Source organism: Marmota monax, unplaced genomic scaffold (genome assembly GCF_021218885.2).
Source record: "Marmota monax isolate L192 unplaced genomic scaffold, Marmota_monax_Labrador192_F-V1.1 WCK01_AAM20220418_F8-fsc00030, whole genome shotgun sequence".
Classification (NCBI taxonomy): Eukaryota; Metazoa; Chordata; class Mammalia; order Rodentia; family Sciuridae; genus Marmota; species Marmota monax.
In genome coordinates, this window is record NW_026691988.1 from 16,325,930 (window position 1) to 16,382,062 (window position 56,133).

The 56,133-nt window shown below is 37.7% G+C and overlaps 2 protein-coding genes across 4 annotated transcripts; one reads left to right on the forward strand and one right to left on the reverse strand.

Annotated features, from left to right (window-relative positions):
- Positions 1–12,788: 12,788 nt before the first annotated feature.
- Positions 12,789–32,576, reverse strand: Fbxo30 (F-box protein 30). 3 transcript variants are annotated; one of them, XM_046450927.2, is made up of 3 exons: positions 32,558–32,576; positions 22,665–24,720; positions 12,789–19,527 (listed from the first exon to the last, which is right to left on the reverse strand). In XM_046450927.2, exons 2-3 carry the CDS (start codon positions 24,702–24,704, stop codon positions 19,324–19,326), a joined length of 2,244 nt encoding a protein of 747 aa, XP_046306883.1. In that variant the 5' UTR covers positions 24,705–24,720; positions 32,558–32,576; the 3' UTR covers positions 12,789–19,323. The 3 variants fall into 3 exon arrangements, with proteins under 3 accessions (XP_046306883.1, XP_046306876.1, XP_046306892.1); XM_046450920.2 differs by lacking the exon at positions 32,558–32,576 and adding an exon at positions 32,431–32,547; XM_046450936.2 differs by lacking the exon at positions 32,558–32,576 and adding an exon at positions 31,991–32,141.
- Positions 31,774–32,778, forward strand: LOC124095764 (Wilms tumor protein 1-interacting protein-like). Its single transcript, XM_046449060.1, has 2 exons — positions 31,774–31,792; positions 32,057–32,778. Exons 1-2 carry the CDS (start codon positions 31,774–31,776, stop codon positions 32,776–32,778), a joined length of 741 nt encoding a protein of 246 aa, XP_046305016.1.
- The last annotated feature ends 23,355 nt before the right edge of the window (positions 32,779–56,133 follow it).

Genomic DNA, 56,133 nt, shown 5'->3' on the forward strand with positions numbered 1-56,133 from the left:
AAATATATTAAAAATATCATACAGTCCATGCAAAGACATATTTTAGCAAAAAAATGGTTCATCTGATTCAACTTTAAATTACAGTTAATGGCAACAACACAGAAAGTGTCTACATGAGGAAGATGATAGAAAGCTGGTCTGTCATTTTCAACAGTGAATGTTATCAACAGGGGATTGTAGCTGGGTGCAGTGTCACACTCCTGTAATCCCAGCTACTTGGGAGGCTGAGGCAGGAGTTTGAGGCCAGCCTAGGCAATTTAATGAGATCCTGTCTCAAAATAAAATATAAAAATGGCGAGGGATGTAGCTCAGTGGTAAAGCACTTGCCTAACATGAGCAAGGTCCTGAGTTTAATTCCTGTACTGCAAAGAAAAGACAAACGAAAGAAAGAAAGAAAGGAAGGAAGGAAGGAAGGAAGGGACAAATTGCTAATATTAGCAATGAAAGATAGATTATGAAAAAGATCCTGTAAGATGTTAAAAGTATACTAAGGGAATGTTGTAAATAATATAAAATCAATATAAATATAAAACCAAAAACTTTGACATCTTCAGTGAAGTAGATAGACTTATTGAAATATACAGTATACTAAAATTGATTTAAAAAATTAGGAATCAAATATCCTCATATATCCACTGAAGAAATTGAGTTCCTAATGAAAAAAAAAACTTGTATAAAGAAAATGCTAGATCCAAGAGGGCTCTCTGGTAAATTCCACCAAGAACACTAGAAGTAAAGAACAATGATCCACACAAATTGTTCCACATTATAGAAGGAAGAAATACTTCCCAGTTCTTTCTATGAGACCAGCATAACCCCAATTCCAAACCCTGACAAAAACATAATAACAAAAGATTATAGAACAATATCTTTCATAAACTTTGGAAAGGTTCTCCACAAATTATTAGGAAATCAAATCAATCAATACCTAACAATGATAATACAAAATGCTGAAGTGAGATTCATCTCAGAAATGCAAGGTTACATTTGGAAACAATAAATACAATTCACTGTAATAACTGAAAAGTAGAAACATCATACAATCACCTTACCAGATTCAGAAAAGGGGTTTGACTTATCAAATCAATCTTTTTTAACACATTCATGATAAAACCCAAAATTCTCAGAAAGAATAGAATGTACTTCCTTTGTTTGATGTAAGTTACAACATCAAATTTAAAGATGAAATGAGGAATACTTTCCCTATAAGATGGAGAAAAAGGCAAGTATGTCTGTCTTACCCATTTTAATTCTATGCCAAACTGGAAGATTTATTCAAAATTGCTTTTTATTAAAAAGGAAAGAAAAAGAAAAGAGACGTAAAGATTGGAAAGGAGGTACACTGTGAAGCAGAGAACTGTGATTCACCTGTCTATCAAAGGCTCCATACAATATCTCTATCCACCATCCCTTTTAGATCTGCTGAGTCTTCTGGCTCAATTGGCACAACAGCTCATCTGGCACCTTTGTCTTGTAGGTATTGTGTCTCATTTTTAGTGTTAGGAGGGGCTACATTGAGCAACTCTATCTTGAATGGGCTATCTTGACATGTCCCAGACCACCAACTCCTAGAAATTTCACCCAAGGGATAGCACTGGTAATTTTGACAAGCATCTTACTAATGTGTCCATATTGTTTTCAGTTTTTGTTCACCACATTCTATCACATGTTGCTGGTTGAAATGTGCTGCCCCCGACCCCCCACCCAAGAAGTTAAAGGTTGAAGTCCAATTTCCATATCTCAAAGGTGACTGTATTCGGAAACAGGATCACTCTAGACACAATTGTTTAGATGAGGTCCCACTGAACTGGGTTGGAATCTCCTAATCCAATGACTGATGTCCTTATAAAAATGAGAAAACTTGAACACAGACCTGCACACAGGGAGAATACCACATAAGGATAAGGCCAAGGTCAGGATGATGCAGCACAAACTAACACCAAAGGCTGGTAGAAAACCACCAAAAGCAAGGAGAGAGGCTTCACTCTTGGCCTCAGAAAAATCACCAATCTAATGTCACTATAGCTCTCTTCCTGTTCTAGAATTCCATATGAATGATATAAGGCAGTGTGTACTCTTCTGTGTCTTCCTTCTTTTTGCTCAAATTGTGGATACTCTTTCCATAATAAAACATTTCCAATGAAAAATTTATAACCAGAACAGTATTCTGTATTATATGGTAACTCCTAAAAACACATTTAAATGAAATATAGGATGACTTTCATGGAAATTATAAAGTGATTCTTCATACATATGTATGTAGTGTAGACAGCCTTATATCTGATTTGTAGTCTTATATTCAAAGAAAAATAAGTTTGACAGGAAAAAAAATTGTAAACAAGCCAAAATTTCACTCAGTTCTTGAGAGAATGCCAAACTATGAGATACATCTTATGTATACAATTTATTTAAACACATTCGGGATACATTCTCCCCTCTCATTCTCTTTCCCATGCTGACCACAGCCTCCCCAGCTATCACCTCCCTGTTTCTACTCCTATCAAATCTCCTCCAATGAAGGTTCTTCTCTTATCTACACTGCATTGCTGTGAGAATTAGCCCCACACATGAATTTTAGTTTTAATATTCTCTGCCTCACCGCATGCCTCTGAAGCCTCCTGACCATCATGTCCTATGTTCAGGGCTATTGTCCTCGTTTTGTAAACTGGATATAATCAATGTTTTCTGCAGTGCAGTCCCTAGAGTGAGTAGCATTCAAGGAAACAAGGTTCATGAGCCAAAGCAATATTACAGCAGGAATTCCAAACTGTATTTTTATTTCCCAGAGAACATCAAAAGATTTTACATCATAAGCTCCATCAATACTTCTCAAGCCAGGCGCTGTGGTGTGTGTGCCTGTAATCCCAGCAGCTGGGGAGGTGGAGGCAGAAGGATTCCAAGTTCAAAGCCAGCCTCAGCAGCGGTGAGATGCTAAGCAACTCAGTGAGACCCTGTCTCTAAATAAAATACAAAATAGGGCTGGGTATGTGGTTCAGTGGTCAAGTGCCCCTGAGTTCAATTCCCAGTACCCACCTCCCAAAAAATACTTCTCAAAACAATCTTCTCTCTTCTGACCAGTTCTCTCCTACCATTCAGATACTCTGAGTCCTAATCTTGCCCAAACTCTCCCCACTCTCCAGTTCTGTTATCTTCCTCTATGTCTTGCATTTTTACCCTGTATGATTCCACCAAGCAACCTTGAGAGAGAATCTTGCCACAATTCCTGCATCCCAGCAAATTACACGATCTGAAAAGCTACAGGATCTGATAACTTTTTGATATCCCTTAAGCCCCAAAGAATTAAGCACAAAGACCTTCCAAAAATATAATTATTGTACTGTGACCCCATTTATCTCAAGAAATTCTTATAAGAATTTCCTGGAGAAGAAAAATCATTATTACTTTCTTCTTGGTCTTAGCCATTTTGTACTGGATAACAAAATATCTCAGGCTGGAAAATTTACAAAGAAGAGAAAATTATTTTCTCATAGTTCTGGAGGCTGGGAGGTTCAAGATCAAGGCAGTGACAGTCCACAATCAAGATCCAATTATTTGGAGAGTGTGACACTCTCCAGAGAGGTGGAATGCTGTGCCCTCACATGGTGGATGGCAAGCTTCTTTGATAAAGGCCTTCATTCCACTCAGAGGAATTACATGAGCACCTTCCTCTTAATACTATTAAATTGGCCACACCTGGTCAGGTGGGAGACTCATTCAAGCCATAGCATTCTGCCTACATTATTCCAATCCATTTACCAAATAACTAAAAATCTGCATGGTTTGAGTGTGGCTCAGATGAGGAAAAGGCTCTGTAGATTGTTGGACAGGTTGCTCTGCCACTTGGGCCATCTGATCCAGCAGATCCAATGGTACCTGAGGTGTCAGTGGCAAATAGAGATAATGTCTGGAGCCCTTGGACAACTCCTACAGGTGAACTGCAGGCCTTCAAGAACTTGTAGCAAGGCCCATCCATCAACTGCATAGAACAGTCCTCCTTTGGAAAGACAGTTTTTGGTCCACTAGAGCTTTGGTAGAAATGCTTGACCATGGGCTACCAAGTTACCATGCAATCTGAGCTGCCCTTCATGAACTAACTGGATGTTGCCTGACCCACTAAGCCATAAAGCGAGGCACGTATGGCAGCACTGCATCATGGAAAAGAAGTGGAATACAAGTGGTGTACATGTGATCAAGCCTGAGCAGGTCCTAGAGGCACAAAGAAATTACATAGGAAAGTAACCCAAATGCTGACAGTTCCTGCCTCTGCTCTCTCCCAGCCTGCACCCACCTATGGCCTCATGGGAAGTTTCTGTAGTTGACAAGGAAGAGAAGACTTGGGCTTAGCCAATGGTTTTGCACAATATACAGGCACTACCCCCAAAATGGACAGCTGCAGCACTATAGCCTTTTTCTGGGACATCCTTAAAGGACAGTGGTGATGGGAAGTCTTCACAGTGGCAGAACTTCAAGCAGTACGCCTAAATGTGCATTCTATGTGGAAGGAGAAATTACCAGATGTGTGGTTATCAATTCATGGGCTGTAGCCAATGGCCTGGCTGAATGGTCAGGAACTTAGAACATGCCTGAAAACTAATAACAATGAAATCTGGGGAAAACGTAAGTGAGCAAAGTTTATGAAGATGTTTGTGTCCTACCTGGATGCTGACCAAAGGGTAACCCATCAGAGGAGAATTTTAATAATCAAGTAAATAAGATGAACTGTTCATCTATATGACACTTTCCTAGCCATCAATGGGCCTAGAATCAAAGTGGCTATAATGGCAGGGATGGAGGCTATGAATAGGCTCTTCTACTTACCTAGGCTGATGTGTCTATAGCCACCACTGTTGCCCAATCTGTCAGAAGCAGAGACCAGTGGTGAGCCATCAATATGCACTATTCCTGAGGATGATCAGCTAGCTACTGGTGGCAGGTTGGCCCCTTCTATCATGGGAGGGACAACTTTTTGTCCTTATTGGAATAGATACCCATTCTGGATGTGGATTTGCCATCCCTGCATGCAATGCTTCTGACATGACTACCATCAGTGAACTTACAGATGCCTTGTATGCTATTGTAATATAAGTTTCTCTGACCAAAGAACTAACTTCATAGCCAAAAATCCACAATGGGCTCATGTTCTTGGAATTTATTGGTCTTACAATGGCCCCATCGTCCTGAAGTATTTGACTTGATAAAATGATGTAATGGCTACCTAGGTGATATAATGTACTAGCTAGGTGAAAACACTCTGCAAGACTGGAACAGGGTTTTCTAGAAGGCTGTATATACTCTGAATTTGTGCATATGATAGTATTTCTTCCATAGCCACGATTCATGAATTAGGAATCAAGTTGTGATACTACTCACCATTACCCCTAATGACTACTAGCAAAACTTTTGCTTCCTGTTCCCACCTTACACTCTGTGGCCTTGGATGACTTAGTTTCTGAGGGAGCAATGCTTCTACCAGGAAACACAATGATGATTCCATTGAACTGGAAGTCAGAACTGCCCATGGTCACTTTGGCTCCTCATGTCTCCAAGTCAGTACAGGAAAGTAACAGTGTTATTTAGGATGACTGGTCTAGACTAGTCTGCTATTCCAAGATGAAGTAAGGAAGAATATGTCTGGAATACAGGAGATCCCTTAGAGTGTCTCTTGTTTGCATGCCCTGAGACTCTTCAGGATGAAGGTTTGGATCACTCTGTTAGGTAAGAAGTGATGACGAGCTGAGACATTTGCTGCCAGCAAGGGGAATAGAGAACAGATTATAGAAATAGTTATGTTATATTGCTAGCTAATATCTCTAATGAATATAGATGCAAAAATTCTCAATAAAATTCTGGCAAATCGAATACAAAAACATATCAAAAAGATAGTGCACCACGATCAAGTGAGGCTCATCCCAGATTGGTTCAACATATGGAAATCAAAAAATGTAATTCATCACATCAATAGACTTAAAGCTAAGAATCATATGATCATCTCAATAGATACATGAAAAGCATTTGACAAAATACAGCACCCCTTCATGTTCAAAACACTAGAAAAGCTAGGGATAACAGAAACATATCTCAACATTATAAAAGCTATCTATGCTAAGCCCCAGGCCAATATTATTGTAAATGGAGAAAAATTGAAAGCATTCCCTCTAAAAACTGGAAAAAGACAGGGATGCCCTCTTTTACCACTTCTATCTAACATAGTTGTTGAAACACTAGCCAGAGCAATTAGACAGATGAAAGAAATTAAAGGAATATGGATAGAAAAGAGGAACTCAAATTAGCACTATTTGCCAACGATATGATTCTATACCTAGAAGACCCAAAAAATTCCATCAGAAAATTTCTAGAATAAATTAACTTAGGGCTGGGATTGTGACTCAGCGGTAGAACGCTTGCTTAGCACAGGTGGGACCCGGGTTCGATCCTCAGCACCACATAAAAATAAAGGCTTTGTGTTGTGCCCATCTACACCTAAAAAATAAATAAAATTTTTGAAAAATTAAAAAAATAAATTAATTCAGCAAAGTAGCATGATATAAAATCAACACCCATAAATCAAAGGCATTTCTTTATATCAGTGACAATTCCTCTGAAAGAGAAACAAGGAAAACTACCCCATTTATAATAACCTCAAAAAAATTAAAATACTTGGGAATCAATTTAACAAAAGAGGTGAAAGACCACAATGAAAACTACAGAATGCTGAAGAAAGAAATTAAAGACCTTAGAAGATGGAAAGATCTCCCTTGTTCTTGGATAGGCAGAATTAATATTATCAAAATGACCATACTACCAAAAGCACTATACAGATTTAATGCAATTCCAATCAAAATCCCAATGACATGCCTCATAGAAATAGAAAAAGCAGTCATAAAATTCATCTGGAAAAATAAGAGATGCAGAATAGCTAAAGCAACACTCAGCAAGAAGAGTGAAGCAGGTGGCATCACTATACCAGAACTTACTACAGAGCAATAGTAACAAAAACAGCATGGTATTGGCACCAAAATAGACTTGTAGACCAATGGTATAGAATAGAGAACACAGAGACAAACCCACATAATTACTGTTATCTTACATTACAGGCACCAAAAACATATATTGAAGAAAAGATAGTCTCTTCAACAAATTGTGCTGGGAAAACTGGAAATTCATATGCAACAAAATGAAATTAAGCCCCTATCTCTCACCATGCATAAAACTCAATTCAAAGTGAATCAAGGACCTAGGAATTAAACCAGAGACCCTGTGCCTAATAGAAGAAAAAGTAGGCCCAAATCTTTATCATGTCAGATTAGGTCCCAACTTCCTTAATAAGACTCCTATACTGCAAGAATTAATATGAAGAATCAATAAAAGGGACAGATTCAAACTAAAAAGCTTCTTCTCGGCAAAAGAAACAATCAGTGAGGTGAATAGAGAACCTACAGAATGGAAGCACATTTTCACCACATGCACATCAGATAGAGCACTTGTCTCTAGAATATATAAAGAATTCTTATGTTAACACCAAAAAAACCAAATAACCCAATCAATAAATGGGCCAAGGAACTGAATAGACACTTCTCAGAAGATGATATATAATCAATCAACAAATATATGAAAAAATGTTCAACATCTCTAGCAATTAGAGAAATGAAAATCAAAACCCTTCTAAGATTTCAACTCCCTCCAGTCAGAATGGCAGCTATTATGAAGACAAACAACAATAAGTGTTGGTGAGGATGTGGGGAAAAAGGCACAGTCATGCATTGCTGGTGGGACTGCAAATTTGTGTAGCCAATATAGAAAGCAGCATGAAGATTCCTTGGAAAACCGGGATGGAACCACCATTTGACCCAGGTATCCCATTCCTTGGTCTATACCCAAAGGACTTAAAAACAGCATACTACAGTGATGCAGCCACATCAATGTTTATAGCAGCACAATTCACGATAGCTAAATTGTGGAACCAACCTAGATACCCTTCAAAAGGTGAATGGATAAAGAAAATATGGTATGTAAACCATGGAATATTACTCGGCATTAAAAGGCATTTGCAGGTAAATGAATAATGTTGGAGAATATAATGCTAAGTGAAGTTAGCCAATCCCAAAAAAACCAAATGCCAAATATTTTCTCTGATATAAGGATGCTGATTCATAATGGGGATGGCAGGGGCAGCATGGGAGGAATAGATGAACTTTAGATAGGGCAAAGGGGAAGTTAGGGGATAAGGGGGTAGGAAAGATGGTGGAATGAGACAGACATCATTGCCCTAAATATGAAAACACGAATGGTGTCACTCTATTTACAACTAGAGACATGAAAAATTGTGTTTTATTGTGTAATGTAAACTGAATTGCATTCTGCTGTCATATATAACAAATTATAATAAATAAAATTTTTAACAATGTCTTTGCTAGGTATGGTGTCTCACTCCTGTAATCCCAGCAACTCTGGAGGCTGAGGAAGGAGCATGTCAAGTTCAAAGCCAGCCTTAGCAACTTAGTGAAGCCCTAAGTAATACAGCCAGACCCTGTCTCTAAACAAAATACAAAAAGGACTGGGGATGTGGCTCATTGGTTACATGCTCCTAGGTTCAATATTTGGTACCAAAAAAAAAAAAAAAAAAGCAAATGTCTTTGTTTTCTCTTTTTCATTACATGTGTTAAGTTTATATCAGTATTTAAGTATTGTTAATCATTTCAATACTCCAATAGTATTTAAATGAGATACCAGGAGATGGGTAAATATCACTCAATGACTTCATACCCTCTTCTGGGGAATGGGAATGGATTAGTGAATTTTTGTTTGTATCAGGATAGTAATATCATGCTAAGTGGAACTATAACCTTGCTCTAGTCTTTGGTTAAAGATTAAATGTAGTTTTAAGAGATTCATGAGAAGAAAATTACCTCTAGATAGGGAAGAGAGGTAGGAGGGAAAAGGAGGGAGAAGGGGAATTGCACGGAAGATGGAAGAAGACCCTCATCATTATACAAAATACACGTGTGATGATGTGAGGGGAAAAAAAAAAGAAACATGTCACATTAGATTGGGTAGAGAGAAATGATGGGAGGGGAGGGGAGTGGAAGGGGGGATAGGAAGGGCAGCAGAATAAAATAGACACTAGTATTGCTGTATGTATATACGTGTCTATTTAACCAATGTGACTCTGCAACCTGTACACTAGGAAAAATGAGAAATTATACCCCATTTGATTCAAATGTATGATATGTCAAGATCATTGTATTGTCATGTGCAACTAATAAAAAAAATTAGGTGGAGAATCTTCATTGTATCCTGTAAGATTCTGGATATTCAGAATCTTACAGGATACAATGTCAATTAAAACTCAATGTCTTATTCTTTTAAAAAAAAAGAGAGAGATTCATATGAGACAGACATCATTACCCTAGGTACATGTTTGACTGAACATATGGTGCAACTCTAAATCATATACTACCAGAGAAATGAAAAGCTGTGCCCCATTTGTGTACAATGAACCGAAATGCATTCTGCTGTCATGTATAACTACTTAAAACAAATAAAAATGTAAAAAAAAAATACACAGCAACAATAAAAAAAAGAGAGAGATGCATATGGGTGCCATTTGACAAGGAGTCAACATACAATAATTGATTTTAGATATCAACTTGATTGAACTAAGGGATTCCTGGTAATCTGGTAAAGTTTAACTTATTCTCAATGCTGCAATAGACATGAAATCCCTTCCTATTCTGCCTAAAATGAAACTCAGGTGGTTTAGCATTTGGTTAGAATGGTTGGGCTGTCCTAGGTGTGTCTATGAAGGTACTTCCAGAGGAGAGAGGCAATTGAGTCAGTGAACTGAGTGGGAAAGATCTGTCCTTAATGTGGACAGGCATTGGATCAGTTAGGGGCTCAGATGGAACAGAAAGGCAGAAGGTGAGTATGTGCTTTCTCTCAGGGGCTGCATTACCTTCTTCTCCTACCCTTGGACATCAGAACTCCCAAGTTCTCTGACTTTTGGACTCTAGGACTTCTGCCAGTGGTTCTCTGGGCTGTCAGACCCTCAATCTCAGACTGCAAGTTCTGCCACTGGCTTCACTAATTAAAGTGAAAAATCACAATAAAGTTGTTGAAGAATGAATCATCACAATTATTTATCTTCTTCCTATTCTCTTAGACTCTGAACCTTGCTGTACCATGTAAGTAAAACTACTGTAGTGTATATATCTTCTTGTCTACTTCATGTTTATCCTGATAGCTTTATTCTAAAGCTCATTTAATTATACTTATCATTGTTCAACTTGGAGCATACATACCCCTTAACTGGCATATATACTCTTAATCATATGACAAGCCCAATTGTTTGCAATTTTTTAAACATTGTTTTGAATCAGTAGTTGTAAAGTTGTCTATTTAGAACCCAACAGAAAAATAATAGGTTTAGAATAACTTGAAAAGACCTCCTTCCCAAAGTCATAAAAATAGTAAACAAATTTCTTGGTTCTTGAGCTTTCTGATTGGATTGAGCTATACTCTTGACTTTCCCATTCTCCAGCCTGCAAATGCCTATCATGGGCCTGCCCAGCTTCTCTAGGCAAGGGAGCCAATTCTCCTAATAAATTCCCTCACATGTACCTGTCTATCTATATCCTATTGGTTCTGTCTCTTCTAAGAACCCTGACTAAAATACTTTCCAGATCGGAGGGAAAAATAAGAAAAAGCAAAAGATAATTCAATTTTTGTTTTGAATATTCAGGATTTTTTGTTTAAAAACATCTAAAGAAATGCTGGGCGCAGTGGTTCATGCCTGTAATCCCAGTGACTCAAAGCCAGCCTCAAGAATGGCGAGGCACTAAGCAACTCAGTGAGAACTTGTCTTTAAATAAAATGCAAATTAGGGCAGGGGATGTGGCTCAGTTGTGGGTGCCGCTGAGTTCAATCTCCAGTATCCCCCACCCCCCCAAAAAAATCAAGGGTAAAGGAACTATTGAATTTAGAAATATCCTTAGCATTTGTAATAGTGGACATGATTCTCCCCATTTCTGTATTATACTCATCTGCAATATAATTTTCATGTTCCCATCAAGGTGAGTCTGTTTCTCCACCCCAAGAGGTGAGGCTTGACCATCTGATTGCCCTGGAAAATGGACATGACAAGAAGTATCATGAAAGGTTTGCTCATTGGGGCTTATTCTCTTGCTGTTTTTTCTATTGTCATGTAAATAAGCCTAGACTAGCCTGATGGATGATGAGAGACATGTAGCCTAATCGTCCCCATGACCCCAGCCAACAGTCTGCCAACTGCCAGACATGTGAGTAAGGTGATCTGAGATCATCTAATCTTCAGCCAACTGATCAGCTGACCATGGACATGTGAGCCAACCAGGCATAGCCAACTCAGGCCAAGCCAGAGCAGCCTAGCCAAGTCATCATGAGCTGATTACACTGTTGTTTAAGCCCACAGTTTGGGGGTGGTCTGCTATGAAGGAAAAATTGCCTGAAATAGCACTAAGTTACATAATCGTTTTTCATTATTAGGTCAACAAACATCTACGAATGCCTTCTGTGAGTAAGGCTGACAGCTAGGCACAGAGACCCTAAGCTAAATAAGACATGGTTTCTACCCAGAGGAGCCTACATTGACAACATTGTTATGGACACCAGCAAATAGATGCAGTGCAGAATGATCAATATTGAAAAAAAAGTTTGACAATAAAGCAACATATGGGAACATAGAGGAAGGGTGATTTAATGACTTGGGATGGTCTAGGAAAAAAGCAAGTGAGGTCAGAATTGGATCCTCACCAATGAACCAGTCAAGTTGGGGAGAACATTTCATGAAGAGGAAATAGCATATGTGAAGACTCACAGAAAATAAAGGATATAAAGTGGGAACTGGTGACATATACAATGCAGCAGAATTATAGCGTGAAGGATATGGGAAAGATGGATGATTTAGGAAATCTGAGTTAAAACCTATTTGGCAATAAATCCTAACTATTATGGAAGAAAATAAGAAATCATTAAAGTGAAAAAGCACAATAAACTTTTTAAAGCATAGTTTACCTTCCTTCCTTCAATTATTTTTGACTTTGGACCCTGTCACTCTGTTTAAGTAAAGCTATTGTAGTGCAAGTCTCTTCTTGTCTGATTATCCTGACAGTTTACTTCACAGTACCAAACTTGCTCTGTTAAGCTCATTTAATTATACTCAGTATTGTTCAACTTGGAGCATACACCCCTTAATTGCATGTGTACCCCCAATTATATGACAGGCAGTTATTTGCCAAGCAATTTAACATTTTTAAAAACATTGATTTGAATCAACAATTTTGCAAAGTTGGCTACCTAGAACACTGTGGAAAATAATTGGTTTAAAGTGATTTGAAAATACCTGCTTCCCCAAGTCATTAAAATAATAGATGCATTCTTTGAGGTGATTTATGATCATGTTTACGTAACTATGAAGAATGCCTCTTAAAATACTTCAAGAATTATGTGAAGAAATATTTAAAGTGAATCTCTGCCTAAAGCCATCCCTCCTCTGGTACTTGTCCACTTGTCCATATGTCTGGCATAGTTATTAGATGATGACAGACAGAAAAAAACATAATAAATTATTGTGAAAGTTCAGAAATGAAACCACCTTCCAGAGTCAAGCCAATGGTTGATGAATGAACAAACGGATTGACAAATTCAGCTTCAATTTCACTAAATATAAAATGAGAAACTAAATGATCACTGAGGTTCCAATCAATCCCAAAATTCAAGTAGCATTTTTCCCACACACAAAAAAATACAAAACATATGCATCAGTTCAATTTATTCAGTCTTGCCTAATACATGATTGCATTTGCTCTTTAAAAGGAACACAAAGTATAAAACTATAAAAATAATCCTGAAAGTTATACAGTTTTTTTCAAATTATGATTTTAAAAACAGCTCTTTTAAAAGTGATTGCTATGTGCCACAGTCATAACAAAATGCAAAAAGATGAAAAAACAATCTTTAACATAGAAGCCAATTAGCCACAGCTGTATTAAATATAAGGAAATTGAGCAGAATTACAGCTTTATTTCTGCTGCTGTCATCCATACTTCTGTGATGAAATTAAGGAATTTTATAGAGACTTTTAACTGAATAAGTTTGTCACATTACCAATATTACAAATCATTTCTAAACCATATCTTGAGCATTTCACAAACCTTGGGAACATGATACTTTCGGGATTTGATAATGACTATAAATATCACATCCTTTTTTCAAAAACAATAAGGCAAAATAAAATAAATAAAATGTGCCATTTTAAAAGTGTATTATTTGGTGGCTTTTAGTACATTAGCAATATTACTCAAATCACCACCACCTTGTTCTAGAATATTTTCATCACTCCAAAAGAAACTCCATGTTCATAGTCACTCTCCTCCTTGGCCACCACTAATCTAATCTGTTCTAGAGGCTAGCCTCCTCTTGGTACTTCATATAACTGGACTAGTATAATGTGTGGCCTTTTGTATCTAGCTTCATTCACTTAGCACTCCCTCCCCATGAGTACCATACCCTTTTGCATTGAGGATAAAGACAATTATTAATGTAAATCAAACTATTAATGTAAAGCATGAGAAAAAATCCACTGGAAACTAAACAGCATGAGGTAAGTGAATGAGACAGTTCAGTTTTATTTTCACTATGGACTGGTGCTTAAACAATGATCAAGTGAACAGTACAATTTTACATTTAAATACAAAATAAAAATCTTCAGAATTCATGTCCACTGAATTATGAATCACTCAATGCAATTTCATGTTATGGCTGTTTTCATAAAGCTATTGGAATATTGTAAGGAGTCAGTACCGTTCTCTACTTATATCAAATCCCTTATTTTATTAGGAATACAGGTAGTAATTTTTAAATCATCAATTGAATTGATGTAAAAAGATGGTACTATTATTTCATTTTCTCTGGAGTGATTTAATAAATAATATGGTTAAGCCACACTTAAGTTATAAAATTAAATAAGCATTAATTACTATTAATATAAAAAAGATTTCAACAGAAAAAAAATGTTCTACAACAGCAGAGGGCAGGCTCTCCTTTTAAACTTCAATCTTTTGAGCAATAACAAATCTGTTGCTACTGTTCTCATATCAGTAGGCCTTAGAATTACTATTTTAAAATGTAAAATTAATGTCACCTTTTGACTAGGAGTGCAAAACACTCTCTGACTCGAGTCAATTTCTGTGCCAAAAGTTGAATACATTTATCAACTTTGCCTGTTTAAAACATTGAGGGGGGGGAAAATTAAATTCTAACTATGTATATCAGAAAAAAAAAAATTAAACCTGATGAATGTGTTGGGAAAGGACGTGACCTGATGATTTTGGTCCCAAGATTTCAACAAAAATGAAGTTTTATTACTTTCAAACACATAAACTATCACTACCACTAGAACTAGCCATGCATTGAAGAATCATTTCCTTTCATATCTGCATGCAAATGAATTAATAAAGTGATTTTGGAGATACTTAAAATTATATTGGTGTTGGGGGTGGTGGTGAACATCACATTTCCCTTGTCAGTTTGCTTCAGGTATGCTTTTCTTCATAGTAAATAATAGAGCTTGTCAAAAAGATTAAAAAATTATTTTAAAAGATTTGCATCGATTAATTTTACAGAGCATGTTCATGAACCTATCTTGTAATCCATTTCTTTGTAGTATTTTAACTTTAAAAAGTTACTATCCACATAATACATTGGAATATCAAACATTCTGAACATAAAATGTCCATTTTGAAATGTTCCAAGGTACAAAACACCTCAAGATGTTATCCCCCTTACCGAGACATATTGATCAATTTTAATGATTGTCATTGTATATATTACAATGAATTTATAGAATTTCTTCAGTCACTGATGCAATAACATTTTTGTACAACTTCAGCAAACTGCCTAATTTTGCAAAGGATTTTCAGAGCAACATATCACACCTCACTCATTTCTACTTTTCTTTTGCTATTACACCAAACTTTCCAAAACACAGAAGGAACCAAATATTCTAGGTATTTATTCTATTGATAATTACCCAAGTAATTTCCTTTTGTCTAAATATCCCTTCTCTTTCTACATTTAAGTGGGAAAGTGACCTGTTTCAGGGCACATATCATTCAGAGATGAGATATACCCATCAGTACAGAAACATTCAGTAAATCAATATTCTCACCCATAAAATGCAAGGTTGATCTTTTGAACTTGATCCTTTAATTAAAAGGAAACAATTAGGTAAAAGGTGACTTCAAAAAGAAAGAGAAACCATTCTTCCTTTTCTCTTATTTACTAAGGACTTCACTAGAATTGGCCTAACTCAAACCTTCTGGAAATGTTTTAGATAAATACTAACAAATCTACCAGTAAATTAAACACATTGGAATAGATGTGTGGTTTACTTTAAAGGCATAACTAATATATTCAGGCTTCCTAGGCCTTATGAAATGTTAAATAACACTACTCACAGCAGCAATGAGATAACCAGTCAGGCACATATCAGGAAAGATCTTTCCATCAAAAACATTTGTCCAGAGAACAGGGGCAAATTACTCCCCTTCTATTGCACTTCTAAACAACCAACTCTGTAGGTTCCAGTCATATCACCTCCTAATATGGTAAGTCATGGAGGAAACACATTTTCAATGTTTGTGTCATTTTTCTTTAGGAAATTTTTAAAAATTAATAAGGAATAGGGTTGTGGCTCGGTGGTAAAGCGCTTGCCTAGCATGTGTGAGGCACTGGGTTTGATTCTGAGCACCACATAAAAATAAGTAAATAAAAATAAAGGTCCAGCGGGGCATGGTGGCACAGGCCTGTAATCCCAGAGGCAGAGGCAGGAGGATCCTGAGTTCAAAGCCAGCCTCAGCAATGACAAGGCCATAAGCAATTCAGTGAGACCCTGTCTCTAAATAGAATACGAAATAGGGCTGGGGATGTGGTCAGTGGTTTAGTGCCCGAGTTCAATCCCCTTTTCAAAAAAAAAGGTCCATTGACAACCAAAATATATATTAAAAATAATTAATAACCGTATCTCTTTTCAGTTTGGGATGCAAAACATGGAGAAATCTGTTTGCATTTTTCACCTAGAAGTATTCAAATCCCCACAAGTAAAATCTGTTATCAATATACTAATACAAACTACTGTATCTTCAAGGGGTATGAGAAACTCTAGTATCTTAAACATTACTAAGACCCCAATATCCAAAGTTAAAGGACAGATGATAGGAATAGCCTTAATGGAATATGCACAAAGACCAAAAATAATTCTATACTACTGATAAACCAGAAAGTCGATCTTTAATCTTATTGATAGGGTTGAAGGGATCCCTACAAATACTTTAGTAGGATTTAATTTGGAATTTATCTACTTCTACTCTCTTTGCTTATCCTACAATTCTAGTACGTTCACATCACTCTGCAACCACTAAACAAGTGTGACTATGCTAAATGTTAGTACTAATGAACTAAAATGTACTCTATTCTTGCCTTTGAACAGAAGAAACACCATAAAATACTAGTGAAGTTTAAAATACTAGTGACAAGTTTTTATACCCAATGTATTTTCTCATATGGCTCTAAGACTGAGACAACATATATAATTTAACTATTAACACAATCATTACTCTTAATTTTGGATTATACATTCGTACAAACACATATATATCCATTCCAATAACACATCAGAGGGTAGAGATAGTATGTCTTCCTCTAAGATCTTATTTTTGTGTGTGCATCAGAATCACCTGGAGTCCTTGTTAAAACAGACCATTTGTTCTTACCCCAAGTGACATGTGAGGGGGAAAGGAACAGAGAGAAAAAGAGAGAATGAAAAGAGAGAGAAAAGAAAGAGCAAGCAAGCTATTAAGCAGTACTGGGAAAGGATAAAGAGAATAAAAGTGAATTTAGATATTTTCCTCCATTTTGATGCTTGCCCTTTATCTTTCTGGGTAGCAAAGACTTAAGCAATCAACAAAGACTTTGCAAATAAAAATCTACTAGGTCAACATACAAACCTCTTCGTGCTTAAGAGGACAAATAGGAAGTTCTGGTTTCAAGTTTTAGAAAAATAATCACACCACAATCTCTTAGCAGCCTTTTAATATCTCTAGATGGGCCTACTTTCAAGACACTCAAGGGGCAAAGAAAATTAACTAATAAGTTCTATATATTACAGAAAAATTTAGAGTTCACCAGTAAAACCTGAGCTAGCAATGATAATCAACCAGCAACTCCTGTAACACGCAGAAGAATCAACATTCCAGAAACAGTAAGACTGTGTTTTGAATTCATCAAACAAGTATTAAAATTTTATTTAAATGAAAGTTTTTCTTTTTAAGTTAATGAGACATATAAGGGGAAAATATTAATTTTATTAGAACTTAAACAAATGTTGCACAGAGAAAACATTTTAACAAAATGATATGGTGGCACAACAAAAAAGAGAACAGGGAAAGATGTGTAAAAGAAATATAAGGTGGAAAAATGTTAAATATTTCATGATTCAGTGTGGAAATAACAAATCTAAACCTAAAAACAATGGATTTTTAAAAGCACAACCATAAAACAAAAAGTTAATGCCTGTGCTAGGCTAACCACAAACATATTCTTCAGTAAAAGTTTAACAAAAGGCAGAGTAATACCTTATAGTATTTGATATCTCGTTTCTGACTTTTTCACAGAAATAGAGACTTCTTATGCCATTCAATCTCAGAATTAAAATGATAGTTAAGCACTGAGAAGTAAGTATTCTACTAATTAAAATGAGAGCTGAGGCAAAACAACTGATGAGTCTTTAATCCTATATTTTTGAACTATAATAAGAACTTGATCCAACCAAAACAAATCTTCAGCAATTCAAAATTCTTTACTGCCCAAGTAACACCTCTGCCCATCCTGATTGCCATATATGGGAATCATGGACCAGTGACGATAAAGCACTCTCAGGGACAAATGTAGGAAGTAAAAATATAATTCAACGTTGACATTTATAACCAGGAAGTGCATCACCATTTTAGCTTACCACATGCCAGAATTTACCTAAGACAAATTATTTAAGTATATGTCTCCATCTTTGCAATGTTTCCTAAATACTGATACAGCAAATTTATTCATTTTTAAAGTGACCACATCAAGTTAACAGTATAAAACTATAATAAAATACTTCAAGAATAGGCTTTTGAATATTTCTCTATCCTCCCTGGATCTTTTCATGAAGATACAACTCTTACTTTCTGGTAAAGAAGTGTATAGGAAATTAACTTGGAAATGTTTCAGAGAGATTGTCAAACTATGCAGGTCTCTGCTGGATATCTTACAAAGACAACATTAAATTCACATTTTTAAATGTCTTAAAACAATATAGACAATACAGCTGTATTTTTATAAACTACAAAAGGCAAAATTTTAAAATGCATATGAAAAAGTTAAGCCCTTTGCATTCTGAATATTTGAAATGTATTTGCAAAATATGCCAAATTCAAACTTAAAATGAGGTATATTTTTGTTCAAACATTAAATGTTTAGCAAATACACAATAACATGAATGGTTTCCAATTAAATTCACTGGCTTGTTTTTTGTTTGCATGTTTTTGCTTTAACCTGCCATAAAACACATGGCCACAAATCTCTGGATGTGGCATTTAATAAAAAGGAAAGCTGCCTGTGGTCACTCTGTATAAGTTTTAAGAACATAAGATGAAAACACCTTTGTGAATTATCTTTAAAACATTATAAATAGCATTACCAAACACTAGTTGTAATTTTAAATATTATGTAAGTATACTGGAGATCATCTGTGCATCAATAATTGTCAGAGGGGAACAACCAGATAATAAAAAACTTTATAAGGATCTTAGGGCAGTGCTTAAGCAATTGAAAGTGTTCATCTGAAAAACCTATGCAGCAAAAATTTGAATCAAAGTTTTGCTTTTTTGATTGTGTGGGCTTAACCCATAGAAAACATGAGGAATAAATTGGTCAGGATCTTGTTAGTTTTAAGAAGCAAAACATTTAAGAACCAAAATATGCACACCATCAAAAATACTAATTCTGAAAATTATGTAACTAAGATTAAATCACCCTGTCCAGCAAGTTCCAAAAATGCCACACATTTCAAACATTAAGGCGATTATTTTTCCAACTAAACAGTACTTTATAAAAATATATATCACTTCAAAACATATATATACATAATGACATTACATTTATCTAGCTGTACTCTTTAATACATTAATAAAGTATCACATATTACAAAGAAATTATACTAGGTGTTTGCATGTGTATGCAGGTAGTTAGTTTTTAAAGTACAGGTTTTAAAACTGAGCGTAGTGAACGTCCTTCTTTAGTGAGTTCTCGAGTCACACACATACATGGCAATGGGATTGCTTCCTCCCGTTTCTCTATGATATTGTAACTGCATTTCTTCAAGTGGTCAGCCATGCTTAAGATGTCAGCAAATTTCCATTCATTAACTGAACAAAATGCAGTACTGAATCGCCATACCTAGAAGAGAACTCTACTTTAGATTTAAACAAATCAATTTACAGAAAATCAAAATGTATTTCTTGCTCTAACTGCATATATATCTTGTTAGAGAAACATCCAATATAAAGTTTCAAATAGTTACAAAATTTAAAAGTAAATTCATTTTCAAGTAAATTTGTCAAATTTATAAAGACAACTCACTTCTATGAGATAATGACTTCAATACATTTAATAAACAACCCCTCCCCCCCAAAAAAGAACAAAACCCAACATTAAAAATCACTTCCAACCTGGCTTACTGGACAATTTTTTAAAAATCATAACTTCATAAATTCAAGGTCACTTCCCAGAATAATATCTACTATGCATTATTCTTTTCCATCTATTCAATTGCCTACACAGAACTACACATGGTCTGGATATATTGAATAGTGTTTCGTTTCTTTTCATGTTCTTCTCCCATTCCTATTACACCACAAAGTGTAGTAAAAATCACTTATCTTTCCACTACTCAAGAATACTGAAGGTACCTAGTAATACTCAGAAACACATTTGTTGAAATGCTTCTAAAAATTTACATATAGTTCCTATAAAAGGGATCCTATTTTCATTAAAAATGTGTCTTTAACTAAAAATGTGTCTTTGTTAAAAATACGTTTTAGGGCAAAATGCTAACCTACCATCTGTGTACATATGTCTATTGGTAAAAATATGGGCACTCCCTGTTTTTTCCCTAGTCAGCAGCCCAGGCCCAGAAGCACTAACATCTTATTAGTGCAGCAATGACCACTGTGACCCCATCTCATCATTACAATTGAAAACAAAGCCACCCAAACAAAAGTAATAAGCATGAGAGCAGAATAAGGGAGACACGTAATCATGAATCAGACAGGCAGCTCTAGGTATCCTAGCTAAGTTTATCAACAGGCCAATGTTTAGTTAGAGAACACAGAATGTAATTGTCCCTTGGTATCTGTGGGAGATTGGTTCTAGGACCCTTCCTTGCAAGAACCCAAAATCTGTGATGCTCAGGTCCCTTCTATAAAATGGTATAGCAATGACTGTTGTGGTCCCCTTATATAAAGATAATTAAAAACAAAGCTACTGACTTGCACAAATTATGTATTGATTCCTCATCTGCTAAGTAGGCATAGTGGATTAAATAAGTTAATGAAAGTAATGATGTATACTATATACCATATTATACGTGGAGATGTGGATATTAGAGATAGTATATTCAAAGACCTTAGCAAGAAAGAAAACACACCAGGAAACAATAAGCATGTCAATCTTGACTGGAATGCAAAGTGACAAGAAGAAACTGAAGAGGTAAGGATGAAATTATGAAGTTTTTAATGTTTTATTAAGGACTTGGCCTCTATCCCAGGGGAAATGGCAAATATTAAAGAGTTTTAAGCATTGCAATAACAGTATAAAAACTGTATTATGAAAGTATGAATATTCTAACTCTTGTATAGATAATATGTTGGAGTGGGGCCCAATTGGAGGAGGAAGCCCCGCAGGAGGAAGCTGTAGTATTAATCCAGGAGAGAATCAAAGCTTAGACTGAACTAGGAAAATGGCAGTGAAAGAGAAGAAAACATAGGACTTCAAAATTACCTAGATATGGCAAAAAAGGGGGAAAATATCAGTCAAGCCTATCTCCCAGATCCCTGGTTTAGGCAAGTAGGTATACTATGATGCCACTCTGAGATTAAGAAGAGTAGGGGAGTAGAGTGAATTGGACATGTTGAGTCTGCATAAACTGTGGGGTAATCAAGGAGAGATGTCCAGCAGAAGCTTGTGTGCAGTGGGGTCTGGAGCTCAGTAGAGAAAAAGGTCAGTTTATAGACATGTGAGTAATCTGTGTAAATGATGGCAATTTAGAAGACTAGATGAGATCTCGATAGGAGTTTTAAAATCTCCAGAAGACATTCTATCCTTTTTGTTAACACCAGTGAAGAAGGATTAAAAAAAAGCCAGACATAGAGTTCTATCCCAAAGGGGAGAGAGATACCAAGTCATCCAGAAAACAAAAACACACAGAAACACTGAGCTAATGAAGCTTTCTGCCACCGTAATTACCTTTTGGCAAAAATTATAAAACAATTTGTGTGTTCATTTATTGGTCAAAAATCCTCAAGAGAACAGAGAAGTAGCTGATGGAGAATTCAGCAAAGTTGGAGCAACAAGTAAAAGACAAAAGCTAAGGGTGCTAAAAATAAAGTAATCAGAAATTTGAATACTATACAACCAAATGTTTCATTTATCAAAATTGTTTCTACTTTATAAAATGTGAAGTTTCATATTATAAGTGTTCTAAAATGAAAACCACCTTTAATCACAGATATCTGTAATACCTTTTCTCTCCCATGGGACAGTGCCTCAAATACAAGGTAGACAAAAGTCGAGTACTATAAGAGAGAAATGGTGGAGCCCAGACTTGTTTTAGATATGTCTAAATCTCTAGCTCCAGTTCTCAGTGTGTTACTCTTTTGTACTGTACTAAATTCAGTCTCCACCCACAATATCAAATTCTATTGCTCTATCTTTATCTTATCTCACTTCAGCCTAAGACACTTTCTCATCCATCCACTCATATCCCCTGGCCCCTTAACACTCCCCTGGTCACTTACTAGAATGAATATAGCAACAGCTGTGCCTTTTTCTCATCTCTCTCCATTTGGATTCCATGTGAAACAACCAAGTCCCAATAAAGAAACTGCTAAGAATGGAAAGAAACTGACCAACTGACAAAGTAAGAAAAACCCTTCTCCTAGCTTCTTCCATTGTCTAATGGTGACAGTGTTTCAGATAGAGCCCAAATTTAAAAAGAGGGTAAATGAAGGAAGTTATTACAGAAGAATTGAGGGGGTACAGAAGAGCTCACCTGAAGAAACAGAAGTGGCCTTTGCCATATTAGATTAGAATCTATATTTAGGAAACAAATTTCTGCAATAAATTTGTGATTATCACAATTCTAACTATTCTAGTTCTTCATTAATTATCACTTTAAAAATGTGTCATTATATTAACTTAGTAAATTTTAAGGATGATCAATTTTTCAACAAGCTATTAACTATAGCAATTCAGCAGCATTAAAGTGCCTACTTCATGTCCAATAAAGAAATTGACACAATTAAGATTAAACTAACCTTTTCCTTTATCTGCCATGATGAATTTCCTTCTGGATACTTCTTTTTCCCCCACTGCAGTATGACCATTCCACGAGACTGAAGCAGACTGCCACATACATCCCTCATTAACCTGGACACACATGAGAGCTGGCATAAACTGAAGCCATCGAGAAAGCCTGCAATATGTTGTAGGACCTCAAAGGGAAGACTACTTAGATGGTCATTATGTAATCCCAACACACAGTTTCTAGAAGGTTCTACTAATACTGTAGATACACATGGCTGAACTCCAAATGACCTCAAATGACGGTCATGTATAATCTTTGCTCCTTGTGTTGATGGACAAAATCTACGCTGAGAATAAGTACAACCATAATAGGCTAAAGGGCACCGCTGTTCCATCCAGCCATTGAGTCCAGCATGAATGTCACCATGTACATTCTTAAAATGTGAAGAAAATTCTTTTCTTCTAAATAACTGTCCACACACAAAGGTAAACATTGAACGCTGCTTAGGTTGATACCTAGCAACACATTCCAATACTAAATCCAACCCAAGTGTCTGAAAAGGACTTGGATTTGAAAGCTGGGGATTGGCATGATCACAAGCTGAAGCTGAAGCTATTTCCCCAACCATTGTATTTGTAGCTAATATTGCAGATGGAAGCGAAAAAGTCTGCGTCCCAAAGTCAATATGATATACATCAACCATGCGACTATCAGATATACCCCTCCCACCTGGAGAATCTCCTAGACAGAACAGTAATGCTGCTGTAATCAGATCTATTCCTTGGAGGCCCATAGGATCTTCAGCAACTTCCAAATCTGATGTATCTACTGCTTTATCTTCTTTTGGTTTAGACCAACATGAATTAGAAAGAAATTTGAATGAAGGAGCATGACTGAAAGATAAGACATCCACATTCCTCAAGTCCCCTAAGTCTACTTTTCTCCAATACAGTCCTCCTTCATCTTCATCATCTGGCATGAGGATATGCTGAACGGTGCCATTAGGTAAAGCACTGGAGGGTATTACTTCTCTAAGTTGTGCTGCTACTGAAAGTGAACTGGAAGATTCTGCAGTACCATCTGATGCCACACATTCTCCATTTGTTAAGCTACTTTGTTTTGAATCAACTTGAAAATTCTGATCCTGGTCTTTGACCTGTGTACATACATTTTCCAAAGGAAAGCCATTACAAAGAACAGAAGTGCCATAAGAACCTGCATTCAAGTCACACAATAAATCACTTGAACCATTTTGCTCAGACTGGGCATTCTGACTTATGCCAGTATGGTCGATTCCACCTACTGCCCCTATCTCATCCTCATAAGGATGATCCTGGTCTTTCAAGTTTCTATCCTGCAAACTTTCTCTGTCATTTTGTTCTTCATTCATTTCATCTGGGGTAGTATGAAGACTTGTATTTAACATGCCAATGTCTCTTGTGGCAGTATTCAAGATATCTAAAGCAGCAGCCAAACTTCTGGTTGTTTCTACAGTAGCTTGATAAAGTGCACCATAAGATTCTTCATCAACAGATACCAAACCATTAGCATGTGGTATTTCAGAGACACTGGATTTAACTGAGATTTGTTCTCTAGGTTCAGATACTTTATCAGTAGCTTTTGACATCATGGTGGCTACTTTGAGAGATTCTAAGAGCATCCTTTGGTCTTGAAGAGCCAAGGCCATATCTAATTGAGCCACTTCATCAACATCTCTGCTTAGATTTTCATATGATTTCCGGTCCGCATAACTAACTGGCCATCGGTTCCATTCCATAGTACAGCATACCACACTTGCAGGACACATTTCAAGATGTTCAGCAACTTTATTTCGGGTCATGGTAAAAGGACATCCAAAGTCACTATTTAAGCAAGGCACTCGTTCAAATGGACACAGAAGCCGGTGCTCATTAGCTTTACAAGAATGGAAAACTGCTCCACAAACCAAAGGACAACCAATCAAATCACAGGAAATCCCAGGCTCTGGTCTGGTCATACACCGTCTACTGACACAATTCACACAGTGTGAATGCTGCAGCTCCTCCTCCATAATGGTCAGTCCAGCTCTAGTGTTAAAATAAAAGAGAAAAGAAGTTAGACAAAAAGTGGTTGATTTTCAAACTGCTCAATAATATAAATTAAATCACTGATTCATCGTATCTTATTTAAAGATATATCTAAACATATTTAATTAATTTTATATTTAATCAATATATCTTGAAAGAAATTAAGAACTTCAAGTAACATTTGAGTATTTTAAAATGTCATAAAGAAAGTACTGACATGTGGGAAGTATACAGCATGTAAAAATATACATAAAAAGCATATTATGTCTTTCAAAATAATACTTAAATTATAGTACTGTGTAGTATATAAATTAATACCAATAACAAGTTAATGTGTACTTCAACTTTCAGATTTTAGAGGCTGCTTTAGTTTTTGCTTTCCTTCCTTTTCTTTTTTATAATTTTCCCAGTGTTGGGGACTAAACCCAGGGCCTTATACACACTAGGCACACACTCTACCAAGGAGCTAAACCCCCAGCCCAGCTTTTACCTTTTTAAAGTGATTGTGATATGCCTGATATTGCAGAGACATATTCATATTCCATACTCACTTCAATTTCATTACTATTACCAGTCAAAACTTTACTATAAGTTTTCTTTTTATTCTTCTAAATATATGAATTAACGTACAATTAAATCTACTAATCTCTCCTTCTACATATGCCTAATAAATTCTCTAACAAATTAACAGGGTAAGGCTTAATTAAAATACACAGAGAATTTATCAAGAAAATAAAAGTTCTAGCTCAAGCTCTATATCTGTGGGTAAAACACTTCTAAAGACCTCAGTTTCCATTCATTCATTACATCTATTTATTGTTTAGCTACTCTGTCCTAGGCACTGCATTGGTGTGGCAACAAAGATTTACTGAAAAATTTTTTTACTGTTTTTTTTTTTGGGGGGGGGGGTATGGGGTCTTGCTATGTTGACCAGACTGGCTCCTGAGAAGCTGAAATTACAGATGTGTGCTATCATGACCATTTTTCAATATAAAGACTAGTAAATCATAGAGCCTTTTCTCAACAGCAGGAGGTTGGTGACAGTAAAAATCCTATCACATTTATAAAATAATCAGTATGGATAGGGGTTAGAGAAGAATGCACAGTCTTGAAAGATGAATTGTCTTTAAGTATGGATCAGTAAACTGGTAAGGGAGGCATTCCATGCTAAAAATAGCCTGTGCAACTGAAAAGAAGCATGAATTGACAAAATATATTAACTCTTCCTAGTATTGTTGGGTCAAGGTAAAATATAAGGTAGAGCAACGAGGCCAGGTGGGAATAAGGCAAATCATGAGAACTATATGCTACTCTAGGGAGTTCAGATTTCTAGTACTTGTAAAATAATATCAATACATTACAGATATTTAATGGTCTTTCTTGCTTTTTAAAGCTAGTATAGAAAGCATAAGCACATTTAATTATAAGTGAGCTTATTCAATGAATTTTCTATAATTAACTTTTTTATTGGTTTTTGTTAGTAAAAACAAAATATACCATATTCCTTTTGCCACCATTCTTATTTGCTACTCAATCACATGTTCAGAAAGAAAAAAAAAATCTTCTAATCTCCCATACATTGCTGAAACCTCTTATCTGGCTTTATTGTTACTACTCCTCAATAAAACTGCTCTATTGAGATCCTCCTAAAATTAAAGGGCTTTTTTTTTTCCTCAGACCCCCATTGTCCCTGGCCCTAACATTATAATGACTAATCCCTTCTTTTTGAACAGTCATCTTTCTTTACTTTACATGCTGTGTACACTTCTCCAGTTTCCTAACTCTCTAGCTATTCTTTAGTCTTCTCTTAAAAATTACTCTTCTTCAGGGTTCCAAATTATTCAATCTATACATTTCTCCATTCATTCTATAAATTCTTTCATTTTTTCGCAAGTCTCTATTATCAGTCATATGCAGAAAACTAATTTATACATCCTGCTCAGACACCTCTTCCCAACTTCAGACCTCTCTTGCTAATTATTTATTATGTGTTTGTGCTTGTGGATGGTATGGAAAACTCAACTCTATTATTTCCCAAATTAAATTACATTGTAGTATTTAATTCTCTAGAGAAGAAACAGATTCTTAACCCATTTTCTTCACTCATGAGTAAAAGTTACTGCTAGTTCTCTGGGGTTTTTTCCAATAAATTCTATCTTGGTTCCAAGTGGCTAAAGTAATTGCTCCCCCAAATGCTACATGTTTTTCTCCAGTTGAAGCTTGATTCTAAAGGAGCTTTTCCTAATTAGGAATGTTCAGAGTTGATATTATGATATTCAATGATATCATGACAAAAAGGTACACATTCAACACCAACACTATGTTTTTACATTGTTTTTAAATTACAAATTATGAATTAAATACTTATTTTTACTCAAAATATTTATAGGCAAGTATATAACCTATAAATTAAAAATAGGCATGCTAAAAGAATCATAATAGAATGACAAGTTAATGATAACAAATACTTGTAATTTAAGCAGATATTCACAGAAACTTTAATAAGAGGACAATCTTACTGAGGGTCACACTTTGAAAACAGCTGTAGCTGTCTTATTTTGTAACAACTAGACCAAGTTCATCCCACATGCTGAAAGTTATAAGCTTGACTGCTACTAAGAGAGAAACCTAAAAACAAACAATTTCAACTGAAGTGACCACTGCTCTAAAGACTTGTAGGGACAGTTGATGTTACACTACACACCATCACAAGGACGACACCAAGCAGAACACATCTTAAAATTCAATTCAAAAGTATTTAAAATAGCAACTGCTGAAATCCTGAGTTAAACAGCAACAACTTTCAAAAGGAAAGTAGAGGGTTCTCAAGCTTCAAAATAACTAGCCTCTTTTACACTATTCCTCTCTGAATAAGAATATAAACAATAAAAATAATGGAAAAAGAAAGAATCCATAGCTACAAGTCCATAATGCTTATTATGTATTGAAATAGACTTAGAAGAAAAAGAGAACACTATTTATTTTACTTTATCCTTCTTTGCATATATTAAGTCTCTAAATCCTCATAATGACTCAGAGAAAACAGGTTCAGAAGTGACTTGCCCAAGGACATTGACCTTGTTAAGTGGCAGAGATGGCAGCACTTAAATCTGTATCTGATCAATATACAAGGGCAATAAGACATGTTTCCTTATTAAAGTTTAAGAAAATAAGGCAGCTCTTCAGTAACTAGTTTCAATTTTAAGATGTTATTTGCGGAACGGAGATTACACAACTTTACTTGTGGTTTATTCCAACACTTAATCACCCTGTGGTCAAGAAAGTCTTTTTGGTCCTTTCTAATTATAAAAGCATATTACTTTGCTTTGAATGTATGTGTTTAAAATTATTTTTAAACTAATTTACATTGGTAAGGTTCAACACAAACATATGAAACATTATTAACTTAATAATTCTCAAAATAACTTTACAAAGGAGCAATCACATTAAATTTCATTTTACAATTAAATATATTAAGAATAAGAAAATATAACAGTCATGCTGGGGAGCATTCTGGGGAGAGAGCCCTCAGCTTCAAAATTTAAAGCTTTCCCAGATCCATCTTCTTTTTAATCAGGATTGCTGGCCATCAAATTAAAAACATCTTCATAAAATATTACACAACTACTCATAAATCCTGTGAAACAGGTTTAAAATCATCAATCCCTGATTTCTCAGTGGAACAGTGACAGAGCAGGTCCAATTAGAAAACATGTTGCTCAAATTAAAGGATTCAAGTTCAAGATGAGTTTAATTTGAAACAATGTTTTTTTGAAAAATCTATTTCCAATCAGGATTTTTACCTGCCAAATCACATCTTTACTAATTTACACTTAAATATGAGTTAGTGGAAAGTTTTACTAGACTAAAAACTACTTGTAAACAATGAAATGCAACTATTTGTAAACAATAAAATGCTTTACAATATTTTTATTTATTTATTTATTTATTTTGTCTAACAGACATTCCTTGCCAACTCATACTCTGTGGCTGACAAGCAATCCTTAAAAATAGTTTTAAGACATGGCATTTTCCCATACAATAAAATGAGAGCTGGTCATTTAAAGCATAGAGATAGTGCCCCCCAATATTTTTTCAAATTCATCCAAATGCATATGGAAATAAGTAAATGAAGAATTGTAAACCTGCATGATTTTAAATTATGCTAATGTACTCAAAACAGATGACTACCTCAGGGCTGTTCTTATTGTCTGCTCATCTCCTAAACAGACACAGATACACAGGCTTCCCCTCCCCACATCATGCTAACTCAACTCTTTGGTCTCTGCTTTAATATTACCTTTCTATGTACCCCAAAGCAAGGTAGGATCCCTTACTATGTGTGTTCATTATACAGCTGCACTTTCCCTGATGATACTAATGACAACTCAAAGGAAATCATTATTCTGTTTACTATCTCTCTCCACAAGAAAACTATAAGGCCTTTGAAAGTCAGGACCATCTCTGTCTAATTCATTCTTGTTTTCTCTGCATTCAAAACTCTGCCTTGATTACAGATTCATGTAAACACGGGTATGAAAAATTATAATAAAAGAAAATAGTAAAATGGGGTTCCAAAACAAAGAAAAGGAAATATCTACCTCCCAGTTGTTCTATTATTTTAATTCCCTAATCAGCCTAGCAGGCTAGTTATTGGGACAATAAAAAGGCACCAGGTTCGAAAATAAAAATAAGTAAATGTCTGCATATGCTCAGATGCCATAGTAAGGTACAAGGTGAGGAAAAACTCAAAATAGGAAGAACATCAGCCTACTGTTTAATATTACAATTAACATGGTATTAGATAAAATAAAAATCTACTTAAACAATAACATGCTGTTCCAATGTAGGGCTGATGTGGAAACAGATGTGTTCCATTAATCAACCATTATTACAAGAAAGTTCATAATTGAAATTTCAAATTTAGCAATCAGTTCATCTTTGCATAGTCAGAGGTATTAATGTACAATAAGTACAAATACTTGCTGAATGATTTGCTTATCAGGTACACTCACAGTTTTAAAGATCAAAGTAAATCTACACCTTTGCAGGACATGGTATTCACTGTTTTAAAAAGCAGGCAGGGTGGGGGTTGTAGCTCAGTGGTAGTGTTTTTGCCCTGTTTTGCAGGGTCCTAGGTTCAATTCCTAGCACTGAAATTAATTAAGTAATTTAAAAAGGGGGAAGTGGAGGTGGCTAACCAAGATAAGAAATATACTGTAGTTCAATTCTCACCTCAAAGCACATGCTCCCATTCCAAATTGGCTTACAGGTTACAAGGTATATTCTTTTATTAAACTTTGATCCTGGCTTTTTAAAATTTTTCTTCAAGTGTTTATCCTTCCAAATATGATATAATCAAAACATACGTCTTCCATTTCTAAATATGGTCATGGTCATGAACAGCTCATTCCAAAGTGAAAGTTCTAACTACTTACAATGTTCTCCATTAAATAAACAAATGAAATTATAATAGACTTACATCAGAAATTGAAATAATATTAGTAACTATTTAATACTCAGACGAGAGCCTAATTGAGTTGATACTTAGATAAAAATAATCCACCCAAATGCGAAAACTCAGTTTATTAAGATGGGTATCATGGTACAGGGAATGGGCTTACAAGGAATCTTAGTTTTTTGACCTTGAGGCAACTAATCTGCTCTGAAAATAATCTAGAACTCTGTGAAGTTTGGTTACAATTACATGTGTGTCCAACAGGATATAAACATGTAGGTCTCAGAAACAGATGCAATCCACTTTACAAACTAGCCACATTTAAATAAAGTTTTATGTATAATTATTTTTATGTGGTCGTTTAAACTTACAAAACTTACTAAATGCAGTTTGTGAGGAAGTACTATACTCCCACAGGTCTGGAGTTAACATTACTCAGTGTTTAAAAAAAAAAAAAAAAAGATTTTTTTTGGTAAAAGACTTTTTTAATTGAGGTGTGCTTGTCTGTATCTAACATCCACCTACAGCTACCTACAATACAGAAGCAACTAGTCCAAAGTGAATCTCATCTATTTTATCTCAATGAACTTGAATTAAATATTTTATATAGGCTGACTCAAGACTTTATCATCAAAGTGTTGTACAACTACAATGCCATTCTACAGTAAAATGCTCAGCAAGTACTAACTCCTTTTATCAACATAAGCAGCCTGGGAAACTCATTTAAAGACTATCCAAAATGATATGGAATACCATAGTTTATCCTATGTGAAAAATTATATCTTAGAAACATGTTTTATCAAATAGTAAACACATGCCTATTTTAGTGACCTTAAGTTACTAAAGGCAGAATCTCAAAATGTTAACTATTATTTATATAGTATTGCTTTTTAATGCTATTTTATTTGGGCACAGCATTAGGGGGAAAAATAAAAAGTCCTCCAATGCTAAACCTATATAGAGAAGCAATGGCTTGAAATTAATACCCAGAACGATTAAGATACATAGGCAAAGTTCAGTTTTCTTATTCACAAAATTCCACCCACTTCTACTAGAAACACACACACACACACACACACACACACACAAATGGTTTATTTGACCACATTAAAGCCTCAGGTTAAAAAAAAAAAAAACTGGCAATTTAAGAAATTAGCAAAACACCATGTTATCACCAATTAAATTTCTACAGTGAGAAACAGTGACTAAGCATAAATAAGAGTGATGCAGCGAAAACTGTACACTGAAATTTACCCCTTAAAAAAATCCTAAAAGTCTATTTTATGCTACTCTTCCTTTTGCCAAGTCGACAACTTCACTACTTTGGAAACCCTTACAGGAGGAGCAAAGGCAAAACATGTTAATATAATTTACTGGGTCTCTAAAGAGTACAACACAGTACTGAGATTTAGAAAGTTTTAAGTTTTTTATTAAGAGTTTTAAGTTAACCTACACTGATATCAGAATGCCCATAAATAACTTCATCTTGGATCACAGTCAATAAAGTAACCATGGAATAAAAGGTCAATTCCTTCCCAAGCATCTTGACTTAACAACAGCGCTCAGAAAGAAAAACAAGAGAAAGGGAGAGAGGAATGGAGTACTGGAGCCGTGGTAAACACGGACTGCTCGGTCACGTTAAGGGACATTCACAGACTACTTAGAATCCACCACGCGTTCCGCGTCCCCCTTCCAAGTAGCAGGACACGGCACAAATAACCCCGCAGGTCTGGAAAACCAAGAAGTTCCCCTTTAATAAGGACCGACGCTAAGGCAGATCCTCCCGCTTCCAAGAATGGAAAAGTTACCAACTTCTCTCATCCCGCGGAGACAGTTGATGATGCCTCCCAGTCTCACTTAACCCGTTTGTCCCCAAAGAACACAAGTTTCTAGGAGACAAAAGGAAAGCTGCTGGGTTTTCGAGGTCCTCGGACTTCGCTAAGTTACACTCCCCGCTCGCCCTTCCTCTGCACGCAGACACCAACAGAGGTGCCCGGGGTCGGCGCCCGGGGCTCGGGTCGCCATTTGCCGACCGCCTCAAGGGCCGGCCACGCGGGCGGCCCGGCGCGGACAGCGGCGCGGCGGACGCCCTCCGGGCCGACCCAGGACCCGCGCGGGCCGGCCACCGCCGCGTTACTGCCCCGCGGCGCGCCACCGCGTCCACCCCGCCGCCGGCCTCGCTCGGCCCCGCCGCCGCCCCCGTCCCGCTCAGCGCGGGCCGCGCCGGCCACCCGCGGGCCTCCGACACTCACCGGCGCGCGCGGCCGAACCGCGGCCCAGACCCAGGCTGCCGTGGCCGCCGTGCCCGGCTGCTCCGCACTGTCCCAGCGCTGCCTGGAGCCCCACACCCCCGTCTGGCCCGCCTCCTCTGCGCCTCACCCCGCAGCCGGGCCGCCGCCTTTTCTCTTCTCCGGGCCTGCTCCAGGGGCAGCCGCCCTCCTCCCGCGCCCCGCCCCGCTCCGCCCCGCCCACCAGCCCCAGCCGGGCGGGAACGCGCACGCAGGGCCCAGCGGGAACGCGCACGCCGCCCTCTGACTCTGCCACGGCGACGTGGCGTAGAGTGGGAAAGTCAGCTTGGAGAAGTGCTGCTCTGGAGCTAGACGCCCGTGGGTTCCCGGCTCGCCTGTGTAGCTCCCGGTAGTACTACCAAGTCCTGTTCAATTTTAGAATCTTACGTTCTTGGAAGGACTCCTAGACCCCTATTTCACTGTTGAGAAAACAGGCCCACGTACAGTGACTCGTTCTCCTCGCTAGACGTAGGAATTGCAGCTCAGCTCCCCAGGAGCACAGCGCGGTGCTCTTCCCATCAGCTCAGATACGCAGGAAATGGGTCGGCACTCGCCAGGGCCCTTCTCGCTGGCTTACCTAACGTGTCCAAGCCTTGGGATTTAGTGTCATTTTTGTGCTGTGACCCGTTTTCCCCTGCAGGATTCTGGCTGGATTCAGGCAGCAGAGTCATTCTGGAGCCCTAATGGGGAATACACAAATGTCTGCGTCCGTGAGGGAGTGAGACTTTCTCCTGCCAACTAATTTAACTGGGGAGAGAGCTTTTAAATGAGATAGGAATAGGGAATAAAAGGAGAGATACAGAATCTCAAAGGGAGTGCCCGAAATGCAGGAAAGCCCCACGAACCATTGAAATGTAAGAAAGATGCAACTCCCAGAAAGGAGCCCTAGTCTGCAAAAGTAACTCAGGGCAATGCACAAGCTCAACGAAAACTGGGGTTGAAATTGGGTAGCTCCACCCTGGCTCCACCTTTAGATTAGCCCCTAGCAACTAAATATTAACACCCCACACCAACCAGTAGCTGTCTCTCCCTCTGTAGCTAGCCAGCATGCTCCTTTGAATGCATATTGCCTTGCTCTATCCTAAAGACATCTCTCTTTCCTGAGATTGCCCCCATTCTCCTTGACTATGTATCTCCTTTAATAAAGAAATCTTGGTCTATGCCTTTGGCTTGTGCTCAAATTATTTTCCATCAAGTATGCCAAGAACCCCACTGATCCTGAGTCAAATTTCGTTGTCGTCGTGCCCTCCCTCCTCCACCCCCCAGTCTCTGAGAACTCCTTAAACAATTCTTTGTAGTCATCTCTTCTCTTGTGACAATACCACTTGTGAAAGATACGTTACAAATGACTGAAGATTAATGAAATACCACATGTCTGTATCAAAGAATAGAGGTCCAAACCTCAGTCTAAGACCAAGGGCCAGAAGAGACAGTGATTCAGAGTGCTGTCTGATGGGAGTCCCTCAACCAACATCCATCCTGTGGGCTCCTGTCCGCTCCTACCTCAAGAGAACTACAATAAAGAAATCGTAGTTGTAACTTGGCAGTATGAGTGGGGGCAGGGAAGGGAGAACACTGCTTTGTCATTTTTTTGTGGCTACATTTTTTTTTACCCCAAACTGATGTTCCTTGGAAAAGACAGTTCACACATAATTTGCAATCCTGCAGAAAAATCACTGACTCTCAGACTTTTGGATTTAAAAGGCCTGAAAATTAAAAACCAGTAATAACAAAAAAGACACCATCAAGGATCCCAATAAAACAGACCCCCTTACAACTAAGCAATGACTAGTTTCAGAAAAATAAGACAGCCAAGCTGGCTCTCAGTCACATGAGATTAACAGCCACACTAGAAAATTTGTAGTTAAAAAGTGAACTACTCTTCAAGGCTGTGGGAATAAGATAACATCCAGGTGATGGGAGGCTGGGAAAATCACTTCTGCCTTCTGCGATTATGTGGTCACAGTGATGCCAACTCTGAAAGTAATATTAGAGAATTTCCCAGATGATAAGGGCAACTCCAGGGGGTGAGGGCTTTAATAGTCACTAAAGTAACCCACAGTTACCTTTGCCTTATTAGCATAGTAAAACACACACCTGTAGGTGGAGGCTTGAGATGATAATGAGACAAGAATCATGATAAGGAAGAGGAAGGAAAAGACTGAAGTCCCATCTCTACATGTGGAGACACCAAGAGACCACATTCCTGCATTCCCCCTAGATGCCATGAAAGCTATTCCCTTCTGTACTTTGCTTTAGTCTGTCTAGAATCTCTGTTCCCGTGTGCTGTCTGCCTTCTACCTCTGGCATAAGCCCCCCACTCTTTGCTTTGCTAGAGCTAGCCTGGGGGTCACTTTCCCCAAAGTGCTGTCTCCCCTTCTGGCTCAAACAGAAGTCTTTAATAAAGCCTTACCCGTGTTTAAATTCTTTCTCATTTCACTGTTCCTTTCTATAACTCTGGATCCATGAACCCAAGGTCAGTAACAAGTTGAGTTAGCAACTTAGATTAATCACAAAGTAAAAGTTAGTTCTTTGAATAAATTTAGATTTTTTTAAAAAAAAATCAGTCTTGGGGGAGCATTTTATTATTTATTTATTTAGGGTCTGATATGTCTTCAGACAGGCCCTGGTCCTTCGTCCATAGTTTGAGAGCTATTGTCCAGAGAGCTAGATGGTAAAGCTATGGAAGCAGGCAAGTGACTGGTGGGAGAAGACTGTGGTTCTGCTGTTGTTTTGCCCAATTCTCTATTCAACTGCCCTGATTGAGTCACATACCCTTCCTTTCCTTCACTCACCCTCCTATAAATAAAGGGGACAGAGTATATGGTGTCTAAGTCCCTTTCCATTTTATTTAAAATCCCAAGATTCTGTAATTGAAATTTGGAACTTTCCCCTTTACTAAGTCATCTCCCGGACATGATGTCACCCTCTACCACCTCTGGCTGAGTCATTCAGGCTGGAAAAACCACAATCTTCTTTGCCCTTCCACCTTAATACTTTTCTATGTCCAGGAATTTTTTTTTTAATCTCTTCTTTCTTCTTGTCTTTCACATTCATCCCTAGTTTCTATCCTAGGTAAAGTTGAATTTCTGCTGTTTTCTAACCAGTCCTTCTTCCCCAAGTTTTCCTACCTCAAACCTACTATCAACATAGTTATTAAGACACCCATTTCATCTTGGCATTTCTCCATTTAGACATCTGTAATAGCTATCTAGTGCCCATTGTTTAAAATTTCAAATCCCGTCCTCAACTGTTCAAAGTGAATCTTTCATCTTATCCTGATTAATGTCCTTCTTTTTCCTATCAAACACTATGCATAGGCCACCTGAGCTCATAATAAAAGACCTGAAGTTCCTCCCTCTTAACTATTCAGCTCTCATCATCCCATGTCTTCCACAAAAGGCTTTTGTAGCATACACTGTTTTCAGCACTTCACAACAAAGGGTACCTGTTTCAAAAATCAATGTCAGTACCTACATGATCTCCTAACCCATAGAAGCAGATCATTACATAGTAGTTGCTTAGTGTATGTTTGGGGGAAAAATGTTTACCTTCCTCGTGTCTCCATTTGTATGTGTTATTCTGTATCCCAACTTCATAGAGAACCTTCTAAGGAGTGCCTCTTCAATAGAAGTTATTTAAAACTAAGTGGTGGCCAATGAGAATGCCAGGAATCACAAGTTTATTCAAACATGCATCCTTTCTTATATGCATGGATTTGGACATAGATTTCTTGAGAAAAGCTATCATCTGTGTGGCTTAGCCACCTAGAGAAGTGACAGGGGCTTTGGCAATACAAACAGGGGGGAAAAAAAAGGAAATGTCAGAACTAGGTTTAACCTACTGACTCCCTTGAAGAGGAAGGCTTTTCAGGCTTCTCAAGCCACACGCTGCAGGTAGTCTCACAAGCTTCTGCAGGTGTATATCCTAGTGGCTATTTCTAGAGGTTATTTTCAAGTTGGACAAGGTATCAGAACCATAAACATAAAAATAACACCACAAATGGAAAGCCCAGACACAAGACTAGACTGTATGAGCAGTTGTCAGAGAAAATAAATTTATTTGATAAAGAAAGTGAATTCAGCCACCAGATAAACTGCTCTTCCCTTTGTTCAATGTCAGGGCAAATAGAATCTATCTTCAAGAAGATTTTCTTTCCAGATTAGACCAGGCTGTACTTAGGTAGTCCAGGGGCCAAGCAACAGCTATGCCAGGCTTGAAGTTTAAGTCATATGCTAATTAAGGAAAGCATCATTGGCCAGGGACAAGTGTGAGCTGCTGGGGGCTGAATTGCAGCTGTGAAATCATGAGACAATTGGAATTATCAGCTGGGGCTGTGGTGGGAAATACCATTCCTCTTTTATGTCATACTCCAACAGAATTACAAAAGAGAAAGAACCAGTCTGAATCACCTAATAGCCAGAATCTAGAATCTAATAGCTACAATTATATTTCCTACAAAAGTTCATTGGAAGTACGAAGAATATGACAAATAACATATAATTACATGGTAATTGAGAAGGAGCCTCCCAATGATGTCTTCAACCCCAAATCTATGTTGCAGTTTTATATACATGACAAAGGAATTTGAACCAAGGCAGCCTGGAATGTTGGAAAAGTAGAAAACCCAGGTTTTATCCCTGAACACCACAGACTTGCTAAAGGATATTGTTGAAATTATCTATCATGTGAACTTTAGTGTTCCAAAATTTGAGTTATTATAATTAGACTTATTAACAAATTGCCCAGCATTCAGAATACACATTCATTTTACAAACGAAGAAACAACTGGATAATTCTATTCCCCCAAAGGCTGTGCCATCAAGGTATGGCATTTACATTTCTGATAGCTACTACTAGTTACTACCAGTTTATGGATGAGCAGATAGGCTTCTTTCAGGTGGGGATAATAAAATTATCCTCTTAATCAGCTGTCTACAACTACATATGTAATTTTTTAAGCTAGTAGAAATTTTGGGGTGGAGTAACATTTAATTTCTCTGTGTAAATTTTCTCATTGTGCAAAGAAATTTAACATATGTTGAATATGTAGGCGAGACCACTTTTAATTTGCCCCGTAAATGGGCTTACTATTTAGTTCTCAGCCCTACTGGACTCTCATTGGTTGTGGTAACAAAGTTAAATGCCTTAGCCAACCCCATGTTGCAAGGGAGCTGTTGGCATCTGACAAGCACATTGTTACTAAGCTGTTACTTCTTTCTAGTCACCAGCTGTTGCCACATGAAAATAGAGGGAATAGTAGCACCATATTTTTGATTATTTTTTCTTAAAGCTCCTGGAAATCCAGATAATTACTGAAAAGCCATATGTTGTTTTTAAAAATTATAAAACCCTGTGTGGGAAAAGAAATCAACCAATCAAAACACACACACACACACAGCCTGAAATCTTCAGCATCCCTTGTTTTAGTGACTCATCCAAAAGATGGTAAACTAGAAAAGTTCATACTTATTTCTAGGGGTTCTCAAACCATTTGAGTCTCACTTTCTTCTGGAAGAAGAGTTCCTGTGCTGAAATACTGGCTTAGTGGTTGATTAGCTCACCCTCTCTGTGTGGGGCAGAAGGACTCTAAGAGCGCCCTAACCACCCATTTCTCCTGGGATGAATGCATCTGTGTAATGGTCTCTGGTAGAAAGTGGACAAGAGCTGTAACTTGCTTCTACCAATAGAAATGTCAAAGGGTGTTGGTTATCACTCCCATAATTTCAAAAGAGTGTGACTTTTGTCTTGCTAGCAATTCTCCCCCTTGCTAGCCTTATTATGAAACAAGCTGCCATGTTGGGAAGGCACGTGTGGCATGGAACTAAGAGCATCTCCTGGGCATCTGCCAGCCATCTGGGAATCAAAACCCTCAATTCACTGTCCCCAAAGAACTGAATGCTGCCAACAATTCTTTGTATAAGTCTGGAAGCCCATTCCTTCCTGATTGAGCTTCCAGATGAGACCATAGTCCTGGATAACACCTTGAATTGCAGCCTCTGGAGACCATAAACTAGAGACCTCCACTAAGCTATGCCTTGCTCTACCACAAACAACATAGTAAGTGTTCATGTTTTAAACCACTCAATTTGTGGTCATTTGTTGCATAGCAATAGATAACTAATACACTATGTCTTATTTTTCTTCATCTCTGAATAGAAAAGACCCTTCAGCTTGTGCTCTTTTAAGGTGAAATCAAGATAATACCTGTAAGGTGCTTAGAACAGTATCTGGCACATATGAGACTCCATAGTGCCAGGTGTCTGTTTCTCAGCCATACAGTGAGGTGCAGTCAGATATCTAAGCAAGGAAGGACGGTAGACAAGCAACAAGAAGGATATTCTAGTGCTGTGTCAAGACCAAGTGACAAACTGTGATATCATTTTGGGCAGAGAGCAGTTCTTTCCCATTCCTGCACTACCATGGGGCGAATTTGCTGCAAAAGCTGACAGAGCTGCAGAGCACCTTCAGTAGCTGGGGAGCCCTGTCCTCCTCAGGGGCAGTGCATGGCTTCCTTGATTGACAGAGACCAGGAAGAAATCATAGCACAAGATCATCAATAGGCTTATTTTTTAAAAACACATTCGACATAGTTTATGGGAAAACCCACAAACAACTGAGTCAGTCTGTAACAGTGAGCCTCAGAGGGATAGTGAGATCTCCTGTTATGATTGGCAGCTGAAGCCCAGGTTGACCCCTGTAATACAAGCCTGGTAACCCAACAGACCAAGAGACAGTGTCTATTGTCTATCTACTTTGTTCCTGAGACAATAAAGGAAAGAGGATCCATAGTGACATTGGTCCAGAAATGCCGCAGTCCAGCTGCAGCAAAATAACCGGGAGGTGACGAGCAACTTGTGTACATTGATACAGCAGGAGTGGGAGCCGTTTATTGTAGGACAGGAGGGGTATATATACATTCCACACAGCTTATCTTAATTAACATAAACTAGATATAGCAGTCAACCAATAAGGAAGCTCCACACTTAATGGCTCACTGGCGTTACTTCACAAACCACTCCCTCTGCCAAAATGTCAGGCACCATCCTGACTTGTTTACAGACCCTAATATTTCCCCCTTTTGTTTAATTTAAATAACGACCATAGTGGTTTTTACACAAACACCATAAATAATCTGCTACAAGCAGAAGGGGAGGATACAAAATGCCACAATACCAAGCCAATTGATGGCTCCATGAAAGAAGCCCTTGGAAAAATTATACCAGCAATGACACCGTTAGCAAAGATACCAAGTTACAATTTGTTGTAGATTACAGTTTGTTGTCTCAGTCCAGGTAAACCAGTGTCTCAATAGATTAACTCACAGTCCAGGTAAATCACAGTCCAGGTAAGTTCTGCAGGCAGCTAGCTTAAATCACAGTCCAGGTAAGTTCTGCAGGCAGCTAGCTTGATCCGAAGTCTTGTCCGGTTCTCAGCAACACTGGAAATTCTTCCACCCTCGTCCTCACCGGCACTGGGACAAGGCAGGAACTCCGGATGGCTAAAGAAAATCCTGTAGCATTCCAGCAGGTGCTAAGAAAACAACCTTCTGAACAATTTAGTACATTATCTCAAGGTTTTTTACATTTGAAATAGGCCTTAATGGTGCTCATTACTCATTAGCTACCAGGTGTGGGAGAACCATTGTAGTTACTGGCCTTGGAAATGCTCAAACTTCAGGGACAAGGCCCTGGCCCGTCTTCCACCTGCAGCGTCCCAGGCAGCCCCAGATGGCCCTGGGAGAGTCCAGGGAGTGTTCCGGACTCAAACTGCCACTGGGCACAGGGAGCAAGAGCCTGCGAGACTGCCTCTGGGTCAGGTCTGGGTTTGAGCTCTCGCACTGGCGTCCTGCTCCCCAGGTGGGGTGCCCGGAAGAGCCGGCTGCAGCTGCTTGGAAAGTCCTTGCTGCGCCATGACTGGCTCGCGCACGTGGCAGCCGCCGCACCGCTTCACGCACCCTCCTGTAACGAAAAGTATTCAGTAATAGCCTTTTGCTGCAACTTTTTTCCTGATAATCCTTCCTCCTCTGAACTTTCTTCTTTCTGACTAGAGTTCCTGGGCTTCCATCAACACATGCCCTAACTATTCTTGGTTCCACTGGGGTGCCTTCTTCCCTTATCAATTTACCTAACACCCCTTCCATATTTTCATCACAAAGACAATACAATACACTGAGACAAAACAAGACACAAACATACTGTATCTATCCTCTCCATTTTTTCAAAATGGCCATTTTTCCTCTCGCCCTATCTGTCTAGGGACAAGAAGATTTGCTCCCGTCCTATCTATGGACAGGCAGCTTTTTCTTTTTTCGTCACTTACCCCCGAGTGTCCCGGGGCTCCCGGTAGGGGCCACCATCTGCTACAGTCCAGCTGGAGCAAAATAACCGGGAGGTGACGAGCAACTTGTGTACATTGATACAGCAGGAGTAGGAGCCGTTTATTGTAGGACAACAGAGGTATTTATACATTACACACAGCTTATCTTAATTAACATAAACTAGATACAGCAGTCAACCAATAAGGAATCTCCACACTTAATGGCTCGCTGGCGTTACTTCACAAACCACTCCCTCTGGCAAAATGTCAGGCGCCATCCTGACTTGTTTACAGACCCTAACACAGAAACTCATCTGCCTATAGCTCCTGTGGTACATTTCTGGAATCAGGGGCAAACTTATTCTCAGGATCCATGGATTACTTTCCATACCACTGAAATAACGAAGGTGACAAGCTAATTTGTCTTTCTAAACCAGAATATTGTCTAAATGAATAAATTAACCAGCATTACATTCATTGCTTTTTATTTATACAAATAATTCTGAATGCATTCAGAGTAGAGGTGATGGGCTGGACAAAAGAAATATGTGCAAGCAAAGCAAAAATTATGGGTAGATATTAATGATCACTCACTATAGGTCAAGATATTGCAGTAAAAAAGATCATCACAGAAGACCAGAAAGTAAAAATATAGATGTGGAGGAGTTTTCCCACTAAAAAATAAAAATTAGATGTCTTCCAGAGTGTGGAGGAAAGATTGGTAAGACCTAGAGCCTTTGTAGTTTGCTCCTTTAGTATGCAAAAGGGAGAGGGTGAGCAAGATTTCCATTCTGATCAGTCTATAAGCTGAAGCTAGTGTCTGGCCAATGGCCCTCTCATTCTTCTCTGGACTGACTTTCCCCTGAAAGTCAAAACAAAGAGAAAAACAAAGTCGGGAGGCAGATATTCGTCTCCTTGTCCTTTTCCTGAGGTTGGGAAGTCTGGTGTCTGCCCACTGGTGTGGAAGTCAAATCTTCTTGGTGGGCCACAGAGTCATCCATTTGTTCCTTTGGTAGTTATGAGGTCTTCTGGAATCACTCACTAAAAGACAGATGACACTGGATAGGGCATTATTGTAGAAGGATCTGGACAGTTGGTGGCAGATAAAGATCTGACGCATGGGAATGGGAAGTTCCAGGGCCTCAGGATGCTGAAAGTTGAAAAGGAAGATGGAGGCCCCCAAAGTCTAGTTCTGAATGTTTAATTCCTGTTTGTTGTAAATACAGATGAATGTTTAATTCCTGTTTGTTGTAAATACAGATGAATGTTTAATTCCTGTTTGTTGTAAATACAGACTTGGTTGAGAATCTGTTCTCCACCTGACAATCCTGAGTCTATATTTGTTTTTTTTTTTCTTTTTAATTTTATAACTTGTACATTAAGATATGATATAATCAAACCTACATGACCACTCTCAACTTACTTTCACACCCTGGGGCAACTATTTCTCTGTGTAGAAATTTCATTGAGTTTCTGGGCTCAAAAGAAGAACTGAAGCATTTGCCTTTAGTAGACTTTCCTGCAAGTGCTGATTTCGACTTCCCAGGGATTTTATGCTCCTGAGGCATATGGCTTTCATATTACCTCATTTTGCAAAGAAGAAGAGCAATAAAATCCATTTCAGAGACAGGATCATCATCTAGGACCTCTCACTCCCACATAATATGATTTGCCAATGAGATATTGAAAACAAACATGCTCAAACCAAAACCAGATTAGCCCTAAATTGGGTTGCAGTTCGCTTATCAGATATTTAATTTCATTTCCAACCTGAAATGGAAAGAGTTAAAGCAAGCCCACATGAGTCACTCATTAAAGCTTATTCACTACAACCTAAATGCCCTGTCATCTTCCCTGGATGCTTAATCTGTCCTGAGCCACTCTTAGACATCCAGAGTTGAGTGAGGTGGTCCCACCCTAATTCTGCCTGCCCACTTCTCAGTATATCTTATAAAGAGGAATATAAACAACATGTGCTTCTATTTCTCCCCTTCCTTAGTGAGGTCACACAACTATGTTCCTTGGAAAACAGAATGAACGGATGCCTTCATGGAAGGATAGCTTCAATCTCTTCCCACGGTTGGTTAAATGCTTGTAATGTCTGTAAAAGAACATAAGCATTTGTGAAATGGGGAAAGAAGACTTCTGAAAGAAACAAAAGACACATAAAATGTAGCAGGGCTGGCCTGAGTGCAGAGTACATTCAATTATTTCAAATTGGTTTTAGCACCAGTTACTATTTCTGATCTAATTGCTATGGAAGAAAATGGTTCAGAGGACCCTGATTGACATAATATGAGATGATCAAAGATGTCTGAGAAGGTATGAGTCTTTGGATCAGGGATGAGGTGGGCAGTAAAGGAACCAGCTGGGGAGAGACTAAGAAAGTCCTCTTGATTAAAGTCTTAGGGCCCTGAGGCTTAAGCAAGGCTGGGAATAGCCACAACTTCCTGTCTCTGCCCCACATTTTTTTGTTGTGGTTTTTATTGTTGTTGTTGTTTATAGTAGAAGCAGGTACCATGAAGCAGAAAGGCTGTAACTGGACCACATACCAGATTAGGAACAATTTTCCTACTTTTCACTTTCTGCTCATTTCTGCCCTTGAGGTCCTGGCTTAGACATCATGTTTTGCTTGCTTTGCTCTTTTCTTGAACAGAGGCAAATTCTTCCCCACCTCTCAAAGTCATGTAAATCCATTTTAATAAGTACAGATGAAACAAGCTAATTTAAGGGGTCCTTACATTGGTAGAACACATTTAAAATTATTTCATACTTTTTGTAACCAATTACTGAAACTTCACTATCATTCTCCCCAGTTACTCCCTACTTAGTATTTAGAGAAACAGAAACAAAGTGAGATAGCCAAGGTCTCCCACAGAACTAGAATAGAGCTGGAATCTCCTAATTCTACATTTGCCCTCTTTCAGGAAGACCTGCGTTTTAACAAAATCAGCTGGACCTCAGAGATTATTAACCCCATCATTTTATAAACACAGACACCACATGCCTCTCTGAGGTCACGGTGTTAATCATTGGCAGCAACAGAACAGCTGGGACCAGGCAGACTGCTAGGCATCCATTCCACTTTGATGCAGCAGCACCAACCATACATTAAAAAGGGAAAAGTGTTGTGTGGCCAAGGTCACCTTCTTCAGAGAGTATAAACTGTTTTCCTTCTGGAATTGCATAGCTCATAATCTACAAATATCTGTACAGCTTACTTTTGCATTGTTGTTACAGTTAATACGGAAGCTGTTATATGATCAAGCTTCCCTGCAAGTTAGGAAAATCCTACCTTCCCACGGTGGCAGTGAAATCATTTACAACCTTCTCTCTGTGTGTGGAGAGGAGAGGAAAGTGCATAGATAAAGAGGACTTTGGTGATGAAAAGATTAGGAAGTAGGTCCTGGACCCAACCTATGGGCATCTAGGATGTATGGGCCAAGAACACAGAGTTCATTTGGAATCAGAGAGGCACCTCTAATGACAGTGGGGACAAGGAGATCCTAGAAGGCAAAACAAACAAGCAAGGCCCTTTCTTCATATGTTTACCATGGTGCTCAGAGGGGTGGATTAGAAAGATAGATTCTAAGGGTGCATTGAAAGACATTTCCAAAGTCATCTCTGTGCTGGTAGCATTTTTCTGTATTTATGACTTAGGGAGCAAAGACTTTACTTCATTTTATACACAAGTCCACTTAAGTAACAAACCATGCTACAATAGGATTCTGCCAAAAACCATAAGAAACATCACTTACTGTTTTCTTTTTTTAAACAATTTTTTTAAACACAATGCCTTTATTTTTATGTGGTGCTGAGGATCGAACCCAGGGTCCCGCCTGTGCTAGGTGAGCACTCTACTGCTGAGCCACAACCCCAGCCCTTACTTACTGTTTTCTAGCAGAGGAAGAAAAGTTTTCTAGATAGTATTTGGGAAAAAAAAAGTCATTTAAACTTTTAAAATAATCTTACCTCTCCTACAGAAGTCAGTCAGTCCAAGTTGTCTACTGATGTTGTTTTGGCAATTTTCTCTGCTCAATACTCATTAATACTTGATCAATATTGATGATCAACATTAGACTGAAGAATGTGCTGCTGAAGAGACAAAAACTCAGGAATTTACAGTGATTCAGAAATACGGGGTGCTTTAAACAAAGAAACAGAAAACCCCAAAAAACAATGCAGTTGGAGTCAGTGCCTGAAATACAACCACTTTAAGAATGCACTGTCACAGGGGACTGCAGGCCAAGACTTCCTGTCCTGTGGACTCAAGAGCCATGATCTGCTTTGACCTCCGTCAACCTGTTTGCTTCTGGCTGTGTGACCCGTGCTCCCGTCCCAGCTCTTTTTGGCTTGGCTCCTGCCCTGGCCTGAGCCAGCCTGGCCCTGGTCCACTGTGTTAGCCCTGACCCTCTGCCTCCCAGCACTGGCTGGGAGGCTCAGCCTCTTATTTTTCCTGTCTTGGGCATGCAGAACAAAGACATGCTAAAAGACAGAAGACCCAATTTACTTAGAGAATGATTATTTTTTTTTAAATTCATAAAAGTGATGACTGTAAGAGAAAGTTGCAGCATACAGTTATTAAGTACTCTGTATTAAGATCTTACATATGGGCCTATTATCTTCCTCTCTGAATATATTTGTATTTTCAAGAATCTGAAGCGAGACTACATGACACAAAACTCATGCAATAGCTATTGTTGTACTAAACACAAAAGGGGACTATCTAAAACCAGAAGGCAGTGAACATTAATGACAGACTGCAGGAAACGATAGAAATGAACAGAGATGTACTGTTTGTACCAAAGTTTCTACCAAACTTCAATGTTTCAGGCTAGAATAAGACTTGTTGGTGAAGATGTGCCAATAAGGGCTCAGGAACTCAGGAACCTGATGCCATAGTTTCAGGCTGGGACCAGCGTACTGGTGGAGCAAGTGTCGTCAAGTATGAGCTGACACCAGCCACGATGAATTTCCAGCCAAGATGTCAGAGGTTGGGCCTTGAATCCTCCTAGAGCTGAAAAAACAGCTTTTATACAGTTCATTTCCATATTTGCCTTGGCTCCTCTGATGCAGATTATTATTTTCTGTATATTTTCCTTTTTCATAGAATTAAGGAGTTCCATTTTTATAAAATTATTGCATATTTTTAAAAAAGTTTCATTAAAGAAAATTTCAATTCACACTTAAGAGTAGAGACTAGCATGCTAACCCTTCCCATGTGAGGTTCTTGCAACCTTTCATCCGTGCCCCTTGGTCTAACCACCTACACTTCGTACACACCAACTCTATCATTTTCTTATGTAGCTCTAAAAGGTATAAATACATGTAAATAGATTCATAATATTACTATCACAATTTTCCTTAAAATAATAACTCATTATCATAAAACATCAAGCCAGTGTTCATATACTCCCAATTGTCTTATAATTTTTTTTGAAAGCTTTTTTTCTAAAAAAATCAGAAACAAGGGCTGGAGTTGTGGCTCAGTGGCAGAGGGCTTGCCTTGAATGTGTGAAGCACTGGGTTTGATCCTCTGCACCATATATGAATAAATAAAATAAAGGTATTGTGTCTATCTACAACAAAAAAAATCAGAAACAAAACAAAATTGCCACATTGTAGATGGTCGATATGTGTCCTAAATTTCTGTTTTTGAAATGGAGCTGTAATTTACGAAGAGCACAATCCATTCTTTTGAGTTCAAGGTTTCAAACAACACAGTCTTATAATCACTATCACAACCAAGATATAGAATATGTCTATCATAATCACCCCCAAAAATCTACCTTTGTGCCCTTTCATTGTGTACCCCTCTCCCCAGCCTCAGGCTCTGACAACTACTAAACTGGTTTTGGGGTTTTTGTCCTTATTGGTTTGTCTTTTCTCAAATGTCATGTGAGTGAAATCTACCCTACAGCCAGTTGAGTCTGGTTTCTTTCATTTAGCAAAATGCCTATGAGATTAATCCATGTTGATCTGTGTATTAGCATCTTGTCTATTCTTCTTTTTCTTTCTCTCTCCTTTATTTTCCTTTATCTTTGTTACTGGGGATTGAACCTAGGGTGCTTTACCACTGAGCTACTTCTCCTCTTTTTCCTTTTTTATTTTGAGACACGGCCTTGCTTACTTGCCCAGGCTAGCCTTGAACTTGCAATCCTCTCACCTCAGCCTCCTGAGTTGCAGGGATTACAGGCATATACCATGGCACCCAGCAATTTCTCCATTTTTTATTGCTGAGTAGTATTCCATTGTGTGGATATACCACAGTTTCACTTATCATCTACCTTTTTAAAGATTTTTTGGATGGTTTTATGTTTAGGTCAATTACGTATAATTGACTTTCTAAAACTTTATGTAGAGATTTTTGAATGCACATATGCATATGTGCTTTTAATTACAGAAATATATGACAATATGATTTCTGAGTCATAAGGGGAGTGCGTGTTTAGCTTCATAAGAAATAGCTGCAGTGACATTTTACAAAGTACCATTTTATATTCTCACCAGCAAAATATGAGTTTCACCGTTCTGCACCACCAGTATTTGATATTGTCAGTTTTTCCCCCTTTTAGCTCTAAACATTGTAATGGATATGGAATAGATCTCTTGGTGGTTTTAATTCAAATTTGTATACAGAGTAATGATGTCCGACATCCTTTCATTTACTCATTTGCTGTTCATGGTGACGAGTTTGCTCTATTTGCTTGCCCACTTTTAAAAAAGATCAGTTTGTTTTCTCAATATGGAGTTTTGAGAGCTTTTTAAGTATTATTGCTAAAGTCCTTTATTAAATGTGCTTTGAAAATATATATTTCCAGTCTATAGCTGGTCTTTTCATTTTCTTATCAATGATTGTGGAGGAGTAAAAGTTTTTACTTTTGAATTTCTTTCTTTCTTCCTTTTTTTTTTTTAATTTCTAAAAATGTGTTTGTTGAAGGAAGCAAGTTGGATGCCACACATTCCAGTTGGTTGATGTGGCTCCAAAGTTTCTACAAACCTCCACGCTCCTCCTCTTCGAACTCTCTCTTTTATTTCCTTTGAAGTCTGTTCATTAAAGAACCCAGGTTATTTGTCTAATATGCTTTCCCTTAGCCCAGAGCTCACTCATTGCCCATCACACCCACAGTTCCTTCAACTTGGGAGTTAGATCTAGAGGCTTGGTAAAAATTAAGTTCAGTTTTTTAGCAAGAATACTCCACAGATATAGTTGAGCCAGGAGGCACATAATGTCTCATGATCTGACTTTGGGAGATGTTAGCAGCCATTGAGGTCAGGGCTATTAATTCTTTAAATCAAGCAGCAGAAGCTATAGTCTAATATTGTTCATTCTTGAAAATTTTAACTTTCAATTATTATAATTTAGGAAAAAATGATACTTTCATAACACCTTATAGTTTATCAAACACTCTCAATATACTATTTGAATAACCGTTGCAATAACTTTCTTGATAGATTACCTTATCTCATTTTTCACATGAGATCACTGGAGTTCTAAGACAGTAAGTGATTTGTTTCAAATCACATGAAGGCAGGAAGCAAGGGAGTCTTATGAGTCTGGACCCTGGTCCTTTAAATTGGGAAATAGTGCTTCCTTATCAATTATGTTTTACTTTGGTTGGATCATTTAAAAAATTTCATTGAGCACCTCTGTTAACAGACACTAAAAATTAGTGAAACTGATGTTGTTACTCTCTATACAGAGTTTGCAGGATAGTGGGAGAGATGGACATTAAGTAAATAATAACTAAAATACATAATCATCACCTCTTATGATAAATGCTTTCATAGGTTGTTTTTTTTATTTTTTAAGATGTTAATGAACCTTTATTTTATTCATTTATTTATATGCAGAGCTGAGAATTGAACCCAGTGCCTCACACATGCTAGGCAACAACCCCAACCCCTCATAGATTGTTTTATAACATTTTATGAAATAGTCTTAAATTGTTATTTAGTCTAATTCTCCATCTCACCACCACCATTTCAAGGGACTCAGATTACAACAAAAATAAATATATTCCTTGTCCTTTGAAATTGGAGGGAAATATTTCCCCCAACACATTGAAATGGTAGGGAAGTGTTTTCCCCAACACATATATAATCTCTACTCAACACTGAGAAAAAAGCAGGAACTCATGAAATATTTATTCATTGTTTAATTAATTATTAACTAGATACATTCATACTTAATCTCTGCAGAATTTTAAAACTGACCAAATCAGGAAAATAACAAATATCCCAGAAACCAAGAAGATATTCAAAGAACAGTTAAAATATGAAATTCTCAGAAATAAAACATTTTTCCCCCACAGAAGGTACCATCCAAACCATTTAAAACCTAAATTCTTTTACACACAGTACTTTTGAATATCACTTTCTAATATCTTGGTCTACCATACTTGAGCCTACAAATTGAAATATGATAATAGGATTGGAATAAGCACATACCAAAAGCAGGAAGTGTCTAGAGGAACAGGTAGGGAAAATTCAAATAGAAAAACTAAAACAAGCAAAAACCCAACGTCTAACTTGTGACTACATATTTCTATCAGTCCTGAGAGCCAGACTGTAAATAGATGTTTATAATAATATGCTTCAGAATGTTAAAAAAAAAGTGGTATCATCATTAAATTCTGTTTAGGAAAATATGAAATAAGTATATTTATTAAATTTTTTATCTAAAATGGTTAAAACAAAACAAGAAATACAATGCAACCAATTTCGAGCTAAAAAGAATAACCCTTAGTTATCTACCTTACTAGGTGTTTTAGTATATTTAATTTCCAAGTGTTTCTGGATAGTCAGGTTTTCACTGGAAATTTGTATTTGAATCATCCCTAACTGAACAAAGAACACTTTGCACAACTCTGAGTAATTGATTTTTGTTGACACATCCCTGTGAAGTCAAAATCACCTTTATGAACAGGGCTAGGTGGTGCACACCTATAATCCCAGTGGCTCTGGAGGCTGAGTCAGAAGGATCACAAGTTCAAACCTAGCCTCAGCAACTTAGTGAGGCCCCAAGCCTCTCTACTGAGAGAGGACCTATCTCAAAATAAAATATAAAAAGAGCTGGGGATGTGGCTCTTTGGCTCAGCACCCCTGGGTTTAATTGCTGGTACTTCCCCCCCCCCAAAAAAAAATCACCTTTATGAACTCATTTTTCTTTAGCAAGGACTCTAATGTGGTCTATTTACCAGAAGAAAATCCTTCACCTTCCTATTGAAGAGTCATGTGCTCAGTGTAGTCCATTTGACAGACATTTAGTGAGGGACTACTATGTGCCAGACGACTGTTCCTTTCTGAGGAGCAGACGAGCATTAGATAGAATTGGTTCACAACTGTGTTCTCTTTCACATGGTTGAGCAATGACAAAATCCAAAAAGGGTAGAAACAAGTTCAGAATTCTGGCATCATTCTGATTCTGTCTTCTTTTGATTTAATAAGGGTGCATGAGCCAAGCCTAATGCTTTATTTTTTTCTCTTTTAATATTTTTACCAATTTTTACATGTCAGTAGAGTATATTCTGAAATATTATACATATATAGAATAAGTGTAACTTGTTCCAATTAGGATACCATTATTGTGGTTATACATCATGTGGATTTGCATTGGTTGTGTATTTACATATGAAGATATGAAATTTATGTCCAAATAATCCTACTGTCTTTCCTATTACTATCTACCCCTCCCTTCCCTTCATTCCTCTTTGTCTAGTCCAATGAACTTCTAATTTTCCCCTCCCTTGTTGTGAATCAGCATCCACATATCAGAAAGAACATTCTGCTTTTGTTTTTTGGGGACTGGATTATTTCACTTAGCATGATATTTTCCAGTTCCATCCATTTACTAGAAAATGCCACAATTTAATTATTCTTTATGTCTGAGTAATATTCCATTGTGTATATATACCACATTTTCATTATACATTCATCTCTTGTAACGCACATAGGCTGGTTCCATAGCTTGGCTAAGGTGAACTGAGTGCTATAAACATTGAAGTAAATCAAATGATTTCAACATAGATACCAGACTTTCAAAGTGGGATTCAGAGACTTTATCATAAAATTACTGCCGACATAAGAGTGGATAAGAAATGATAAATTCATTTTCATTCCTAAATGGAATTAGCAAATCAGCACAGTGGATGTGTTACTTAGATACATGCTCTGTTACTGCAGCAAATAATAAGGCATGCATTCATACAGGAATGACAGAGTGGTTCCATAGGCCAGCTCAACCCATTAACTAGTGAGAGTAAAATAACAATAATGATGACAGTAATAATCCCTGATTAATATCAATGATACTCAAACTCAGTTTGTTGTCCAGACATTGCTCTTCAGCCTCACTTTGGTGGATGAATTAGTTAACTCTAACAACAAACACATGGAGTTATTTCTCTGGGATAGCTCTTTTGTGGTTACCTGACCCAGCAGCACCATCTGGATACAGGCTGATCAAAAAGGAACTACATGCCGGGTGTAGTAGGGCACACCTGGCATCCCAGCAACTGGGGAGGCTGAGAGAGAGGATCGAGAGTTCAAAGCCAGCCTCAGCAATGAGAGGTACTTAGCAACTCAGTACAAAATAGGGCTGGGGAAGTGACTCAGTTGTTGAGTGCCCCTGAGTTCAATCCCTAGAACCCAAAGGGGAAAAAAAAAGGAATACATATTCCACAACTACCATCAGTTTCTGGAAAGTAATTTTAAAGGTATACATGAAAATAAATCATAATATGGAACCTTTAATAGAAGATTGGTTATTGCTATAGTTTGGATGTGAGGCTTGGCTCATGTACCCTTATTAAACTAAAAAGCTCACATCTGAGGCAATGCAAGAACATTCAGAGGTGAATTGATTGGGTTATAAGAGTCTTAACTCAATTAGTGAATTAATTCCCTGATAGGGATTAGCTGAGTGGTAACTGAAGGGGAGGGTGTGGCTGGAGGAGGTGGAGTTTTTATTTTGTGTGTTGAGCTTAAAGCTCTCCCCCACAACACATCCCCCCCTCTCTCATTTTTGGTCACTCACTATCAACCTTTACACAATTGTTAACAATCAGTGTATCATGTCACCTTGATCATTGACCTGATACACATTTGGCAAACAGTTCCTCTTGATGGCTATACCTGAAAGGAGTTGAAGACTGGACGTCCTCAGGTGTTTTGTAGGAATGCTATTATGTTGAGACAGACCTTCAGACACACTGCTTAATAATGTTTTGTCAACCAAAATTATTGCCAACTCATCCTACATTGAAATTAGGGGCATTTTAAAAATTTACTCTATTTAAGGAGGATCTTGATTCTGCCTATGGAAATCCCCTAACTTACCTCTATGAAGAAGCAAGATGGCTTCAGGAGAATATCTTCAAAGTTGTTTACTTTTCACAATGTTTCAGTTCTAACCCTAGCTCTTCCCAGAAGGGACCATGTAATTGTTTCCTTAATCAGCAACAGACAAATTGCTAGCTACCTGCCAATGAGTACATTCTTGAATTCTTTGTTGCTTAAGTAGTTATTAAAAGCTCAATTAAGGGAAATAATATCCATGCATGACTTCAGAAAAAAAATATGCACATTTTATCCATTCTTTTATATTTTCTTGTGGTGTCTATCATGTAGAAGTTACCCTCCCCCAATTTTTTAATTTAATAAGTAAATGAGACTTTTTACTAGATTAAATCTCTTAAAAGCTAAAACATGTACGTTTAGAATATATTGTTTTGGACCCCACCAAGTTGTTCCAGAACTGTGTTTGGTGTGATGGTCTGGGTGGTCCTGGTGTTTTTCTTCCTGTGGGACTCATGTTTCTATATTTCACATTCTTTATGAAGTACCTCAACATTTCTTTTCTGATGTTAGTTTATAAGGAATAGCCTTGTTTATATGGAAAAATTGATTTCCTTTAATAATCTCAAAATCTCTTTTGCAATCAGATATTAATAAATAAAAATTTTGATCCATCAATTAAATAAAATATCTCTTGGATAGAATTTGACAGATGGTAATTTCTGCTTTTGAAGTCACTGAGCTGAGATAATATTGTGGAAGGTATTTATTGTTTGTTCTACCAATCACCTCCTGCCTTGTTCTGAAGAAAGCAACTCATTTTTCTGGAAACTGCTCCTTCATCTTCTACAATCTTGCTCCCAGATAGCATGGAGCGCTCAGGGATGGGTAGCCAAGCCATGCTGTCCTAATTAGAGGTGTTCCTTGAGTAGTTTGTTTGTTGATTGGGAAGGGTATAGTGTACATGAGGCAGTCTTGTCCTGTGATGGAACTGAGTTGTGAAATGCAGGAACTGTCAGCGATCATATTTCTGCCACACAGAGAAAGTCTGGCTCAGTGTGAGAAAAAGTTGGCACAGAGCAAAGAGACAGCAAGCATGGGGGTGGGGAGGGGGGGTAGTGGCGGGGAGCAAGTGAGAGAGAAAGACAGATTTGGCATCATTAGGGTTCTTGTTACTGTAGTCTCTTGAGATCCAACTTAATGTTTGTCTTTCACATGGATTGGATGTTCACCTCTTCTTTAGATTTTACAAGATAACAAATTCTTTTCCTTTTAGGTTCATTGAATGTCTTCCACCTTCAAAAGAGTCCTAACGGAGGCATTTTACTGTTAAATAACACTTACTGTGTAGAACCCAGAGCCTCACCTGGCTTCCTTAGGAAAGCTCTGGCCTCAATCCTCATTGGCCCCACAGTCTATCTCTGTGCAAAGAAAGGATTTACTCTTCAACTTGGAAAGTCTGTATCTGACTCTAGTTTTTATTGAAAAGAAAATCAGCTTTGCCTCTTACAGATCCAGCATATAAAACATTAGAATTTTCTTTTGTTAAAATACCAGTATTGCAGGCTAAGAAGTGAATTTGGGGATCTCAAACTCAAATTGTTTGATCTCCTCTTTGTGTCAAAAGTTGGGCTCAGATAATGGTAACTGGAGTTGTGGAACATGGTGACTGGCATTTTCCACATTGCTCTTTGTTCCTATATCAGTCAAATCAATAGAAAGCCTCCTGTCTGGGTGGCTAGAGGCGAAAGAATGTGATTTTAGGCCAGGCATCCCCAGATTCAATTCTTAGCTTTATCTTGACCAAGTTCTTCAATCTTTCATGATTCCCCGTAGATAGTTGGAATATGAACAATAATATTTATCTACCTTATAACATAGTTATAAGATAGAGAAAATATCTGTCAAGCCCCAAGACAATGTCAATATCAGCATATACACATTTTATGTCCCAAACCCCCAAATCCAAAATCCATACTGCTCCCAAATCCGAAATTTTGTGAGAGCAGACACCACGCCACAAGTAGAAAATTCTGCGTCTGACCTCACATGATGGTTTGCAGTCAAAACACAGGCATAATAAAAACATGTGAAAAATCACCTTCAGGCTATGTGTATAAGGTGTAGACAAAACACAGAGGAGTTTCATAGTTAAATTTGTTCCCATCTTATTACATATGTGCAAATATTCCAAAATCTGAAAAGAAATTAGAAATCCAAACACATGTGGACCCAAGCATTTCAGATCAGGGATACTCAACCTGTATTAAGTGGGAGCTATTATCCCTAAATGGTTTCATATGGAAAGATCTTTTCAAAGCTGTAACAATTTGCCTTTAGCTTTTATTCAGAATCCATACCCCAAACACAACCCAATCCTCACAAGCTATATGTATCTGTATCCTTTGTACAACTCTTCATTACCTAATCACTTTTAGAGAAATATTGTTACAATTTATCCCTCTTTGGACTCTGTCCTAGAAGAAGAACGAAGACATTTCTGAATTGCTAGTTTTCTTTTTTATCTGTTAAGTTTATATGAATTTATCCTGTTCACATGCTCCTTTATCTTCCTTCCTTCCTTTCTTTTTTCTTTGACTATCTGTAGGAATAGAACTCCATTTAATGCTTAGGCTGAGGCTACAGCTCAGTGATCGGGTACTTGCTCTGGGTTCACTTCCCACCACAACAAACAAACAAATAAACAAAACCCACTAAACTTAATGCTGTTGAGTAAACCTAGGTTAAACTATCTACTCACTACCTACTTACTATGTTATTATTTCAAAGGTTACAGAGTAATATTGTATGTATGACTTTTATTCACATAAGCGTTCCCAAATTATTTGTGGAAGCAAGCAGTGTGTAGGAATAATACATGCAATAAGGGCGTTCATTACTATTTTATAGCTGTCGAATGGAGAATGGCTGAGCCAGGAGCACGAGGATGGTACCTGGTGTGATTGACAGTTGTTGGACAATGTGCTCCACTACCAGAAGATCACCCTTCAGTGATTCCATGTTGGTAGCCTCCTGGTCTCACTTCTAGTCAGGCTTGTGAGAGGCTGCCTTCTTTTTCAGACTCGATAGTCGATGAAGCCCAGGAGGAAGAGGAACCATGAAGTCTAATTTTCTTCAACTTGATTCAAGGTATCTAGTGCTGAGGGCAACACCAGATGTCGGGGAGGCTAAATCTATTGGACACATAGGAGGTATCTGGAGACCTTACATTTTCCCTATTGACTGGGACTATCACTAACTCCTCTATGAAGGAGTCTGGACCCTCTTTTGTGTCTTTGTCCCTTTATTTTCATGTCACCCACACTTCTTGTTTACCTACCAGTCTGAGTCTATTTGTAATGCTATAGCAAAACCACACACTGGGAAATTATTTTCAAAAACAGAAATTTGGGGCTGGGGTTGTGGCTCAGTGGTAACGCACTTGCCTAGCATGTGTGAGGCACTGGGTTCAATTCTAAGCATCATATATAAATAAATAAATAAAATAAAGGTCTATCAATAACTTAAAAAAACATAAAACAAACAAACAAATCTTTCTCAGTTCTAAAGGCTAGGAAGTTCAAGGTCAAGGCACTGACAGGATTGGTGTGTGTTGAGGGCTGCTTTTTGCTTCCAAGATGGGGTCTTGTTGCCTCATCCTCTGGATGGGATGGAAGTTGTATCTTTATGTGGTGGAAGGAATGGAAGGGACAAATATGAGTGAACTCCCTTGGTAGGACCTTTTACAAGGGCAGCTAATCTGGCTGATGAAGACTTACTCACCTCCTGAAGGCCACGCCTCTTAAAAATGTGTACTGAGGATTACATTTCAACACAAATTTCAGAGGGGGCAAAACACTGAATCAAAGCACAACATCTTATTGTGTCTTACCCCACTCAGAATCTCCAGCATATTCTACAAACTAGTGCATAGTTTTAAAAATATGTTGAAGGAATAAAAGAATGACAGTAATCTTTATTGAGAACATTTTTTAATTACAGTCTACTTCTTATATTGCATTGATCCAAAACAGAGGTAAAAAATATGGA

What these genes read in the sequence shown, in the direction of transcription:
- Fbxo30 (XM_046450927.2), bottom strand. Translation starts at nt 24,704, where the DNA reads ATGGAGGAGGAGCTGCAGCATTCACACTGTGTGAATTGTGTCAGTAGA. An exon ending in CATGGCAGATAAAGGAAAAG is followed by an intron (nt 19,528 to 22,664) that starts GTTAGTTTAATC and finishes GTTCTCTTCTAG; the next exon opens with GTATGGCGATTCAGTACTGC.